The following is a 72089-nucleotide window of genomic DNA, read 5'->3' as shown; positions in this document are numbered from 1 at the left end:
TTAATATTCTTAGCATTGTGCTTTTAAAACCAGATTTACACAATACTTAAAACTTATTGCCGAGTCGTAATGAGAATCTTTGACCCTTCAGAAGCTCTCGAGATACGAGTCTTGGTGGCTAGATCGGCAGGGTGTGTCATTGTATTTTGCTGGTCTTCTGTTCGAATCTCGAGATCGACAAATAATTTATAATTTTTCTTTTTTTTAAATAAATTTTATCTTTATATCTCCATTATTCATAGAGTTACTATGAATCATTCCAAATCATATATTTCAAAACAATAATATAAATTTAAAATATTTCTATATTTTATCGGAATTTTAAGAGTCAAGTTCCCGCACATGCGCAGAATCTATTAATATTCTTAGCATTGTGCTTTTAAAACCAGATTTACACAATACTTAAAACTTTTTGCCGAGTCGTAATGAGAATCTTTGACCCTTCAGAAGCTCTCGAGGTACGCGTCTTGGTGGCTAGATCGGCAGGGTGTGTCATTGTATTTTGCTGGTCTTCTGTTCGAATCTCGAGATCGACAAAGATTTTATAATTTTTCTTTTTTTTAAATAAATTTTATCTATATTTCTCCATTATTCATAGAGTTACTCTGAATCATTCCAAATCATATATTTCAAAACAATATTATAAATTTAAAATATTTCTATATTTTATCGGAATTTTAAGAGTCATGTTCCAGCACATGCGCAGAATCTATTAATATTCTTAGCATTGTGCTTTTAAAACCAGATTTACACAATACTTAAAATTTATTGCCGAGTCGTAATGAGAATCTTTGACCCTTCAGAAGCTCTCAAGATACGAGTCTTGGTGGCTAGATCGGCAGGGTGTGTCATTGTATTTTGCTGGTCTTCTGTTCGAATCTCGAGATCGACAAAGATTTTATAATTTTTCTTTTTTTTAAATAAATTTTATCTATATTTCTCCATTATTCATAGAGTTACTATGAATCATTCCAAATCATATATTTCAAAACAATATTATAAATTTAAAATATTTCTATATTTTATCGGAATTTTAAGAGTCATGTTCCAGCACATGCGCAGAATCTATTAATATTCTTAGCATTGTGCTTTTAAAACCAGATTTACACAATACTTAAAACTTTTTGCCGAGTCGTAATGAGAATCTTTGACCCTTCAGAAGCTCTCGAGGTACGCGTCGTGGTGGCTAGATCGGCAGGGTGTGTCATTGTATTTTGCTGGTCTGTTCGAATCTCGAGATCGACTAAGATTTTATAATTTTTCTTTTTTTTAAATAAATTTTATATTTATTTCTCTATTATTCATAGAGTTACTATGAATCATTCCAAATCATATATTTCAAAACAATATTATAAATTTAAAATATGTCTATATTTTATCGGAATTTTAAGAGTCAAGTTCCCGCACATGCGCAGAATCTATTAATATTCTTAGCATTGTGCTTTTAAAACCAGATTTACACAATACTTAAAACTTATTGCCGAGTCGTAATGAGAATCTTTGACCCTTCCGAAACTCTCGAGGTACGCGTCTTGGTGGCTAGATCGGCAGAGTGTGTCATTGTATTTTGCTGGTCTGTTCGAATCTCGAGATCGACAAAGATTTTATAATTTTTCTTTTTTTAAAATAAATTTTATCTTTATTTCTCTATTATTCATAGAGTTACTATGAATCATTCCAAATCATATATTTCAAAACAATAATATAAATTTAAAATATTTCTATATTTTATCGGAATTTTAAGAGTCAAGTTCGCGCACATGCGCAGAATCAATTAATATTCTTAGCATTGTGCTTTTAAAACCAGATTTACACAATACTTAAAACGTATTGCCGAGTCGTAATGAGAATCTTTGACCCTTCAGAAGCTCTCGAGATACGAGTCTTGGTGGCTAGATCGGCAGGGTGTGTCATTGTATTTTGCTGGTCTTCCGTTCGAATCTCGAGATCGACAAATAATTTATAATTTTTCTTTTTTTTAAATAAATTTTATCTTTATATCTCCATTATTCATAGAGTTACTATGAATCATTCCAAATCATATATTTCAAAACAATAATATAAATTTAAAATATTTCTATATTTTATCGGAATTTTAAGAGTCATGTTCCAGCACATGCGCAGAATCTATTTATATTCTTAGCATTGTGCTTTTAAAACCAGATTTACACAATACTTAAAACTTTTTGCCGAGTCGTAATGAGAATCTTTGACCCTTCAGAAGCTCTCGAGGTACGCGTCGTGGTGGCTAGATCGGCAGGGTGTGTCATTGTATTTTGCTGGTCTTCTGTTCGAATCTCGAGATCGACAAAGATTTTATAATTTTTCTTTTTTTTAAATAAATTTTATCTATATTTCTCCATTATTCAATGAGTTACTATGAATCATTCCAAATCATATATTTCAAAACAATATTATAAATTTAAAATATTTCTATATTTTATCGGAATTTTAAGAGTCAAGTTCGCGCACATGCGCAGAATCAATTAATATTCTTAGCATTGTGCTTTTAAAACCAGATTTACACAATACTTAAAACTTATTGCCGAGTCGTAATGAGAATCTTTGACCCTTCAGAAGCTCTCGAGATACGAGTCGTGGTGGCTAGATCGGCAGGGTGTGTCATTGTATTTTGCTGGTCTTCTGTTCGAATCTCGAGATCGACAAATAATTTATAATTTTTCTTTTTTTTAAATAAATTTTATCTTTATATCTCCATTATTCATAGAGTTACTATGAATCATTCCAAATCATATATTTCAAAACAATAATATAAATTTAAAATATTTCTATATTTTATCGGAATTTTAAGAGTCAAGTTCCCGCACATGCGCAGAATCTATTAATATTCTTAGCATTGTGCTTTTAAAACCAGATTTACACAATACTTAAAACTTTTTGCCGAGTCGTAATGAGAATCTTTGACCCTTCAGAAGCTCTCGAGGTACGCGTCTTGGTGGCTAGATCGGCAGGGTGTGTCATTGTATTTTGCTGGTCTTCTGTTCGAATCTCGAGATCGACAAAGATTTTATAATTTTTCTTTTTTTTAAATAAATTTTATCTATATTTCTCCATTATTCATAGAGTTACTCTGAATCATTCCAAATCATATATTTCAAAACAATATTATAAATTTAAAATATTTCTATATTTTATCGGAATTTTAAGAGTCATGTTCCAGCACATGCGCAGAATCTATTAATATTCTTAGCATTGTGCTTTTAAAACCAGATTTACACAATACTTAAAACTTTTTGCCGAGTCGTAATGAGAATCTTTGACCCTTCAGAAGCTCTCGAGGTACGCGTCGTGGTGGCTAGATCGGCAGGGTGTGTCATTGTATTTTGCTGGTCTGTTCGAATCTCGAGATCGACTAAGATTTTATAATTTTTCTTTTTTTTAAATAAATTTTATATTTATTTCTCTATTATTCATAGAGTTACTATGAATCATTCCAAATCATATATTTCAAAACAATATTATAAATTTAAAATATGTCTATATTTTATCGGAATTTTAAGAGTCAAGTTCCCGCACATGCGCAGAATCTATTAATATTCTTAGCATTGTGCTTTTAAAACCAGATTTACACAATACTTAAAACTTATTGCCGAGTCGTAATGAGAATCTTTGACCCTTCCGAAACTCTCGAGGTACGCGTCTTGGTGGCTAGATCGGCAGAGTGTGTCATTGTATTTTGCTGGTCTGTTCGAATCTCGAGATCGACTAAGATTTTATAATTCTTCTTTTTTTTTAATAAATTTTATATTTATTTCTCTATTATTCATAGAGTTACTATGAATCATTCCAAATCATATATTTCAAAACAATATTATAAATTTAAAATATTTCTATATTTTATCGGAATTTTAAGAGTCAAGTTCCCGCACATGCGCAGAATCTATTAATATTCTTAGCATTGTGCTTTTAAAACCAGATTTACACAATACTTAAAACTTTTTGCCGAGTCGTAATGAGAATCTTTGACCCTTCAGAAGCTCTCGAGGTACGCGTCTTGGTGGCTAGATCGGCAGGGTGTGTCATTGTATTTTGCTGGTCTTCTGTTCGAATCTCGAGATCGACAAAGATTTTATAATTTTTCTTTTTTTTAATAAATTTTATATTTATTTCTCTATTATTCATAGAGTTACTATGAATCATTCCAAATCATATATTTCAAAACAATATTATAAATTTAAAATATTTCTATATTTTATCGGAATTTTAAGAGTCAAGTTCCCGCACATGCGCAGAATCTATTAATATTCTTAGCATTGTGCTTTTAAAACCAGATTTACACAATACTTAAAACTTATTGCCGAGTCGTAATGAGAATCTTTGACCCTTCCGAAACTCTCGAGGTACGCGTCTTGGTGGCTAGATCGGCAGGGTGTGTCATTGTATTTTGCTGGTCTTCTGTTCGAATCTCTAGATCGACAAAGAGTTTATAATTTTTCTTTTTTTTAAATAAATTTTATCTATATTTCTCCATTATTCATTGAGTTACTATGAATCATTCCAAATCATATATTTCAAAACAATATTATAAATTTAAAATATTTCTATATTTTATCGGAATTTTAAGAGTCAAGTTCGCGCACATGCGCAGAATCTATTAATATTCTTAGCATTGTGCTTTTAAGACCAGATTTACACAATACTTAAAACTTATGGCCGAGTCGTAATGAGAATCTTTGACCCTTCAGAAGCTCTCGAGGTACGCGTCTTTGTGGCTAGATCGGCTGAGTGTGTCGTTGTATTTTGCTGGTCTGTTCGAATCTCGAGATCGACTAAGAATTTATAATTTTTCTTTTTTTTAAATAAATTTTATATTTATTTCTCTATTATTCATAGAGTTACTATGAATCATTCCAAATCATATATTTCTAAACAATATTATAAATTTAAAATATTTCTATATTTTATCGGAATTTTAAGAGTCAAGTTCCCGCACATGCGCAGAATCTATTAATATTCTTAGCATTGTGCTTTTAAAACCAGATTTACACAATACTTAAAACTTTTTGCCGAGTCGTAATGAGAATCTTTGACCCTTCAGAAGCTCTCGAGGTACGCGTCGTGGTGGCTAGATCGGCAGGGTGTGTCATTGTATTTTGCTGGTCTTCTGTTCGAATCTCGAGATCGACAAAGATTTTATAATTTTTCTTTTTTTTAAATAAATTTTATCTATATTTCTCCATTATTCAATGAGTTACTATGAATCATTCCAAATCATATATTTCAAAACAATATTATAAATTTTAAATATTTCTATATTTTATCGGAATTTTAAGAGTCAAGTTCGCGCACATGCGCAGAATCAATTAATAATCTTAACATTTTGCTTTTAAAACCAGATTTACACAATACTTAAAACTTATTGCCGAGTCGTAATGAGAATCTTTGACCCATCAGAAGCTCTCGAGATACGAGTCTTGGTGGCTAGATCGGCAGGGTGTGTCATTGTATTTTGCTGGTCTTCTGTTCGAATCTCGAGATCGACAAAAAATTTATAATTTTTCTTTTTTTTAAATAAATTTTATCTTTATTTTTCCCATTATTCATAGAGTTACTATGAATCATTCCAAATCATATATTTCAAACAATATTATAAATATAAAATATTTCTATATTTTATCGGAATTTTAAGAGTCAAGTTCCCGCACATGCGCAGAATCTATTAATATTCTTGGCATTGTGCTTTTAAAACCAGATTTACACAATACTTAAAACTTATTGCCCAGTCGTAATGAGAATGTTTGACCCTTCAGAAGCTCTCGAGGTACGCGTCTTGGTGGCTAGATCGGCAGGTTGTGTCATTGTATTTTGCTGGTCTTCTGTTCGAATCTCGAGATCGACAAAGATTTATAATTTTTCTTTTTTTTAAATAAATTTTATCTATATTTCTCCATTATTCATAGAGTTACTATGAATCATTCCAAATCATATATTTCAAAACAATATTATAAATTTAAAATATTTCTATATTTTATCGGAATTTTAAGAGTCATGTTCCAGCACATGCGCAGAATCTATTAATATTCTTAGCATTGTGCTTTTAAAACCAGATTTACACAATACTTAAAACTTTTTGCCGAGTCGTAATGAGAATCTTTGACCCTTCAGAAGCTCTCGAGGTACGCGTCTTGGTGGCTAGATCGGCAGAGTGTGTCATTGTATTTTGCTGGTCTTCTGTTCGAATCTCGAGATCGACAAAGATTTTATAATTTTTCTTTTTTTTAATAAATTTTATATTTATTTCTCTATTATTCATAGAGTTACTATGAATCATTCCAAATCATATATTTCAAAACAATATTATAAATTTAAAATATTTCTATATTTTATCGGAGTTTTAAGAGTCAAGTTCCCGCACATGCGCAGAATCTATTAATATTCTTAGCATTGTGCTTTTAAAACCAGATTTACACAATACTTAAAACTTATTGCCGAGTCGTAATGAGAATCTTTGACCCTTCCGAAACTCTCGAGGTACGCGTCTTGGTGGCTAGATCGGCAGGGTGTGTCATTGTATTTTGCTGGTCTTCTGTTCGAATCTCGAGATCGACAAAGAGTTATAATTTTTCTTTTTTAAAAATAAATTTTATCTATATTTCTCCATTATTCATTGAGTTACTATGAATCATTCCAAATCATATATTTCAAAACAATATTATAAATTTAAAATATTTCTATATTTTATCGGAATTTTAAGAGTCAAGTTCGCGCACATGCGCAGAATCTATTAATATTCTTAGCATTGTGCTTTTAAGACCAGATTTACACAATACTTAAAACTTATGGCCGAGTCGTAATGAGAATCTTTGACCCTTCAGAAGCTCTCGAGGTACGCGTCTTTGTGGCTAGATCGGCTGAGTGTGTCGTGGAATTTTCTGGTCTGTTCGAATCTCGAGATCGACTAAGATTTTATAATTTTTCTTTTTTTTAAATAAATTTTATATTTATTTCTCTATTATTCATAGAGTTACTATGAATCATTCCAAATCATATATTTCAAAACAATATTATAAATTTAAAATATTTCTATATTTTATCGGAATTTTAAGAGTCAAGTTCCCGCACATGCGCAGAATCTATTAATATTCTTAGCATTGTGCTTTTAAAACCAGATTTACACAATACTTAAAACTTTTTGCCGAGTCGTAATGAGAATCTTTGACCCTTCAGAAGCTTTCGAGGTACGCGTCGTGGTGGCAAGATCGGCAGGGTGTGTCATTGTATTTTGCTGGTCTTCTGTTCGAATCTCGAGATCGACAAAGATTTTATAATTTTTCTTTTTTTTAAATAAATTTTATCTATATTTCTCCATTATTCAATGAGTTACTATGAATCATTCCAAATCATATATTTCAAAACAATATTATAAATTTAAAATATTTCTATATTTTATCGGAATTTTAAGAGTCAAGTTCGCGCACATGCGCAGAATCAATTAATAATCTTAACATTTTGCTTTTAAGACCAGATTTACACAATACTTAAAACTTATTGCCGAGTCGTAATGAGAATCTTTGACCCATCAGAAGCTCTCGAGATACGAGTCTTGGTGGCTAGATCGGCAGGGTGTGTCATTGTATTTTGCTGGTCTTCTGTTCGAATCTCGAGATCGACAAAAAATTTATAATTTTTCTTTTTTTTAAATAAATTTTATCTTTATTTTTCCCATTATTCATAGAGTTACTATGAATCATTCCAAATCATATATTTCAAACAATATTATAAATATAAAATATTTCTATATTTTATCGGAATTTTAAGAGTCAAGTTCCCGCACATGCGCAGAATCTATTAATATTCTTGGCATTGTGCTTTTAAAACCAGATTTACACAATACTTAAAACTTATTGCCGAGTCGTAATGAGAATGTTTGACCCTTCAGAAGCTCTCGAGGTACGCGTCTTGGTGGCTAGATCGGCAGGTTGCGTCATTGTATTTTGCTGGTCTTCTGTTCGAATCTCGAGATCGACAAAGATTTATAATTTTTCTTTTTTTTAAATAAATTTTATCTATATTTCTCCATTATTCATAGAGTTACTATGAATCATTCCAAATCATATATTTCAAAACAATATCATAAATTTAAAATATTTCTATATTTTATCGGAATTTTAAGAGTCATGTTCCAGCACATGCGCAGAATCTATTAATATTCTTAGCATTGTGCTTTTAAGACCAGATTTACACAATACTTAAAACTTATGGCCGAGTCGTAATGAGAATCTTTGACCCTTCAGAAGCTCTCGAGGTACGCGTCTTTGTGGCTAGATCGGCTGAGTGTGTCGTTGTATTTTGCTGGTCTGTTCGAATCTCGAGATCGACTAAGATTTTATAATTTTTCTTTTTTTTAAATAAATTTTATATTTATTTCTCTATTATTCATAGAGTTACTATGAATCATTCCAAATCATATATTTCAAAACAATATTATAAATTTAAAATATTTCTATATTTTATCGGAATTTTAAGAGTCAAGTTCGCGCACATGCGCAGAATCTATTAATATTCTTAGCATTGTGCTTTTAAGACTAGATTTACACAATACTTAAAACTTATGGCCGAGTCGTAATGAGAATCTTTGACCCTTCAGAAGCTCTCGAGGTACGCGTCTTTGTTTCTAGATCGGCAGAGTGTGTCGTTGTATTTTGCTGGTCTGTTCGAATCTCGAGATCGACTAAGATTTTATAATTTTTCTTTTTTTTAAATAAATTTTATATTTATTTCTCTATTATTCATAGAGTTACTATGAATCATTCCAAATCATATATTTCAAAACAATATTATAAATTTAAAATATTTCTATATTTTATCGGAATTTTAAGAGTCAAGTTCCCGCACATGCGCAGAATCTATTAATATTCTTAGCATTGTGCTTTTAAAACCAGATTTACACAATACTTAAAACTTATTGCCGAGTCGTAATGAGAATCTTTGACCCTTCCGAAACTCTCGAGGTACGCGTCTTGGTGGCTAGATCGGCAGGGTGTGTCATTGTATTTTGCTGGTCTTCTGTTCGAATCTCGAGATCGACAAATAATTTATAATTTTTCTTTTTTTTAAATAAATTTTATCTTTATATCTCCATTATTCATAGAGTTACTATGAATCATTCCAAATCATATATTTCAAAACAATAATATAAATTTAAAATATTTCTATATTTTATAGGAATTTTAAGAGTCAAGTTCCCGCACATGCGCAGAATCTATTAATATTCTTAGCATTGTGCTTTTAAAACCAGATTTACACAATACTTAAAACTTTTTGCCGAGTCGTAATGAGAATCTTTGACCCTTCAGAAGCTCTCGAGGTACGCGTCGTGGTGGCTAGATCGGCAGGGTTTGTCATTGTATTTTGCTGGTCTTCTGTTCGAATCTCGAGATCGACAAAGATTTTATAATTTTTCTTTTTTTTAAATAAATTTTATCTATATTTCTCCATTATTCATAGATTTACTATGAATCATTCCAAATCATATATTTCAAAACAATATTATAAATTTAAAATATTTCTATATTTTATCGGAATTTTAAGAGTCAAGTTCCCGCACATGCGCAGAATCTATTAATATTCTTAGCATTGTGCTTTTAAAACCAGATTTACACAATACTTAAAACTTTTTGCCGAGTCGTAATGAGAATCTTTGACCCTTCCGAAACTCTCGAGGTACGCGTCTTGGTGGCTAGATCGGCAGGGTGTGTCATTGTATTTTGCTGGTCTTCTGTTCGAATCTCGAGATCGACAAAGATTTTATAATTTTTCTTTTTTTTAAATAAATTTTATCTATATTTCTCCATTATTCATAGAGTTACTATGAATCATTCCAAATCATATATTTCAAAACAATATTATAAATTTAAAATATTTCTATATTTTATCGGAATTTTAAGAGTCAAGTTCGCGCACATGCGCAGAATCTATTAATATTCTTAGCATTGTGCTTTTAAGACTAGATTTACACAATACTTAAAACTTATGGCCGAGTCGTAATGAGAATCTTTGACCCTTCAGAAGCTCTCGAGGTACGCGTCTTTGTTTCTAGATCGGCAGAGTGTGTCGTTGTATTTTGCTGGTCTGTTCGAATCTCGAGATCGACTAAGATTTTATAATTTTTCTTTTTTTTAAATAAATTTTATCTTTATATCTCCATTATTCATAGAGTTACTATGAATCATTCCAAATCATATATTTCAAAACAATATTATAAATTTAAAATATTTCTATATTTTATCGGAATTTTAAGAGTCATGTTCCCGCACATGCGCAGAATCTATTAATATTCTTAGCATTGTGCTTTTAAGACCAGATTTACACAATACTTAAAACTTATTGCCGAGTCGTAATGAGAATCTTTGACCCTTCCGAAACTCTCGAGGTACGCGTCTTGGTGGCTAGATCGGCAGGGTGTGTCATTGTATTTTGCTGGTCTTCTGTTCGAATCTCGAGATCGACAAATAATTTATAATTTTTCTTTTTTTTAAATAAATTTTATCTTTATATCTCCATTATTCATAGAGTTACTATGAATCATTCCAAATCATATATTTCAAAACAATAATATAAATTTAAAATATTTCTATATTTTATAGGAATTTTAAGAGTCAAGTTCCCGCACATGCGCAGAATCTATTAATATTCTTAGCATTGTGCTTTTAAAACCAGATTTACACAATACTTAAAACTTTTTGCCGAGTCGTAATGAGAATCTTTGACCCTTCAGAAGCTCTCGAGGTACGCGTCGTGGTGGCTAGATCGGCAGGGTTTGTCATTGTATTTTGCTGGTCTTCTGTTCGAATCTCGAGATCGACAAAGATTTTATAATTTTTCTTTTTTTTAAATAAATTTTATCTATATTTCTCCATTATTCATAGAGTTACTATGAATCATTCCAAATCATATATTTCAAAACAATATTATAAATATAAAATATTTCTATATTTTATCGGAATTTTAAGAGTCAAGTTCGCGCACATGCGCAGAATCTATTAATATTCTTAGCATTGTGCTTTTAAAACCAGATTTACACAATACTTAAAACTTATTGCCGAGTCGTAATGAGAATCTTTGACCCTTCAGAAACTCTCGAGGTACGCGTCTTGGTGGCTAGATCGGCAGGTTGTGTCATTGTATTTTGCTGGTCTTCTGTTCGAATCTCGAGATCGACAAAGAGTTTATAATTTTTCTTTTTTTTAAATAAATTTTATCTATATTTCTCCATTATTCATTGAGTTACTATGAATCATTCCAAATCATATATTTCAAAACAATATTATAAATTTAAAATATTTCTATATTTTATCGGAATTTTAAGAGTCAAGTTCGCGCACATGCGCAGAATCTATTAATATTCTTAGCATTGTGCTTTTAAGAACAGATTTACACAATACTTAAAACTTATGGCCGAGTCGTAATGAGAATCTTTGACCCTTCCGAAACTCTCGAGGTACGCGTCTTGGTGGCTAGATCGGCAGGGTGTGTCATTGTATTTTGCTGGTCTTCTGTTCGAATCTCGAGATCGACAAAGATTTTATAATTTTTCTTTTTTTTTAAATAAATTTTATCTATATTTCTCCATTATTCATTGAGTTACTATGAATCATTCCAAATCATATATTTCAAAACCATATTATAAATTTAAAATATTTCTATATTTTATCTTAATTTTAAGAGTCAAGTTCCCGCACATGCGCAGAATCTACTAGTATTCTTAGAATTGTGCTTTTAAAACCAGATTTACACAATACTTAAAACTTATGGCCGAGTCGTAATGAGAATCTTTGACCCTTCAGAAGCTCTCGAGGTACGCGTCTTTGTGGCTAGATCGGCAGAGTGTGTCGTTGTATTTTGCTGGTCTGTTCGAATCTCGAGATCGACTAAGATTTTATAATTTTTCTTTTTTTTAAATAAATTTTATCTTTATTTCTCCATTATTCATAGAGTTACTATGAATCATTCCAAATCATATATTTCAAAACAATATTATAAATTTAAAATATTTCTATATTTTATCGGAATTTTAAGAGTCAAGTTCCCGCACATGCGCAGAATCTTTTAATATTCTTAGCATTGTGCTTTTAAAACCAGATTTACACAATACTTAAAACTTATTGCCGAGTCGTAATGAGAATTTTTGACCCTTCAGAAACTCTCGAGGTGCGCGTCATGGTGGCTAGATCGGCATTGTGTGTCATTGTATTTTGCTGGTCTTCTGTTCGAATCTCGAGATCGACAAAGATTTTATAATTTTTCTTTTTTTTAAATAAATTTTATCTATATTTCTCCATTATTCATTGAGTTACTATGAATCATTTTAAATCATATATTTCAAAACAATATTATAAATTTAAAATATTTCTATATTTTATCGGAATTTTAAGAGTCAAGTTCCCGCACATGCGCAGAATCTATTAATATTCTTAGCATTGTGCTTTTAAAACCAGATTTACACAATACTTAAAACTTATTGCCGAGTCGTAATGAGAATCTTTGACCCTTCAGAAGCTCTCGAGGTACGAGTCTTGGTGGCTAGATCGGCAGGGTGTGTCATTGTATTTTGCTGGTCTGCTGTTCGAATCTCGAGATCGACAAATAATTTATAATTTTTCTTTTTTTTTAAATAAATTTTATCTTTATTTTTCCATTATTCATAGAGTTACTATGAATCATTCCAAATCATATATTTCAAAACAATATTATAAATTAAAAATATTTCTATATTTTATCGGAATTTTAAGAGTCAAGTTCCCGCACATGCGCAGAATCTATTAATATTCTTAGCATTGTGCTTTTAAAACCAGATTTACACAATACTTAAAACTTTTTGCCGAGTCGTAATGAGAATCTTTGACCCTTCAGAAGCTTTCGAGATACGAGTCTTGGTGGCTAGATCGGCAGAGTGTGTCGTTGTATTTTGCTGGTCTGTTCGAATCTCGAGATCGACAAAGATTTTATAATTTTTCTTTTTTTTAAATAAATTTTATCTTTATTTCTCTATTATTCATAGAGTTACTATGAATCATTCCAAATCATATATTTCAAAACAATATTATAAATTTAATATATTTCTATATTTTATCGGAATTTTAAGAGTTTTAGAGTTTTAAGTTCCCGCACATGCGCAGAATCTATTAATATTCTTAGCATTGTGCTTTTAAACCCAGATTTACACAATACTTAAAACTTATTGCCGAGTCGTAATGAGAATCTTTGACCCTTCAGAAGCTCTCGAGGTACGAGTCTTGGTGGCTAGATCGGCAGGGTTGTCATTGTATTTTGCTGGTCTTCTGTTCGAATCTCGAGATCGACAAATAATTTATAATTTTTCTTTTTTTTAAATAAATTTTATCTTTATTTCTCCATTATTCATAGATTTACTATGAATCATTCCAAATCATATATTTCAAAACAATATTATAAATTTAAAATATTTCTATATTTTATCGGAGTTTTAAGAGTCAAGTTCGCGCACATGCGCAGAATCAATTAATATTCTTAGCATTGTGCTTTTAAAACCAGATTTACACAATACTTAAAACTTTTTGCCGAGTCGTAATGAGAATCTTTGACCCTTCAGACGCTCTCGAGGTACGCGTCTTTGTGGCTAGATCGGCAGAGTGTGTCGTTGTATTTTCTGGTCTGTTCGAATCTCGAGATCGACAAAGATTTTATAATTTTTCTTTTTTTTAAATAAATTTTATCTTTATTTCTCTATTATTCATAGAGTTACTATGAATCATTCCAAATCATATATTTCAAAACAATATTATAAATTTAAAATATTTCTATATTTTATCGGAATTTTAAGAGTCAAGTTCGCGCACATGCGCAGAATCAATTAATATTCTTAGCATAGTGCTTTTAAAACCCAATTTACACAATACTTAAAACTTATTGCCGAGTCGTAATAAGAGTCTTTGACCATTCAGAAGCTCTCGAGGTACGAGTCTTGGTGGCTATATGGGCAGGGTGTGTCATTGTATTTTGCTGTCTTCTGTTCGAATCTCGAGATCGACAAATAATTTATAATTTTTCTTTTTTTTAAATAAATTTTATCTTTATTTCTCTATTATTCATAGAGTTACTATGAATCATTCCAAATCATATATTTCAAAACAATATTATAAATTTAAAATATTTCTATATTTTATCGGAATTTTAAGAGTCAAGTTCCCGCACATGCGCAGAATCTATTAATATTCTTAGCATTGTGCTTTTAAACCCAGATTTACACAATACTTAAAACTTATTGCCGAGTCGTAATGAGAATCTTTGACCCTTCAGAAGCTCTCGAGGTACGAGTCTTGGTGGCTAGATCGGCAGGGTTGTCATTGTATTTTGCTGGTCTTCTGTTCGAATCTCGAGATCGACAAATAATTTATAATTTTTCTTTTTTTTAAATAAATTTTATCTTTATTTCTCCATTATTCATAGATTTACTATGAATCATTCCAAATCATATATTTCAAAACAATATTATAAATTTAAAATATTTCTATATTTTATCGGAGTTTTAAGAGTCAAGTTCGCGCACATGCGCAGAATCAATTAATATTCTTAGCATTGTGCTTTTAAAACCAGATTTACACAATACTTAAAACTTTTTGCCGAGTCGTAATGAGAATCTTTGACCCTTCAGACGCTCTCGAGGTACGCGTCTTTGTGGCTAGATCGGCAGAGTGTGTCGTTGTATTTTGCTGGTCTGTTCGAATCTCGAGATCGACAAAGATTTTATAATTTTTCTTTTTTTTAAATAAATTTTATCTTTATTTCTCTATTATTCATAGAGTTACTATGAATCATTCCAAATCATATATTTCAAAACAATATTATAAATTTAAAATATTTCTATATTTTATCGGAATTTTAAGAGTCAAGTTCGCGCACATGCGCAGAATCAATTAATATTCTTAGCATAGTGCTTTTAAAACCAGATTTACACAATACTTAAAACTTATTGCCGAGTCGTAATAAGAGTCTTTGACCATTCAGAAGCTCTCGAGGTACGAGTCTTGGTGGCTATATGGGCAGGGTGTGTCATTGTATTTTGCTGTCTTCTGTTCGAATCTCGAGATCGACAAATAATTTATAATTTTTCTTTTTTTTAAATAAATTTTATCTTTATTTCTCTATTATTCATAGAGTTACTATGAATCATTCCAAATCATATATTTCAAAACAATATTATAAATTTAAAATATTTCTATATTTTATCGGAATTTTAAGAGTCAAGTTCCCGCACATGCGCAGAATCTATTAATATTCTTAGCATTGTGCTTTTAAAACCAGATTTACACAATATTTAAAACTTATTGCCGAGTCGTAATGAGAATCTTTGACCCTTCAGAAGCTCTCGAGGTACGCGTCTTTGTGGCTAGATCGGCAGAGTGTGCCGTTGTATTTTGCTGGTCTGTTCGAATCTCGAGATCGACAAAAATTTTATAATTTTTCTTTTTTTTAAATAAATTTTATCTTTATTTCTCTATTATTCATAGAGTTACTATGAATCATTCCAAATCATATATTTCAAAACAATATTATAAATTTAAAATATTTCTATATTTTATCGGAATTTTAAGAGTCAAGTTCGCGCACATGCGCAGAATCAATTAATATTCTTAGTATAGTGCTTTTAAAACCCAATTTACACAATACTTAAAACTTATTGCCGAGTCGTAATAAGAGTCTTTGACCATTCAGAAGCTCTCGAGGTACGAGTCTTGGTGGCTATATGGGCAGGGTGTGTCATTGTATTTTGCTGTCTTCTGTTCGAATCTCGAGATCGACAAATAATTTATAATTTTTCTTTTTTTTAAATAAATTTTATCTTTATTTCTCTATTATTCATAGAGTTACTATGAATCATTCCAAATCATATATTTCAAAACAATATTATAAATTTAAAATATTTCTATATTTTATCGGAATTTTAAGAGTCAAGTTCCCGCACATGCGCAGAATCTATTAATATTCTTAGCATTGTGCTTTTAAAACCAGATTTACACAATATTTAAAACTTATTGCCGAGTCGTAATGAGAATGTTTGACCCTTCAGAAGCTCTCGAGGTACGCGTCTTGGTGGCTAGATCGGCAGAGTGTGCCGTTGTATTTTGCTGGTCTGTTCGAATCTCGAGATCGACAAAAATTTTATAATTTTTCTTTTTTTTAAATAAATTTTATCTTTATTTCTCTATTACTCATAGAGTTACTATGAATCATTCCAAATCATATATTTCAAAACAATATTATAAATTTAAAATATTTCTATATTTTATCGGAATTTTAAGAGTCAAGTTCCCGCACATGCGCAGAATCTATTAATATTCTTAGCATTGTGCTTTTAAAACCAGATTTACACAATACTTAAAACTTATTGCCGAGTCGTAATAAGAATCTTTGACCCTTCAGAAACTCTCGAGGTACGCGTTTCGGTATCTAGATCGGCAGGGTGTGTCATTGTATTTTGCTGGTCTTCTGTTCGAATCTCGAGATCGACAAAGATTTTATAATTTTTCTTTTTTTTAAATAAATTTTATCTATATTTCTCCATTATTCATTGAGTTACTATGAATCATTCCAAATCATATATTTCAAAACAATATTATAAATTTAAAATATTTCTATATTTTATCGGAATTTTAAGAGGTAAGTTCGCGCACATGCGCAAATTCTATTAATATTCTTAGCATTGTGCTTTTAAGACCAGATTTACACAATACTTAAAACTTATTGCCGAGTCGTAATGAGAATCTTTGAGACTTCAGAAGCTCTCGATTTACGCGTCTTTGTGGCTAGATCGGCAGAGTGTGTCGTTGTATTTTGCTGGTCTGTTCGAATCTCGAGATCGACAAAGATTTTATAATTTTTCTTTTTTTTAAATAAATTTTATCTTTATTTCCCGATTATTCATAGAGTTACTATGAATCATTCCAAATCATATATTTCAAAACAATATTATAAATTTAAAATATTTCTATATTTTATCGGAATTTTAAGAGTCAAGATCCCGCACATGCGCAGAATCTACTAGTATTCTTAGCATTGTGCTTTTAAAACCAGATTTACACAATACTTAAAACTTATTGCCGAGTTACATTTTTTTATGGCAGATTGAGATAGAATAGAGCCAGACTCTGTGAGATAACGGATGAATTGTTACTTCAACTATAAGAATGATGAATAGGATGATTCAATTGCATGGAATAGCAAAACATTGAGGCTGACTGGATTAAAACTTACATTATAGGCAGTAGAGGGAAATTCTCTCCGAGAGTAAAAGAAAGACCAGAAAGTGCGAATGACTTCAGAACATTTCGAAAAAATTGTATAGAAATAGGTCATGGAAATGCAATTAGTAAATTTCTGAATATTAAAAATTCCTAATTAATTTTTGAAGGAAATAAAACATTAACTTTTTAATTAAAGATTTAGAAGTTTTGAAATGAATCTATGGTTAATTCTTAATCAACTACCCTTTTTATAAGGTCTGGTTAAGCAAACGTATTCGAAGAAATTAGATATTTAAAGATTGCTATTAGACATTTCATAGAATTTAAATTTAAGAGTTGGGAAGGATTTTTTTTATTAAGCTCTACCACGAAGAAAATATAAGGAATATCACCAGTAAAGTCGCAAGAATTTTATAAAAATTTTATTTTATTCAATCCACTGAAGGATTAAGTGCTGTGTGTGTTCTTCTCATACTATAAAGAAATTTCGAATTATCCGTCGGACACAAAATGAATTACGAAAGTTGACTAATATGATTCCAATTCAGATTGATTCTATAAAACACCGTCACAAAAAGGACCTCGACAATTAAATCTATTTAATTAAAAACTTCCTCACAGTTTCCAAAACCTATAAATTAGTGAAATTCAAATACAAAAGTGCGTTTAATATTAACAAAAGTAAAGTTTTTATTATTTAAAATTCAGTTAATTTTAAAACTGAGTAGACATTCTGTTCTTCCATTATTCCCAATGGCTACTGGCGTTTTAAATTCTTAACCGATGCCCCATTGTTTCGTCCTTTTTTCCTTCCAAGACCAAAATATTCTTCACGAAGATTAATTTTCTAAGTTGCTTTCCTTTAAAATTCTAATTTCCAGAAATTAATTCAATAATTCTTACAAAATCACACACACAGGCCACATTGTCACCACGATGACTCCATCTCATAAGCACACACACTGGCCACACTACAATCACAATTCATCTCGCACACAAATTTCCTACACCGCCTCCATACGACGACTCCACAGTCTCGTACACACGATTCCACATTTCTCGCACTCATTACCCACGCCACCAAACAACGACACGATTCCACATTTCTCGCACTCATTACCCACGCCACCAAACAACGACACGATTCCACAGTTCTCCCACTCATTACCCACGCCACCAAACAACGACACGATTCCACATTTCTCGCACTCATTACCCACGCCACCAAACAACGACACGATTCCACAGTTCTCCCACTCATTACCCACGCCACCAAACAAAGACACGATTCCACAGTTCTCCCACTCATTACCCACGCCACCAAACAACGACACGATTCCACAGTTCTCGCACTCGTTACCCACGCCACCAAACCCGACACGATTCCACAGCTCACGCACACCCAACAAAAAGCTCAGAATCCTCGCATTCATTACCTAAGCCACCAAACCTAACACGATTTCACATTTCTCACGCCGGCACCCCCACACAACCAGTCCTCGGCTTTCACATGCATTTCTCACTCATAATTGCATATAATATCCAATTACGCGATAAGCGATTATCAGACATTTTTGCTACCAGGCCCACACCACAACTTTTGAGTATGAGCAATTAATCCACAGCGCTTTCGCACCACATTACAATAGAGTCGGGACTAGCATTGTACTTGCCTACTATGATCTCGCACGGTTTCTGTTTCACATACAACTATCTCTTAAGTATATTGATTTAACTCCATCCATCGCATGTCAATATATATCAATGCAATATTTCCCATTCACATAATGCACCTCTCAATCTGAGGATAAAATGCATCCTACAGCCCAAGTTCGAAAAATATTTCTATGAACATTTTATGCCCAAATCGATTACATAAAATGTTCAAAAACCAAGGGTCGATATTCCTAGTTTTGATGAGATATCGAGTTAAAGCAGGCTAATAGTAATGCAGGATTTGCGATTTATTCAACAGCCATAATTTTGTAGATTCCATGCAAAAACTTCCTACATTCTGCTTAACTTACCAATTTATAAATTTAAAACATTCCCATAATCGGGACAAATACTGACAGCTGTCAAAACCGGGTCATGCACTTTGATAGCTCCGTTGGTTACAATAAAGGTGCATTCTGAAAAGGTGGATTACGTTTAATTTGTATCAAGTCTAAATACGATTTCTAAATGTGAAAGCGATATTTGGATGCACGAATCTAGTTTTATTGCATCTTTAGTTTCTATGATTTGATATTCAAAAATTACCAAAAAGTGAATACAAGATCAAATATATTTTCTCTAAATTTCAACAAATTAAGTTTATAGTTAACCTAAGGGAGCTGATTTCAAATCAGAAACTGTTAAATTGAAATACACTTCGATTGAAATGTTAAATTATGTAATAGCATATCATAAAATTCACCGTTTGGATACAGAAAGAAAATAGATATTCACTAAATCAGCAATAAGTATAGGGCACTATTAAAATATAGAATTTTAATACAATAGATTTGTTCGATTAAGGGGAACTAATACATAGGACATTAAACCACTTCACAAACAAGACTCGCACGCGCATCGAATAAATGAATTTTTAACTCCACAATTAAGAGTATATGCAATTTAATGTATTAACTTTACATGCAAAAATCATAAAGGCTTCAATGCCTCAAGTATATAATTAAATAGCAAGTGTCCCAAATAATTAAGAAGCTATATAGAATAAGAATATCAAGATTACAATAAAATAAGAAACTATTTTAAGAACCAGACAAGCCTCCTGAACATTTCTAGTAACAATTTGTCGCTTCATTAATTGATATGCTAATTATGCGCAGTTACAAATTCAATAAAATATTCTGAAATTATAGATTTTTCTTCCGGTAAAATTTATATCGCGTTTTAATAAAATAATGAATAAACTGATAATAAACTTAAGTAGGTTACGAGTTCAATTAAGATTTTAAGTGACCTGTAATTCACCAATTCATAAATGAAGCTTTGAATAACGACATATACTGAAGGTTTCTATTGCATTTGAAAAACTAAGCTCGGGGAAAGCTAAACTAGAAAAATTATAAACAAGTCAATTGAAGCATTAGAGATGCATTAGTAATATCCCGAGTTGAAATTATACGCGAAATTAAGTTAAATACTTTGGACAAATATAATATTTAATGGATGGACTTTTCACTCAGTTAGCGCTGAGAAATAGAAGGCGTTGCTAAAAATAAAACTGAATTTTAGTTTGAGATTCATTTTGGAAAATTACATTAATTCAAATTGAGAGAATACTCTAAATCAAGGAAAGAAATTTTAATTTTAAGGATTTTTTTTATTGCAAGGTCATTCTAGTTTTATAATTCTTATTCCTATACGAGAATGAATGTTTGAATTATATGATATTTTGAACTAAACGAAGGATCTTAACGCGTTAATTTTTGAACTCTAATATTCCGATTAAACAATGAAGAAATATCCATGATGTACGAATATTCCGCATAAACAGCCTCCGAGCAGCTAAAATACCACAATAAATAGACATACCCAGTGAAGTCCAGTGCGACAGACGACAATATCCAAAATTTTAGCCGTCATCCTTAAAGACCTAATATGGCGTGATGGCGTTTTGTCACGACATCGAGGAACTAGTATTGGATTTTAAATAAGCAACATGGGAGAGTGTCACTTGCTGCGACTTCGGCTTCAATATGCGCACAATCCATCATAAGGAGGGTTATATCTGAACGTTAAAGCGAATATACTTCACCATGCAAAGAATCACAAAATAAAAAAAACTAATCATTTTCTGAGACTTTATCAAGTTGTATGAGGTAGAAAGTGTTCATAAATTGTTCTCTTCTTCCAAAGATTTATAAAAAGCGGCTCTGCAGCAAGAACGAGGAATTTTAAAAAATTACAAAAAATGTTATTCGAATTCGAACCCGGAAGGTGCATCCACAAGAAATATAAATTTTATTAAATGAACAACAATTATTGCGCAAATTTAAAAATAAATCTACCAAAACTAGCGAAAGACGAAATAAAGGTGGTCTGTGCTCCTAATGTAAATAAGATGATTACTTTAAATATTATCAACCGGAATTTTATGTCAAGGGTATCAAAAAAAAACAAAAAAAAAACGGTAAGCAACATAGATGTTAATGAAGAAACAAGATGAAAATATTTCGTTTCTAATTTCAGCTAACCTTCGCAAATATTCCTGCATGACTTCCTTAGGGGACTACGGTGGCCTAGTGGTAGGGTCTCTCCCACGGAATTGGAAGGATCCAGTTTCGAAATTCGATTCTACTAAAGATTCATCGTTAATGCAGGCCGAGTGAACGCTAAATAGCTATTGCAAATATGCAGAATTTTGGAGAGAGAGGACTACAAGAGGGATTACGCTCATCATCGGAGCTCAAAATTACAAGGTCCATCCCATATAAAAAATGATAGAATCTAAAATACTAAGTTGAAAAATATGAAATGACCTAAATTATTTCAGATTAATGCTATCTTCATCAAAAAAAGGGATATTAGTAACAACTCAGTGATATAAAGATATGATGAAATGAGTGGTTAAATTATTTAAAAAAAATTCAATTCGCCTTATACTTTTAAAATATGTTCCTAACTCAAAACATATACTCTGAGAATCTTAAGAAGTCTATTCAAAAGTTTCAGAGAGGATAAGCAAACATTTAAAAAAATCAGATGTCAGTATGTTGTTTCATTGACCTCTATGCATCGGAACCATTTCTTTTTTTTACAGTTCTTAAAGTAAAAATTCCTCAAATAATGACATTTGTTGAATGAAAGATAAATAATCTTTTTATCACATTTTCCTAATATTCAACCAAAGCTGGCAGATTTATTTTTAAATTTATAGCAATAATTATTGGTTTTTAAGCAACATTCATATACTTTATGCGTGCTTCTTCCGGGTTCAAATTTGGAAAACTGTTCTTTATTTAAAAGAAATATCCAAGCTAGCTGCAGAGCCACCTTGCATAGATCTTTGGAAGAAGAGAAGGATTTATAAAACACGTCAATATCTTTACTATTTAAAAGTTTCAAAAGATTGATCAGTTTTCGTTTTGTAGTTCTTTGCATGCTAGAATAATTTTTTTAAATGATTTTTGTTAAACCTTGAATATTTTGAATTGTGCTGGGATAGATATATTTTATAATTTAGTATCTTTTGCGTTATTAAGCAACTTCTTAGTATTTTGATGGTAAGTTCTGTTGTTTCAAATTAGTTTAAGTCTAATAATGAATATAAACTGTTTTGTCGTTTTACGTCTATTGTAGAATATTTTTTCTTGCTAAAATATCCGTTTACATTAAATGTCTTTTTTTTTTTTTTTTTTTTTTGAAAAATCGGAATGTTGCAACTATTTTAAACTCGGACATTCTTTTTTTAAATGTGTTCCCTAATCCATGCAACTGGCGAAAGATCAATTTTATACACATGACATCTTCGTTCGCTAGAAGAATAAATAAATTTTTAACTCTGAAAGAAAAGTTTTTGTTACCGCTTTGGGAATTCTTTGTTAAAGCATTCAAATATAAAATCTGAAACATAAATTATTTGTTTTTGTGAACTTTGTTTTGGCTGAGCGAACAGAATGATTTTTTTATATTAAAATTAATTGTCAAACAAATATTTTAAATGTAATATTTTGGTCAATAAATTAAAAAATCAATTCTGAAAGCAAAGTCACTTTTTTTATTAACTCATGGGAATTCTGCTTATTTTAAAGAATTTTGTGCTGAAAATAGTAAAATTTGTACTGAAGTATATTACAGAAATTCTCTAAAATTAAAATTTTATCTATTTGATGGAATATAATGTGAATTTTCACTTCCGACACGTAAGATTTTATTGTTATCAAAGCTCGGCAAAAACGGAGAATAGTTCATAAAACACTTTAAATCGGAAGCAACAATTTCTTGTCTACAGAGATTGACATTTGAATAACTACAAATGAAACCATTATTGATTGAACTGTTATTTTACGTAGCAAGATTACCACAAAGTTTTGTGGCTGATTACTACAAATAATTTACTTCATAACTACAAATTTTTCATAGCTGCATGTGACCATCTGCTTCTATTTTAAAGAATTTTGAATTATATTTATGGTTAAAAACAGTATCTGGAGCAAAAGTATGCACAATACTCGATAACCCATAGTTTATTCAAAAACTTCTTTCCTATTATCTAAGCACTTCATTAATGGGGTAATTACTTCAATGATGGATTCAGATTTATTTAATTGTCAAGAAGAAAAGAAATTTAATGTTTCAGGCAATCGATATTACACATATTCTAAACACTTTATCTGATTTATATGTTAGCTTAGTTCCGTTCTCTTTGCTCTTTCATTCTGAGTGTTATAATGTTGATTTTAGAAACGTCTGAAATTTAGCTAAAGAGCCTTTCAGTTCATCTGAACTTTCAATATAGCACTCACTTATTAGGATAGTTATAAATGATTGTATTTTATTCTGCACAATAAAAGTAGCAAAAATGATACTCTTATATTGGAAAATCTGAGGATGACGAACTCAAATTCATCTGCTTGAGACTACCCAACTTGAAAATATCGAATTAACTCGGCATTGTCATTGATAAAAGAAAAAAACTTTTTAGTAGGCAGTCATTTCTATTTATTGTAATTGTTCCAAACCATAGCTGTATGTCCAATAACAAGAATTGTATATTTTGACGGGGAAATGTATCGGAATGACCATTGCAATAAAAGCTCCATAATTATTAATCTATATTTATAGTTCAAGTATTTAAGAATTGGAATTCATAAAATTCATTTATTTATAGTAATAAAAAGATAATGAAATCTTATTTGAAAAAGGTTTATTGCAACTTCAAAAAAAATTTCATTTATAATTATGGAAATAAAAACTATGAGAATCGTTGAAAGAAGTTATAATGGATGTTTTCATTATTGAAAAATGAATGCAAGTTATAATATTTCGTCACGATGTGACGGTATTTCGTTCGGCCACTTCTACTAAATCTGACTATTTTTCAAAACTTTACATCAGAGGAAATTTTAAATAATTTGATTAGAATGGACTTTAAGTTTGTGTATGAATGTTTCATAAATGAAACCTATGATAATTTAAAACTTCTCTTTTGCTTAGAAAAGTAGATCTAACCAATAAGTAAAGTTTCCTATAAAGTGTTTCCAAAAAATACTTAGTTCGTTTACTTTCAGGTTTTCAGATTGACGAAGATAGAATACGTAGAAATACGTAAAGTATTTAATATTTCAACAATATAGCCTTTTCAAAAAGTGTGCTACGACTGTCTTGAATGTTTTTTGATTTATCTTAATGGTTTGGTAATTAAAACTGCAAGTCACTCTGCATAAAAATAGTTGAATTTAAGCATTTAATTGTACAAATTTGTCTTATTGTAAACATAACTTTTCAAAAGTTAAATTTTACAATGCATTGTGTATTACGAACTTTACATTAAAATTCTTTTCTGCCAAAAAAATTCTTCCTTTATAGAATTGGTAACCTAATATTTTTTTTGCATTACAATGTATTCCTTTTAGAATTGTTTATTTGAAGTCGCTTTCTATTTTCATTATATTTCTTGTCGGTTATTACTAGCAAATACTACCTGAAGTTGTATTTTTTAATTTGCTTTATTCATTTCAAACACTTTCAATCCCTAATGATTATTTGCCTCATTGTTTTGGGAAAAACTCTCTTAAAATTTTGAACCTTTATTCAAAAAATTGTATCACAGTATTTCGGAATTGAATCGTCTGTATTGTCTTCGTCTAGTCGTGTTACCTCAGTCATTGCCTTCTATGCAGTAATTTTACAGAAAAACCAGCCCGTTTTCAATAAATGTAAAAGTTATTCTTTGATGCCTATCCAAAGTTTGTCATTTTTATAGATTTAAAAGTGGAAACAAGAGAATGACTTCATGAACTTAAAGAATTTATTTTTTAATTAGTGTAAAATATTATGATTTCTTAAAATTAAATTTGAAAAACTGAAATGAAAGAAAATTCATAATAAAATTGATATAAGCGAAAAGTTAATACTTTAGTTCCTGTATTTTTATGCAAAATGTTCTAAAATTATTGAGGGCATTAACTTCCAATTATTTTAATACACCCGAAAATTCAGATTTATCATTTAAAGTTTTGGAGGGGGGACTTTATTTGTCAGAGACTGCTCCTCTAAAAAGAGTAAAATTTGTCTTCATAGAGACGGGTCCAATCGCTTGTCTGAATAGCGTTGCGTTTTGTGCATAATGGCACGATTATACCTCGCAATTTATGGAAAGTATGTTAGTTTAACAATATTGCTTTGAATACATAAGAGAACCACAATGCAATGCAAGATATGCGCTTTTCTTATTTCAATAACCCATGCTTTTCTTAGCTTCAGACTATTAAGCTGAAGTTTTAAAAACGTTTATGTATCAATTTCCATTCTGTGTTGCATTGTTACTTTTATCTCAATGGACCATTTTTTTCTCTTGACTTAGCAAGATGTTAATGTAAGCACATTTTTATGGCACAATGTAAAATGTAATTCGAGAGCATTTCTGTAAAATAAAATGCTTGCATATTTTCATGACATTCTAATGTTTGCTTTGTGAATTTACTCTAATATAGAATATTTAATTGTTCTGAATTCAATTAGTAGTTGTTGAATCACCCGTATTAATGAAATTATTTTTAGTTCGTAATTTATCATTCTTCCATTAGTGCAAAAGTTACTTGGTTAAGGAAGGTGCATCAGCTCGTATGACGCTTTTGTATTCTGATTGCAGTACAAATTTATCAGATACGTTATCTACTTTCAAATAGAATATTAATATAAAATTAAATAATTCAACTAAATTAAGATTAAATCAAATTAAACTTGACTTTTACCATCTAAGCTGCTGCTCAACTATAAAAAAAATCGTAAAAATTGCAAAGAGTTAGTGTTAAATATGATTCATAATTGTTAAAATTCCAGATTTTTCTCATTCAAAGCAATTGTTTGTACTTCTGTACATACGGATACTTAATATATTCTTATAATTAAATTAAAATATTTTTCAAATTTCCTTAAATCATTTTTTAAATGTTCTGTTAACTCAAATATTGACCATTAATTATCTGCGCAACGATTAACCATAATCTTTGACAGCTCTTCTGCTTACGATAATTTGTATTCGAAAGTAGAAGCGGCATCTGCATCATTATGTCCAACACTTGCTATGTGATGAATCGTGCATAAGTTGAAACCATCGTTCCAGCAAGTGGCATTCTTCCAAGTTTGGAATTGAAAATCCTGTTCCAGTTCAAGCTGACATCAAAAAGTAATACTAATCACTATTTCTACAAGCCATGTCACTTATGGTTAACGGAGGAAAGTATTTTCATGTGGATTTCCTTCTGTTGTATTGAACTAACCAGGTATATGTCTATATAATTGTGGTATCTAGCTGTCCGGAAACTACCTCTGTAGGATATTTGATGATTAGAATACTTCTTCCTTGCTCATTCAGAAACCAGAGGTTCAGATTCTTCATTCCAATAAGTTACTAATTCTTAAATGGAAAACTGAGTCTAGTTATGAAATTGAAATCGTAGAGGCAGTTAACTCTGCGATAAGTGAAATTCCCTAGAAATTAAAAAGCATTTTACTAATATCAATATTTAAATCGTGGTGGTAGATTTTTCAGAATAAATCTAAAATTAAGTTGGAATTTTTTATTTATATTCTTGGTTCAGAAGTAAAGTCCATTGCCAATATTTGATTAGTGAACTAGCTCATTTAATTAGTATTGATTATAATATTCTTCTAAGAACTTTAATAAAGTTCTGTCACTTCATTTCGGGATATGTCTAATTCATCTGAAGTTTCCTATCTAACTTATTTACAATACTTTGTTTCCACGGAATCCAGCCTTTTTATGGCTTCAATTTATTCAAATAGAATCGATTTATTCATGACATTCAGTGTGCGTGCTGCTTTTCAAATTTTTGCTTGCGAATTGTTATGGAAAATCACGGATTACATAAATTAAGTTCTTGAAAAAAAATTTTGTTTATTCTGCGGGTAGATTCAATTACTTTTTCAAAAGGCGACTGTATGAATTGCACCTAAAAATATATATATTTGATGTTTGAATCAAAGAATTTTTTTTTTTAGGATGAAAGATAAAATGTTTTTCGAACAAAGTAAATGGTAAGCATATGAAAAACCACCTAAATAATGAAGTCTTAAATTTTGGCATTATAGATGGAGAAATAAAATTCTTGAATATATATTTAAAACTGTTAAATACTTAAGAATATATTAGTAAAACTATAGATGACATATGAATGATAATGAAACCATAGCAATTATTATTGGCAAGAAATTAAAAAAAAAACTTTTGATTTGCTTTCGGAAATGACAGTAGTATTGAAATTAACTTTTGACTAATTCTTAAGTAAATTTCTCTCTAATACTCTAGATGAGGCAAATGAATATAAGAAAGTATCGTTGGAATTCTAATTTTCTATCGTTTTATAAGGCGTTGGTTAGTTGTTTAATACTAACGATAGGTAAAGAATTGAACTTAACCATTCCATACATGCTATCTATTAGGCATATTTAAATTGCCGCTCATTAACCTAAACAAAATTTCCTTGCTGTTTGAAATAATTAGTCATGTATTGCTTTAAAATGTCTTTCAGCCATTCTCTTGGTTTGAAATTTTAATGCTATTAAAATTAAGGTAATTCATTCCGGTTTGAGTTAAACATAAATTATGTTAACATTTATTAGTATGCATGTCAGCACTCTTTACTTAGTACTATTTAATGGCCATTTTCGCAGTATTTATCTTAATTATTGAACTCTAAAATTCTTTACATGTTATTGCTTAATGAACTACCGTAACATTTCGGCTCTAATATTATTTAAACCATTCCCGCTATGAAGTCAATTCCCTTATCATTAAATTTCGAGTCTTTATTGATTGAAATTTAAGAAAATGCATTTGGTATCGTTTCTGCTATAGGAAGTTTGAATAATCTAATTGTAATTTAAGACAGAAAACCGTAATAACGTAAAGGAAATGTCCCATAATGTGCCCTCGAGTCCTCTTGCATCGAAATATCAATGTTCAATTTTTTAATTCCTATTCACTAATTCATCCTTCATATGAAACAAGTTTTACATTATTCGATACAAATAATACTTAATCCAACGTCTAATTTGTCTTTTCGTTGAGTTAAAATGAATTATCAAAGAAGCAAAGTCATCTCAAAATTACGAGCTGTCAGTCTTTGAATTGTTAGGTACGATGTTTAGAGGAAATTTTTTAATACTGATAAATTTGTAGACTAAGCTGTACAAAATGTAACAGGTGATTGTAAGGAATTTTAGCAGTTATGTTCTTGAGAAAATTGCGTGTCTACTATCCTGCATCAACTCGGCATTCCATTTTCTAAATGGGAAAACAGCACTAGGATCGTAATTTACGAGCTTTTGCGTACCATTTTCAACTAGATGTTTGGTTCGATGTTGAATTAAGCCATTGTGATGTACACCTGAAAGCTGCAGATTCGTAGTGGTGGTGGTGACGGCGTGGGTAATGTATGAAAGAGAGAGCTGCAGATTCGTAGTGGTGGTGGTGACGGCGTGGGTAATGTATGAAAGAGAGAGCTGCAGATTCGTAGTGGTGGTGGTGACGGCGTGGGTAATGTATGAAAGAGAGAGCTGCAGATTCGTAGTGGTGGTGGTGACGGCGTGGGTAATGTATGAAAGAGAGAGCTGCAGATTCGTAGTGGTGGTGGTGACGGCGTGGGTAATGTATGAAAGAGAGAGCTGCAGATTCGTAGTGGTGGTGACGGCGTGGGTAATGTATGAAAGAGAGAGCTGCAGATTCGTAGTGGTGGTGACGGCGTGGGTAATGTATGAAAGAGAGAGCTGCAGATTCGTAGTGGTGGTGACGGCGTGGGTAATGTATGAAAGAGAGAGCTGCAGATTCGTAGTGGTGGTGACGGCGTGGGTAATGTATGAAAGAGAGAGCTGCAGACTCGTAGTGGTGGTGACGGCGTGGGTAATGCATGAAAGAGAGAGCTGCAGACTCGTGGTGGGGTTGATGGCGTGGATACGTTTATGGGTGCGAGAATTGTAACTGTTTTTATGTTGGCGATGTGGGAAATGTGAGAATTGTGGATTTATAGCTGTATGGATAGTGTGTGTGAGTGTGAAAGAAAATGGGGGAAGTGTAAAATACTAAGTGAGAGAACTAAGTATAGAATTTTGTGCGAAAGAATTGCTTATGTCATTCATCTAAGGCTGATTACAACGATTTTCTTCGTTGGAAATATTTTAATGCTGGGAAAGTCAGAATTCAGGAACATCGTTCGAAACGTTTCATTGAAAAAGTAAAATGAGAAACAGAATATATATCGGAATTAACCGGTTCGAAGATTTAAAATGAGGTTATTAATCTCTTAAGAATATTTTCTTTTGCAGTCTCACCAATTCTGTATTTTTATCTGATAAAATTGTGTTTATGTAACCACATTCCCACCGTGCACTCGACTTTCAAACCAGAATGAAGCTTGAACTTTTCATTTTGTAATAGAATTCCTCGCGATTAGATTTGTCTAATCAAATGCCATTTTATGTTGATGGCAGAATATTCTTAAATTTCTTCATGATATGGAAAGAAAGGGCATGCATTTTAACGACTCGCAGTTTATGATGGGAAGAATGAATTAAAGTACATCTTCAGATAAAAAAAAATTTGCTTGACTGGCAAGAACCCCTTTTGTTTCATTTTATCATCTTCGTGACTGAACCTGAATAAGAAATACTAGTTCATAAAAAGAAAATTACTAACTTAGCATTACATTCACCACTCCTACTGAAGATGGAAATAGAAAAATTAGCAGTCTCTTAACAATTTAATTTTCAAAATCCCCTCTGAACCCCAGTGTTAATGTTCACTTTTAATTACTTTTTGAATTCTAACTCGCTACTCTTGTCGTCCAATACTGCTACAGTTACGTGTTTATGATGCATATTTTATCCAAATTTAATTTCTCCAAATATTTAATCTCTTCGTGATTTTTAATCATTATTTGTTTCATTTGAATTTCATGGATTCCTCTAACCTGTAATAAAGTTAGCCTTGCTTCGTTGTTTTGGCTTTTCATATGTTTGCCATTCCCCTAGTTGAAGGAACATTTTGTTTGATATTCCCTGAAGACTAGTTCGATTCAGTTTCGCAAATCCATCAGCCATAATAAGAAACGAATATTTGAGGTGCAAAACATACAAGTCGTTTTTGATATAGTAACTATGTCAAAAAATTAGTGATTTAGTACATTTAGCAAATATTTAAATTGCTACTCGTACCGAATTTATAAACAATATTTTTAATTCTATATAACCCGTTTTCGAATTGTAATACATCAAATCTTAGAAGTTTTAACGATGAAATATTGAATGCGAATTTAAATTTTTTAATGAATGAATGGATAAAGTTGACAAAAGGAGCTAGAGAATTTTTGCAAATGTAATTGAATTAGATTAAACAATTGGGGCCGATTTTAAAAAAAAAAACTGGATTTTTGTTTGTCTTTAGTTCTAAGCGATGGTAATGAAATAAAATCTTAAGGATCGGGTATACATGTAAAAAGTGAAATACTGATCTTAAAGGCCGAATTTAAAATCAAATGTATTTATAATAAGCAAGATGTAGTCATTGGGAAATAAAATTTCTGCACAGATAGCCAAGTCGTCTATTACAAAAAAGACCAGCGAGTTCCATTAAGACAAAGAATAAAATTAGTGTAAAAACTGGAATTCAAAAACACTCAAACAATCCAGTCCAGTTCAAAACCAAACAATTTAGTTCAATTAAATTCTAACAGAAATTGGTCTGTAAAGATTACTTGAAAAGAAATCATGCATCAAATATCCAATTTTAACAGCAGGGAATTTCACTTATTGTAGAAGCACGTATTGATTTGGGAAGTTTTCATCTTATAACTGTATTCTGCGTGAAGATGTTTCAATTCATTTGAAATCTTTCAAAATTCAGTGTAAATCTGCTCTTCTGGTATGATGATTGAGAATAACAGAAATATTCGTAATTTCTTGATATTCCATACTAGTGGCTCTTTGGCAACGATAACTGTCAGAATTATATAGGAAATACTTGGTATGTCCCTTGCTACAGAAGAACATCATTGGTTTGTCTGTTCATTAATAGTAGCTGGGAAGAGAATAAATGTAAACTGGTGGTGAAAATAGCAGGAACTTGAAGTTGCTTAAATTTAAACTGCTTTCATTGCACCAGAACATTTCTGTCGAATCATGTGAATACATTATTAAATGTATTTGATGCTATTAATAGGAACAATGGTACCCTCCCCCAACCCTCGTCTATGGAATGACTTTTTTTCAGTTTTTGTCACAAATTCTATCAACTAGCAATTTGGATGACCAAGAAACTACATCAGAATGATAGATAATGGTAAGTTAAAAGAATCTTGTTAATTATCATGCCAAAATATAGAATACAATCATTCAATGTGATTATTAAATAATTGTAACCTTACTAATGTGGACACTTAAGTATATATAGGTTAGAACACTAACAACCTTTTGCCGACTAAAGGCTTGCGACTCGCCAGCAGAAGTGAGATTGCTTCCTTGGTTCTCTCTCGTGTTCCGAGCTGACATGAACTACGCTGGATGCTGTGAAAAGTTCGCTAAAGATGGCATCAAAATATTAAATCTAAGTATCCATTTAGTTCCTTGATTATAATACTAAAATTGCGAAAACATGACATCCTGTAATCATTTTATTTATTCTTCTAGTCGAATGAGTTGCAAGTTATAAGGAGAGAAAACATTATTACTTAGAAACATCTATCGAAACATATGCAGCATTCCCATCTCTTTCTCAACATAAGAATCGGCTGAATCGAAAGACGGGCCATTCTGACATCAATTTCTGTAAAGGGCCGAATAAATCAGACGCCACAGAATGGAGCCAGCATGCGAGAGCCTTCTGCATGTAGCCGTCCTCCCCAGGAAAATGTTGCCAGGCAAGTAACGAACCACTTAGTGCTAAAACAAGACAAGAAATGTTTCCAGGTAATACTGTTAGTCTTTCGCTTCCCGGAAATTTATTTTCTCGGAGAATGAAACATTTTATTATTGCTTCTTAAACAATTTTCAAGCCTTTTTACTCCTAATGAGATGTTCATTAAGATCACAAAGCAATGTTTTTAACGTCAAAATACTTCAATCCAGAAAACATTATTTGCACTCTTACAGAAGGAAATTGAATGTTTTTCGAATAAAATTTCATCTTGTCACTATATAGTGCTCTCTGTTTGGAGGACGTTTAACGGCGCTTGACGGAGAAACAGTACTGTAATCCTAAGTATAATCAATGATTGTTGAATTAATTTATCAATCCTCCTTTTATGTCTTTAAAATACACTTGCATAAACTTACTACCATTAAGGAAATAACACTTTAGTAATATCAATAACATGTTAAAATAGATTTACAAATGCATTTAAAATACTGCGAGTAGTTACATTATCAATAGAGAATTAAATTGCTGTTAACTTAAAAAAAAAAATTGTATTTGGGTTGAATGCAAGTATATCTGATTTAATAATATAAAATTTTATATTTTCATAGGCGATGTGTAAGTGTCATATTTGCAGAGTGACTACTTCAGTTTCTGTCAGATTCTCTATCAGCAATCTGTATGATGGCAAATATTTTCTCATAATGGTATTAGTAAGTAGTAAGAATTGATAATTGCCATACAAAAATGAATACAGGATTTGATTATTAAACTGTAACTTTGTTTAATTTACATTTTTTGTATTTTTATAGGTATATACAAGTTGGAAAACCTACTGCTTATATAATTGCTCTTTTTCTGAGTGAAGACTTCCTATTTACACCTAAAGTAAGACGGCTTTCATGAATCCACATATGTCCTGAATCGAACCCATTTATGCTGAATGTGGTGAAACTCTAGCTAAAAATGACTACTTATTTTGGCAATGGAAGTATGCAGTCAGTTCCTAAATTATTTCAAATATAATTAATAAATTTTAAAATTATTTAATTACTTGAAATAGCCCAACAGACATAGCATTTTCAAATCTATTTTTAGAAAGTTCTCCTTAAGCTATACGGAGGCAATCCGTAATTACCTGGAAACATCTATCAAAGCAAAAACAATATTTCCAGCTATTTCTCAACACAAGAATAAGGCTTGGAAAGTTTCCTCATTGATTCCGAAGCGATATCGGTAAGTTGCAAAAATTTTGATAATTGTCATACCAAAATGATTATAGGATATTATTCATTTTATTTAATAACTTAATACATTCGTAATGTAGATTAATAATTTAACCGATTTTCTATTTTTATATTAAGTATTGTATAGATTGGAATAAGTTTTGATCTATAGCCATCTCTTGCTGAATAAAGCCTTACCACACTCCACTAGAAGTGAGACTGCTTTCTCGGTTCCACACGTGTTCTGAACTGGCATCTACTGAGCTGGATGTTATGAAATACTCGCTACAGATGACATCAAAATATTAAATCCAAGTATAGTCGGTTCCTTTTTTATAATACTAAAATTGTAGAAATAACATTCTTTAATCGCTTTTTTTTTTTGTCTTATAGAAGGCAAATTTCCCCTTATCTGTAAGGGGAAGAACATTATTATTTGTAAACCTTTATCAAAACAGAAGCAGCATATCCAGCAATTTCTCAATGTTGTAATCGGTGGTACTGCAGCACGTGCCATTCGGAGGTCAAATTCTGTACAAGTAAGGATTAAATAAATCAATCGCCTACGAAACAGCCAGCATATGAAAGCTTTTTGCAAGTCGTCGTTCTCAAAATGAAACTTTTGTCCTGCCAAGAACTTTCTACTGTATTGAAATAAGACATGTTTCCAGGTAATTTTGATTCTTTTACTTTCGGCAAACTTATTTTCTGACTGAACGAATGAAATATTTTATAGTTTGTTTTTTTAAAGCTTTTTTTAAATCCTATATTAGTTCTAATGAGATGTACATCTAGTTCATTAAGATCACAAAACAATTTTTTTCAACCATCTAACTATGACAATCCACAAAATTCCACTTACTCTCTTACAGAATGAAAGTGGAATGTTTTTCAAACGAAATTTCATTTTGTCACTACATGATGGTCTGAATTTGAACGACAGCTGACGACAGGTGGCAGTGAGTATTTTAATTTAATATTGAGAATAACAGAATATTAAATGGAGGATTATTGACTTAATTTCAACTTTTGTAATTAAAATAAATACTTGGACAGTCCAAGAAACATTTAGAAGCCAACACTTCAGCAAGACATGTTAGATAAATTGTTTTAAAAATATATTTAAACACCAGTAAGTGTGATTACCAGCAGAGAAGTGGATTTTTTTAAAAATTTAACTAGGGAGTTGAATGCATATTTGTCTGATTAAATAATGTAATTTAATTTCAATTCTTATTTTAGAATTATTTTCTCAAGTTTAAAAAGCAAAATTTAATTTTGCGCTTTGCATTTTATCATTCTTCATAGATCTATTCATATTTGTTCTAATTGAAATATTAAATTTTTTCAGATACCTGCTAACACGTAGAAGTGAATATAACGACATGACTATCATCTTGCACCTTTTATCAAGCGTATTCTGGAATTCGTAGCTTATAAAGTAAATTGGAGAAATATCCAAAATCCAGTTAATAGTTTGTAAAACCTGGTAGTTGAGTATCAAGTTCAAAATGTAATTAAAGACGATTTAATATATGGTCGCCCTAATTTGATATGGTCTACAACTTTCTTCACTCGATTTTGCTCAAATTTTGAATTCGACTTATTAAAAGGATGCAAGTGATACATTTGAGTACAACATGAATAAAATTCACGAATCTTGATTCAACAGGAGAGGGTATTAAATCAATAGTTGGAGAAATATAGTTATGGAGCAAAAGCAAGTCTTTTGAAAAGAACTGCAATTTTATTTACTTACCTACATTTGAAACCAGATTCGTTCTCAGTAAACAAAATGGACATGGGATATTTTCTGCTTTCACGAACTTCTTTAAATGGGTCTAAAAAAATCAGCAATTTTAACTAGGACGATGAATAAGATTAAATTTTAAAAATTATGTATAGGATAATTAAAATTTTTAATTCGCCTGTAATTTTTTTAAATAATTTTATTGAAGAGATGTTTAAGTTCTAGTATATTTCTCTTTTCTTATTATGCAGGCATTCTTACTCATTTGGAAATTCATCACTTCTGACAATTCTCTTATCTATTAAGTTTTAAAACCTTTTTAAAATGCATTCGTATCTCAACATCTGGTACGTTGATTGAGAACGGGAGAAATACTCGCATTTTCACTGTTTAGTCTCGCAAATCGTCTCACTGTTTAGAAACCCAAACTGTATAGACTATATATGATTTAGTGCGGTAGATGAAAAACTACGATTGTTTCTTAAGTTGTCTTCTACTAATGGACAAAGACGACGAGGACAGTTTTTGAGGAATACTTGGGCTCTCTACCTTGAACATGCTCCTCTAAAATTACTTTTAAACGCCAAAACAATGAATTTAACCAAGTTGTGTAATGTCCATAGGAACGTGAAGTTACCTTCCCTTTACACGGTTTTACTAACAGCAGAAAGCTTCTGGGATTCAATTCTTTTAAATCAAGTGAAATTCAACGTTCATATTCAATAAAGCAAATTCACCTCCATTTGAAGTAAAGTAGCAACATTGTAGACGATACATTGTAATGATATTTACATAAAAGTAAATCGCCATTTTCCCTCTGTAGAGTGACTAATCAGCTCCTGACAAGTCAATTGTAATAATTTTGTTGATCAGGACGTATTTTCTCAGAATGGTACTGAAACGAATAACGGCGTTCGAGAATTTTGGTGATTGTTATACTGAAATGAAGACAGGGTATAATCATTTGTCTTCATTCATGCGTAATTTAAACTTAAAAATATTAGTTTTATTATATTCATAGATTGAATAACTTGGGACCTATACAAGTGCATCTTACTGAATGAAGACTTTTCGTCCACCACAAGGACAACTGTTTTCTTGGTTCTGCGTACCTCGGCAATTTACACTAAGGATGTTGAATGTGCGTAATTATCTGTCAATGACATCAAAACATCAGGAATTCAAGGGCATGGTAAGTTTTTGAATTGTAAATTTTCTAAAACAACATGGATATTTGGATACAAATTTATTTTGTTCGTTCAAAACAGCAAATTTCCCGAAGGTCTAATAAAGTAATGAAGCTAAAAAATACTTTATTAAAATGGATGCAGCATTTTACGTTACAATTAGGCACAAGATCAATCGGAATTGAAATTCTTGTCATACTCGGAGATCGACTTCTTTATATAGATATCGACTCCTTGAGAATGGAGCAATCTATAAAACTTTCTCTCTGTAGAAATCACATATTACTCTTAGTAATTCAAAATGTGTAATTTTTCATATTTCGTTTGCGTAATAACTAGTTATCACGCATTCCATTAAAATTATTTTGTTACTATAATTTCTCACTCGTAAATTTATAATAAATAAAAGTTAAAATATAACAATCCATAACTAAAATCGTATTTTTTTTAATGCAAAGCTTCATTTTTTTTTATTATAAAGTCCGTTTGGAGAACATTTTTGTTTTAAATTCTAAATACTGTTAATAGAGGAACTTGTCAAACATTGTGAGCGAAGGGTTAATAGATTGCACCACTCAAGATCCAGTGGGAAAAATGGTTTCATAATTTTATGATCTTTAAAAATTCTTGAGCAACTTGTTTTCCTGAATCTAAAGCTCTTTTCTCTACTATTTCATATCATTGATAGATGTATTCTATTTTAATTTTTTTTTTTCTCATTTTAGGTGTCTTTTAAAATGTTTAGACCGAAGTGATTGCAACAAAACTGGACGATTCTGAAGTTTCATCAAGCGTAACCTTGGAACCCGAAGTCTTTACAAATTATGGACAAAGATTCAAAAGGTGCTATGATATCGTAAACTTGTGATTTATACCAAGTTTAAAATGTATCGATTAAAATGATAAAAATTGGATTATCAAAATCTGCACATTAGAAATGATATTTAATATAATCAACATTTTTGGCTGCTAATATATTTTTGAAATGATTGCTTCCATTGTAACTCCAAATGATGGATAACATTATTTAGAACTCTTCTGAAAAATGCAGAAATTCGTTTACAAATGTTTGATGTTCAACGAAGTATCTTTCGTGCATCGCAGTTATGCATTCAAAATAAATGTTTGGCTCATCAATTAATTTTTTATCGAGAAATTGTTCAGAATTTTTTATTCGGTTATCAATTCTGCCTGTAAACTCTGAGTTAAAAATTCATTCGATGTGCATGTGAGTCTTCTTATATGTGAAATGGTTTAAAGTCCTACGTATTGGTTCCCATTAATCGAACAAATCTATATTATATTAACATTCTATATTTTACTAGTGCCGTATACTTACTGCTGACTTAATGAATATCTATCTTTATGTATCCAAACGGCCAATTTTATGATATGCTATTACATGAGCAATTTAACATTTCAATCGAAGTGTATTTCAATTTAACAGTGTCTGATTTGAAATCAGCTCCCTTAGGTTAACTATAAACTTAATTTGTTGAAATTTAGAGAAAATATATTTGATCTTGTATTCACTTTTTGGTAATTTTTTAATATCAAATCATAGAAACTAAAGATGCAATAAAACTAGATTCGTGCATCCAAATATCGCTTTCACATTTAGAAATCGTATTTAGACTTGATACAAATTAAACGTAATCCACCTTTTCAGAATGCACCTTTATTGTAACCAACGAAGCTATCAAAGTGCATGACCCGGTTTTGACAGCTGTCAGTATTTGTCCCGATTATGGGAATGTTTTTAAATTTATAAATTGGTGAGTTAAGCAGAATGTTGGAAGTTTTTGCATGGAATCTACAAAATTATGGCTGTTGAATAAATCGCAAATCCTGCATTACTATTAGCCTGCTTTAACTCGATATCTCATCAAAACTAGGAATATCGACCCTTGGTTTTTGAACATTTTATGTAATCGATTTGGGCATAAAATGTTCATAGAAATATTTTTCGAACTTGGGCTGTAGGATGCATTTTATCCTCAGATTGAGAGGTGCATTATGTGAATGGGAAATATTGCATTGATATATATTGACATGCGATGGATGGAGTTAAATCAATATACTTAAGAGATAGTTGTATGTGAAACAGAAACCGTGCGAGATCATAGTAGGCAAGTACAATGCTAGTCCCGACTCTATTGTAATGTGGTGCGAAAGCGCTGTGGATTAATTGCTCATACTCAAAAGTTGTGGTGTGGGCCTGGTAGCAAAAATGTCTGATAATCGCTTATCGCGTAATTGGATATTGTATGCAATTATGAGTGAGAAATGCATGTGAAAGCCGAGGACTGGTTGTGTGGGGGTGCCGGCGTGAGAAATGTGAAATCGTGTTAGGTTTGGTGGCTTAGGTAATGAATGCGAGGATTCTGAGCTTTTTGTTGGGTGTGCGTGAGCTGTGGAATCGTGTCGGGTTTGGTGGCTTGGGTAACGAGTGCGAGAACTGTGGAATCGTGTCGTTGTTTGGTGGCGTGGGTAATGAGTGCGAGAACTGTGGAATCGTGTCGTTGTTTGGTGGCGTGGGTAATGAGTGGGAGAACTGTGGAATCGTGTCGTTGTTTGGTGGCGTGGGTAATGAGTGGGAGAACTGTGGAATCGTGTCGTTGTTTGGTGGCGTGGGTAATGAGTGCGAGAACTGTGGAATCGTGTCGTTGTTTGGTGGCGTGGGTAATGAGTGCGAGAAATGTGGAATCGTGTCGTTGTTTGGTGGCGTGGGTAATGAGTGCGAGAAATGTGGAATCGTGTGTACGAGACTGTGGAGTCGTCGTATGGAGGCGGTGTAGGAAATTTGTGTGCGAGATGAATTGTGATTGTAGTGTGGCCAGTGTGTGTGCTTATGAGATGGAGTCATCGTGGTGACAATGTGGCCTGTGTGTGTGATTTTGTAAGAATTATTGAATTAATTTCTGGAAATTAGAATTTTAAAGGAAAGCAACTTAGAAAATTAATCTTCGTGAAGAATATTTTGGTCTTGGAAGGAAAAAAGGACGAAACAATGGGGCATCGGTTAAGAATTTAAAACGCCAGTAGCCATTGGGAATAATGGAAGAACAGAATGTCTACTCAGTTTTAAAATTAACTGAATTTTAAATAATAAAAACTTTACTTTTGTTAATATTAAACGCACTTTTGTATTTGAATTTCACTAATTTATAGGTTTTGGAAACTGTGAGGAAGTTTTTAATTAAATAGATTTAATTGTCGAGGTCCTTTTTGTGACGGTGTTTCATAGAATCAATCTGAATTGGAATCATATTAGTCAACTTTCGTAATTCATTTTGTGTCCGACGGATAATTCGAAATTTCTTTATAGTATGAGAAGAACACACACAGCACTTAATCCTTCAGTGGATTGAATAAAATAAAATTTTTATAAAATTCTTGCGACTTTACTGGTGATATTCCTTATATTTTCTTCGTGGTAGAGCTTAATAAAAAAAATCCTTCCCAACTCTTAAATTTAAATTCTATGAAATGTCTAATAGCAATCTTTAAATATCTAATTTCTTCGAATACGTTTGCTTAACCAGACCTTATAAAAAGGGTAGTTGATTAAGAATTAACCATAGATTCATTTCAAAACTTCTAAATCTTTAATTAAAAAGTTAATGTTTTATTTCCTTCAAAAATTAATTAGGAATTTTTAATATTCAGAAATTTACTAATTGCATTTCCATGACCTATTTCTATACAATTTTTTCGAAATGTTCTGAAGTCATTCGCACTTTCTCTTCTTTCTTTTACTCTCGGAGAGAATTTCCCTCTACTGCCTATAATGTAAGTTTTAATCCAGTCAGCCTCAATGTTTTGCTATTCCATGCAATTGAATCATCCTATTCATCATTCTTATAGTTGAAGTAACAATTCATCCGTTATCTCACAGAGTCTGGCTCTATTCTATCTCAATCTGCCATAAAAAAATGTACAAATATTTAAGATGCGACTATCTTTTTAATAAAATAGTTCAGCCTACTTGATGAAATATTTCGCTAGTTTTGAACTTATTTTGTTTTTATTTTTCATGTTGCAAGTAAACAAAAAAATTTAAATGCAAATTTATTTTTAATATGAACATATTTAAATTGCAATTGAATGATCTGGAGAAATCGGCAAAAATAGAGCTAGGATTGAATTTTAAGAAATGTGTTGGATGAAGCATTCGGGATAAATTAAGTGTTTCAAAATGAAATTATTCATTTCAATTGAACGATTTGAACAATTTTGAATCAATCTTTATAGTTTTCTATTTAGATATGCTAAACGCATTATGAGAAGGAATAGATATGCTAAAAAAACTTGAGGAAAATATTGTTGTCTTGAATATATTTTATTTAAGAGTAAACTTGTTCATAACAAACTGAGTGAATAAGTTATAAAATTTTGTATTTTTTTAACTTATTAACGATAGAAACAGTCGCCTTAAAAATGAGCAGACGATTTCATAAGAATAAATTCGGCTTAAAAACTATAGTTCAAAAATTCTAACCGAAATTGATTTCGTAAGATTCGCCACCATAGCTTGAATAGATGCCGTATTGGAAAGATTAACGTAATTTCTTGAATCGTTTCCAAGTTTTCAGAATTCCGTAGAAATCTATACTTTTGATATGCTGATTGAGTACGGAAGAAGTGTTCGTAATGTCTGGATATTTAGCAGAAGCGGCCTTTTAGCGGTGACATTGCCACAATTACATAGGCGATACTTGGTATTGTCTGCTGCAACAGAGAGCATCATTACGACTTTTCTGTTTAGTAGTAGCTGGTACAAGCAAAAGGTGAATTAGGCGAGTAAATATAACAAACTTGGAGTTACCTTAAACTTAAAATGTTTCACTTATACCGGAAGGTTTCTGTCGAATTATGTGAATTTATTGTCGAATACATTAGATGCTAATAATAGGAACAATGACACATCCCTCAATCTTAGTCTATGGAATGACTGCTGTTTCGGTTTGTCACAAATTCTCTCTACTTGCAATTGGACGATTAGGAAACTTTCTCAGAATGCTATAGAAGATAACGGTAAGTTAAACGAATTTTGACAATTATCATGCCAGATTATAGAATATAAGCATTCAATCTGATAATTAAATTGCAACATTACTAATGTGCACATTAAGTATGCATAGGTTAGAAAATTGACGACCTATAGTAATGACCTTTTTGCTGAATACCAATCGCCATGAAAAAGGGTTCCTTGGTCCCCCCCCCCATGAACTGAACCGACATCAAGTATATTGGATGCTGAGAAATACTCACTACAGATGATCAACATATTGAAATACAAGTATAGTAGGCTTCTTAATTATAATACTAAAATTTCAAAAAACGACATTCTCTAATCGTTCTATTTTTCTAGAAAGCAGGTTCCCATAAGCTAATAAAGTTGCAAATCACAATTACCTGGAAACGTCTATCAAAACGGATGTAACATTTCCAGCTACTTCTCAACGTAAATATCTGAAATTTAATCTCTTGCCATTCTGAGATCAACTTCTGCAAATGCAAGAATAAAATAAATGAATCGCCTGAAAATGGAGCCAGCATGCAAAGGCCTTCTGAATGTCTTCACCAGGAAAATGTTGCCTACCTTGGATGGAACCATTTGAAGTGCTAAAAGAGGACAAGAAATTTTTCCAGGTAAATTTCTTTCTTTAAAGTCTTTGCCTTTCCTAGAATTTTTCTGGATGAATGAAATATTTTACTATTGGTTTGAAAAAAAATATCTCCAATCCTATATTAGTCCTAATGAGATGTGTATATGTAGGTCATTATGATCACAAAGCAGTGTTTTTATAACGTCTAAATATGTCAAACCACAACAGTTCAACTGTCGTCTGACAGAATGAAAATTGAATGTTTTTCAAGCGTAACTTCATTTTATCACTATACGCTGGTTTCTATTTGGAGGATATTTGATGGCGCTCGGAGGGAAAACTGTACTGTAATCTTCAGTATAATCAATGATTGTTAAAAGGAGGATTAATAAATTGATGGCAACATTTGTCATTAAAATAATAGGCTTGCATACCCTTCGTAAGATTGAGAAACTAACACTAGGATAAATAAAACTATTTTAACATGTTACAAATGCATTTAAAATACTGAGAGTAGTTTGATTATCAATTGGGAATTAAATTGCTGTTAACTTCCAAAAAATGTTATTGTGTTTATTGCATGTATATCCGATTTAAATAATGGAATAAGATTTCTGTTCTTATTGGAGATGTGCCCATGTCCATTTGTAGAGTGACTCTTCAATATCTGACACATATTCGGCAGCAATCTGGATGATATGGAAACTTCTTCTCAATATAGTATCGAAGAGATAAATATAAGCTACAAAAATTTATAATTGTCATGCCAAAATAGAGGTTTTAACTATTAAATTGTAGCTAACAATGTACACTTTATATTTTTATAGGTATATACAAATTGGAACACATGCTGTCTATATTAAACTTGTTTTTCTGAATAAAGACGTACTATCCACCCATGAAGTAATTAACTTTCGAGATTCCACATATGTCCAAAATTGACGGCATTCTTGCTGAATGTGATGGAATACTCACTAAAATGACCCATTTTGGCAACGCATGTATATAGTTAGTTTCTGAATTAATAGTTATATTAATTATCTGAAATAACCAAAAGACCATCGTATTCACAAATATTTTTCTAAAAAATTTCTCTTAAATTAGGAAGCAAACCATTACTACTTGAAACTATCTATCAAAACAGAAGCAGAATTTACAATTATTTATCAACGTAATAAGACTTGGTTAGTGTTACTGATATCCTTCAGAATAATTGAGGTAAGTTGCAAGAATTTTGATAATTATCATATCAAAATGAATATAGAATATAATTATTCATTTCATTATTAAATAACTTGACGAATGTGAAGTAGGTTATTATATAATTAAACTTTGTATTTTTTATAATATTTATATGTAGGTTGGATTAGATTTTGATGCATAGTAACCTTTTGTTCAATAAAGGGTCCCCATTTACACTAAAAGTGAGATTGCTGTCTCCGTTACCACACTTATTATGAACCGACATCTATTGCGATGTATGTTGTGAAATGCTCACTGCAGATGACATTGAAATGTTGGAAAATCAAGTATCCTTTCGTTTCTTATTTATAATATTGAAATCACAAAAATGACATTCTCTAACCATTTTATTTGATTTTCCAGAAAACATTGAACTGCAAGGAGGCAAACCATAATTACTCGTCAACATCTATTAAAACGGATGCATAATTTCTAGCTATTTCTGAAAATAGAAAAGCAGAGGAACTGAAGCGCGTGCCATCCCGAGATCATCTTTCGTGAGTAGAGGGACCGAACAAATCAATCGCCAGAGCATGGAATCAACATGCGACAGCCTTTTGCATGTCTCCTCGTCACAAGTAAAATGTTGCCAGGCCAGAAACCTTTTTAATGTGCAGAAATAGAACAAGAAATATTTCCAGGTAATTTTGTTTCATAAAGCTTTTGGATATAGAGGATCTGATTTTCTGAATAAGCATTTTACTGTTAATTTGTAAAAAATCCATTTTTAATCCTATTACTCCTAATTAGATATAATATATATGCAACTAATAAGTATAAAACGCTTTCCCGAGTGTCTCAATACCTCAATGAACAAAATTTCAGTTGGATTCTTACATAAAATAAATGAATGTTTTTCAAACGAAATTTAATTTTATCGCTTTATGATGGCTTTTATTTGAAGAGCATTTAATGAAGATTGGTGGAGAAACTGTACAGCGATCTTCATTAGACAGTTATCGACTGTATTTTAATTGAATGCAAAACTTATGTTTTTAAACATTTGCATAGCTCACGAAAGATTCTCGAACCAACACATTAGTATGATCAATAACAAGTTTAGATCTTTTTACAAATATATTTAAAATGCTGCCAGCGTTTGATAGCTTCAAAAGAAATGAATTCTTGTGTACTTTGCTTTTTTTATTTTTAATTATGTCAATGCATGTACACCTGATTAAATAAAATTCTTAATGACGATATTTCAATGTTCATTTGTAGCGACTACTTCAGTTTCTGACAAATTCTCTACCAGCAATCTGGGTGATCGAGAAATTTATTTTCTCGGAATGGTATCGTAGAGATAACGGTAAGTTGCAAGAACTGATAATAGTCGTACTAAAATATAGATAGAATTTGGTAAAGTTGCAATTTAATAATCAATGTACATCATTTTGCTTTTATAGATATATAAAATTTGGAGTACCTACTGCTTATATTAAATGTCTTTTTCTGAATCAAGACATGTTATCCATCCATGAAGTAGTAAGGATTTCGTGATTCCATATAGCTTTGGAATTGACGCCATTTATGCTGCATATTATAAAATAGTCGCCAAAAATGACTATATACTTGCATTGCTAAATTTCAGTTACTGAATTATTTGAAATACAATCAATGCATAATCTTATTAATTACTTGAAATAATCGAAACGCCATGGCATTTTCAAATATTTTTTTCTAGAAAGCAAGTTTTCTGAAGCCATGCGGAGGCAAACTACATATAATTTATGTGGAAGCTTCTATTAAGACAGAAGCGGGCTTTCCAGCTATTTCTCAACAGAAGAAAGTTACCTGAATGATTCTGAAGCGATATCGGCATGTTGCAAGAATTTCGGTAATTGTCATACGGAAATGAATATAGGATATATTCATTCATACATTTGATCATTAAATAACCTACTTTACGAATGTAAAATAGGTTTATAATTTGACTTATTACCTCTTATAACTTAATATTTTTTAAACATAATTCCGAATAGGTTTTGATCTATAGTCATGATCTTTTGCTGACTACAGGTTTATCACTTATCACCAGAAGATACTGCTTTCTTGGCTCCACACATGCTCTGATCTGACATCAACTAAGCTGGATGCTATGAAATACTCACTACTGATGACGTAAAAATATTGGAAATCTAAGTATACATTCGAATTCTTAATCAAATTAAATAGCATGAACATGACATTTTCTAATCCTTTTTATTCTTGTAGAAGGCAAATTTCCAGTAAGCTGCAAGGAGACAAACCACAATCATCTGTAAATATCCAGCAAAACAGAAGCAGCATATCCAGTTATTTCTCAATATGGGAATCGTCGAATTTGAAACGCTTGCCATTCCGAGATCAACTTCTGCAACTATAGTGTCTGTAGAAATCGGTCTATTGAGAATGAATCTACCATGTGACAGCCTTCTGCAAGTCCTCCTCACCACTAAAATGTTGCTCTGCTATAAGCCGCTTCACGTACAGTAACAGAACGTGAAATGTTGGGTAATTGCGTTTCTTTTAAATCTTTTTATTTCCGGATTAACTTATTTTCAAGGATCATAAAATTATTTGCTATTGACTTTCAATTTCCTCTTCTCAATGATTCCTTATTTTTAATAATATATTATCTTGGTAAGGGCATTAATTGCATTGTTTTTTCAAGAGTCTAATGTGAAAATCCCAATATTTTGGTTTCTGCCCACAGAATGAAAACTAAATGCTTTTCAAGCGACATTTCATTGTATCTGTATATAAGACGTCCATTTGGAGAGTATTTTAAGGGTGGTTGGCGAAGAAACGTTTATTAATCCTTCATTAAGCAAAGTTATTAGTCATCACAGTTTATCTTAAATAATACATACTCGAAACTTTCAGGAAAAGGCTTTTTACTATGATAAATAACTTAAATATTTAGATAAATTCTAAAAGTGCAATTAAAATAGTGCAAATAGCTTTATTAGGATTTAATTCTTGGTATGAACTTTAAAAAGATTAAATAGGCAATTTATTCAACTATAATCATATTCTTGGATTACACTTTATGAGAAATATTAATGATATTTGACATTCAATGGAATTGGTATTGAAATTGAATTGATTTAAAATATTTAATATTCCCTTCAGGTGTCTGTTAAGAATACGCCTTCGTCGATGTGATCCTGGAATAAGACAATACCTGGACCCTTCATCAAGCGCATATTGGAGTGCGGATGCTGCACAGTTCAATTACGGACGAAGACTATATTTGAATTTTTATATTATCAATATGTTCAGAAGCAAATTTCAAACGGAACTAATTGACTCAATGGAAGAAACGGATATTATAAAAACAGCGGTATAACAAATTTGTAACAAAACCTAGATTTAATTTTCGCAAATAATAATATAAATTGCATTTGAGAACATATTTGTTATTACTAAATTTGATAAGAATTGTTTGACATGACAGATTGCCACTATACAACTTTAAAAATCTTGGATTTTCATTACTGTAATCTTTCTATTATATCGGCAGAATTTCTTTCCATTTACAAACCAATTTTATAAAGAAAACTGAACCACTTCGTTGTAACTGAAGCCATTTCTTGACCTTGTTTATTTCTAAATCTTCATTTTGTGATTTTGAATGACGATTATAAAAGAATCCTTCATATTCGAATAGGTGTTTCATTCCTGTATCTATAACGAAATTTGGATTTTGATCTCTGTAATGCTAGTATCAATTATGTAAATGAATTTCATTAAATTTCCCTTAGTTATCAATCTCGAAATCTCGATAATCAGAGCTTCAATCTACAAGTTTATTAATATGTGGCGTTTAATATGTACTTGTGTTTGATTAATGTATGGAATATTCCTTAAAGGAAAAATGTTTCTGTCTTGTGTATACGATGTAGGAAGATGCATTGTTAACAAATATATTGGTTTTTCTAATCGTTTGAAATAAGGTTGAAAATATTGCAGTTATCTTGTATTGGAACACATGAAAGAATCCCGAGTTTTGAAAATTAAATTATAATTGCATAGAAGTATTAATTGAATATGAAATGTCTTTAAACAAATTTCTAATTTGAATGTTTGAGAACAATTTTTATATTGCAAGATTTATTTTGCATGCATTATCTTCATCTTAATTTCTAGCCTTTAATTGTTCTTAAGTTAAAATTTTAAAAATATATGCAAAGAATTAATTTAGTTTAAGTTTCAGAGATTTTACCTTTGTCTATTCATTGCATCCATTTATAAATATTTTTAAAAACTAATCTTTTTATTAAATTTAAAATAAAATTTAGCAATATCAATAGAAAATTTTAAATCGTGAATTTTAAATATATTTTACATTTTGGCTCTAAATTTTCTGTAAATCTTTATCCGCGGACAAAGGATATTTTGACTGGTTCGGCCGGCCAACCAATGGAAATATTCTTGTCCTCTTCAAAAGCATTTGATCACCGTGCCTGATCACCATGGTGATCAGAATGCTTTTTTAAGAGAAATTGTATGGGGATAGATTGTCGGAATATCGTTTTATTTCTAGAATAGCGAATGGATGAAATGAATGGTAAATGGTATAGTTTAATTTTTAATTTTCGTTTTCCAATTATGATTAGGGGAAAGTTAGGAATTTTGAATTATAAGTTTCTACTGAATAAAATTTGCACGAAACATTCTTCCTAATTTAATGAAATGTTAAATATTATGGTATAATGTTAAATATTAATAAAATCTTAAATATGCATTATACATTTAAAAATTCTAAATAAAAAAAATTTCGTTATCCATTATGTAGTAATTTGTAAAGATGTCTTGTGATTTTTTTCCCTTCGTTCATGCTATGTTTTTATTAATCATCGATGGAAATGTTAGTTTTTCATTAAAAATTCATACATGTGCTATTTAATTTTAAGTTGGAGCATATGAATAAAAATTGAATGTTTTACTTAAACTGCCTGAATGCATGTATGCCTAGTTAATGTAAAATTGCTTTTGATATTTTACTTTAGTATATACTAAATTTTTATTTTAAATGCATTACATTCACTGCTGCAATAATCTTGTTAACCATTGCATTGCATATATCTGTATAGAAATTTAGCAAATAAAGCTTTCGTATTTTGTATTCAAATATTTGAAATTATTTCTTATGAATTACGCTTGAGTTATTTGGCAGAATTTGGAAACTCTAAACTCGAGCAATTTATGTACTGAATTTTCATTCGCTTCAGTTGCACACAGCAGTAAAAGCAATTTTTACTCATTTGAGCAAGACAATTTAATGTGTACATTTCTAGATTTAATGAAACTTGTTTCTAGTCTATTTTTAAAGTCATGGGATTTATATTGAAATATAAATCTCTCTAAATTCATTTTTCTGGAATTGAATGAAAAAAATGCTTGAGAATGGTAATTTTCCGCAAACAAAGTAGAATTGCGCGAGTTCGAAGGCAAATAGAAATTCAAATTTCCTCTTAGAATATCATCTAACGTTATGTTATTTTAATTCATCTTGATTCCAATCTATAAAATAAAACATCGTTATTCCTTTCATCTTCCTTTCTATAATCGCAAGTGAATACATATTTGAGATCATTAACTGAATCTTTTAAAACGTGCAAGTTGTGAATTGCATCTTTTTACTCTGAAGTTCCAATCTTTATTTTTTCGTTTGAATAGCAACTTCCACAATAAAATTACTTAATTTTATTTAGATAAAGAATTCTAATGAAGGAAGAATAAATACTTGTATGTATCGCCAATTCAAGCCCGAACTTCTTTTTGTACTAGTTTTCAAATGGGATCTTTTCTACAATTACTACAAAGCGATCATAAATATTCTAACTTTGGAAGGTTATTGAATGAAAATATTCAATAGTTTGTTCATCAAAAATAACTGAATGTTGAAAGATTAAATTCGACACTTATGTTGACTCGCATTTGATACTTATAACTAGTCTTGCATTTTTTTTTTGTTTGCCTGATGTGAAGCTTCGAGCATATGTATATATGCTTGTATTGAAATATTAGAATTTTTATTTTATTGGACTACATTTAACATCTATTTCATCACCACCTACAGACGCTGAACTTAAAACATACCACTCGACAGGCTTTCAAAGCATCATATCGGATGCTGAAAAAATAGGGCACGAGTTATCTTTTCTTAATAGTTCTTTTAGATGGGGCTTGTAATGAATATTTATGACTGTGTTAAATTTACTTTTCCATGGCTACTTGTAATGCTGTTTTCAATCAAAAATTACACTTTATTTCCTTTCCTTTTCTTTTAATAACTCTGCAAAGTTGGGATATTTATTTATAATAGCCCTGTATTGTGGAGAAATTTTTTATTATAAGAATTGGATTCTCTCTTCAATTGCCAATCTGTCGAACTTCCATTGAACATAGATTCGAATAGATGTTCTGTATATAGTAATATTAAGTCGTAGAACATTAAAAAAATTGTTTCTTTCAAGGATTGCACTATGAAACAATTCCTAATTTTTAGTTTCTCCAGTAACAGCTAACATAAATTTGAGTGCAGTTTGTCATCCCCTTACATCAACCATTTCTTCATGTAAGCCTTTTACACTAACCTTTAAAATTCAACTGATTTAATTATGGGATATGATATCGTACTTCAGGAAGGATATAATTATTTATTCAAATAGTGGATAACTTTTGAAATCGCAATTACCAATTTTTGTTGTTAATCAAAGAAGTTGCACAGTCTTTTAAGGACTTTGATCCAGCGAATGTGACCAACAAAGCATTATAAGCATCCAAATGAATTTTGGGATATCAGTGGCAACTGAAGCATTTTTATCTTCTGCCATCCCTCTGCAACTTGGTTGTTCACTGATTAAGTTTTAATGTGAAGAAAAACAGGGAAATTAATTGGGAAATTTTTTAAACTTCAAAATTAATATTTTTATGCGAATCGGCGTTTCAAAAGAGATATTTTATCAGATTACCTATAATCATGGCTAGGTAGCGGTTTATTTTAATTTAAATGATTCTAGAACTTGTACACATGCATAGCTTCCTCTCCTTCTAAGCGATAGGATAGGTGGCAACTTAATTTCCCCATATTCATTAAATCAAAAGAAAGAATACCGTCAATATTTTAGTCGAAGATATTTAAATATTCATTTAATTAGAAATTTTTATTTATCTGCAATAATTTCAAAAGAAATTACCATACAAGGAATGATTTAATACCATCTTAATATTTAAAATGTAATCAATGCAGTGTTGTACTTTCAGGGTCATTTTTTTAAAAAAACTATTAATTTGAAAATTTAACACAGATGATTTTGAATTACAGTAGCAGCAAGACTATGATCTAATCTTTCACTATTTTTTTGAAGTTTTCATGTTATGTTTTAAAATTGGATTAAGATAGTTATTTAATTGAGTCTAAAAGAATTGAAAGAAAGAAAAGGATTGAGATACCATACAAATTTAATAGATTATGTGATCAAGATCTGAGGCCTCAATCCAGCCATGTTGTGTATTCATGCTTTGTCCACGAAAGGCGACTCTCACTCGGCACATGATTTAATGCCGCAACTCGAGAGGTGACAGCTTTATCTGGTTCGAAAATTCGATGCGTGGCGATAACTATCATTCTTCTTTAAAAATTAAAAAAAAAAAAAACTAAATTTGAAATACCACGTGTAGGTTTAAAGATTAATAAAGTGCGTGAATATAAAAGTTTTATACGCTAAAATGTGTGTGTAATCTTTTTAAGTTGGAGGTAAGGAATTCAAACAAAACGCCTAACAAAAAGGTATCAAAATGCTGCTTTGTTCGCGCTAAAACGGCCTCGAGGATAAAAAAGACTGTATATATTATATACATTTAATTTTTAAAATAAGAATATTATACATAAATAAATATTAATTTTGAGCGATGCCGCTATATGAAATAGCTAAAGATAAATGAAATCAAGATTAAAATGATTTCAATCGTCCCATACATACTTGATAATTCCACATAATATTTGATCTTAAAATGTGAAATAATTACAGAAGCATTTTTGTGTTTTGTATGCTTTCTTTCTTAAGATTAGTGCTAGTGTATTTATATCCCCTTAGCTGCAGCCCCAATGCCAATGCCAAAGAAAGCATTCATTTCACAAGCAAACTAAATTTCCTACTATCATCTGTTTTAAACGAATTTTGTTATTATGATGTTCAGCAATAAGACAATATACTATTACAACATCGTTTAGAAATAGGATTTATATTCCCTTACCTTCATTCCCTATGCTAGTCTCAAAAGAGTGCATTTATTTAACATGCAAACTAAATTTATACTATACTAAATTATAATAAGATAGTATACTAAGATAGTTATTATACTATCTTACTAAACTATAGTAAATTATAGATAAAATACATGGTCTTAAAACGTTAAATAATTTCAAAAGCATTTTTATTTTCGGATGCCCACTTTCTTAAGTGCATTTATATTCCCTTGTCTGCAATCTTTATGCCAATGTCAAAAGAGGGTATTAATTCAACATGCAAATTAAATTTGCTACTATCGTCTGGTTCAAATGAGTTATGTAATAATGAAGTTCAACAACAAAATAATATACTATCGCAACGTCGTTTAGAAACAAAACTTATATTCATTTGCCTTCAGTCTCTATGGCAGTGTCAAAAGAAATCCTAAGAAAGGCAGGAGAAGAGCTAATCATCTTCTGCTGTACAGTTGATTTATTTATTGGATTAAAATTCTTGTTCGATATTTCTGAAAATAAATATGAAATAAATAATACTTTTTTTAAGTGGAACTTTTAATTTTTCATCTTTAACAATTAAAAGTAGTTTTCATTTTTAGTAAAGTATGGATTACATTGCTCAGTGTAATTCTTCATTCCAAAAACTACTTGTCAAGCAACACAATTTCTAAAATTCGTTAACATTTTAATGGAGTACATATCGCATGCAGGGTTTGAAAATACAGCAAAGCTGACACGAAAGGAAATGTATTCAAAAACGTGCCATTAGATAATTGTGTCTTTTGTTCATAAAATTGCTATTTCGTAAATGCATTATGTGCTTTAAGTCTCCATTAGAGAAAAACAAACAACATGTTTTCATATTAAACACATTAGTATGTTAAATATCTTATAATTATTTCAGAAGAGATGAAGATACATTCTTCCAATTTTTTTTTCAAATTCTACAATAGATGTCATTTAAACGAAAGTAAAAAAAAAGATGTATTATAAGAATGTTCAATTTCTAAAAAGTAAAAAAAAAGATGCATTATAAGAATGTTCAGTTTCTAAAAAGTAAAAAAAAAAAAAAAAAAAAAAAAAAAAAAAAAAAGATGAAATATCAGAATGTCCAATTTCTGAAAAATAAAAAAAGATGAAATATCAGAATGTTTAATTTCTAAAAAGTAAAAAAAAGATGAAATATCAGATTTTTCGATTTCTGAAAAGTAAAAAAAAAAGATGTAATATCAGAATATTCAATTTCTGAAAAGTAAAAAGAGATGAAATATTAGAATGTTCAAACAAAGCATTAAACGACAAACAATTATGGGCGTGTTGCTCAAAAAAGATAGAAGTTATTATTATTTTTAAATTTAAATTATTTCACATAAAATTATATCATGCTGTTTTATGTACACCAAATAAAAAAGTATACTTCCGGAATAAAATTCTTTATCCATTTTTTTATTTTAATAAGGACATCTATCATTATATTACAATTTTATTTTAATAATAATGCATAAATTCATTTTTTCACATTTCTGAAGACTAAGTTACAGATTTTTTCTTCTTTGTGTACATTGTGTCACAACTTAAAGATAACCTGTCGAATATTTAGCTTTCGAGAAAAGGTGGAACTTGAACTTGGAAAAATCCATCAGATGAGATAAATGAGACTTTAATGTTTGTCTTGAGTTACAGTTATCTTTTCATATAAGCTACGAGTTTCTTAAGACGAAAGACGATTTTCTTCTGACGTAAAGGTTGAATAAAAAAATCCATAAAGGTGATTCTTATTCTAAAAATAGTTCCTCAGTGATCTAAAGTAAGGAGAATAAGGAAACAAATATGAATAAAATATCCGTTAGTTTAGAAATAAGTTCTAAGAATAGAAATAAGTTAAAAAACAAACAAACATAAGTTTTTGTTCGTATCTAGAATGTTTACATATTTTTTAAAATTTTCAGCCGTTTTTAAGATTAATACTTATATTTTTTAAATGTTTGCAAAGAATAAAAAGAAATTATTAGATCGATGTTTATATTTTATTATACAAAGTTTTAAGCAAACAAGAAAAATTCTTTAAAATATATTAATTGTGAAAACAAAACTTTTTATTCAATAAAGATATATTAACTAAAAATTTTTTTAATTAGATGATTTGTTATATAATATATACTTTGTATGTGACATATATATTGTAAAAAAATGCGCGAATGCAATGAAATCAACATGAAATGGCATAAAAAATTATCTGCTTGTATCTTTCTGTAACACATGGATCTATTTCCAATTTAAAAATTATCACTTTTTTTCTATAAAACTATCTATGTTTCATGTATTAAAACAATTTTCACTACAGAACTTATTCACTATATGAAGATAATTTGCAGGGTTTTTTTGTTTTTTTTTTACTTATTTTGTTTTCTTGTTTATCAAAATATTTCATGATTTCTTGATAAAAATACCTACAAACGGATACAAACCTTGATAAAAACACAACGAAATGCGTAATCATTTGAAAAAAGAATTTTATTTTTTATTTTTCAAATGATTATGTGTAAAATAAATTCAATCTACTGAAATGTTTAAATTTGTCCATACAATTTTAATAAAAAGTACAATAATACTTTTATATATGATTGAATTCCGAATCAAGTAAGAGATTCTGTATCTTCTATTTGAAATCTTTGATATTTCAGAAAATTATCGGATGCTATAGATTTTCTTTAATGTTCTAACCAAACCAAAATATACATTATTCAATTAAAAATAATATCATTCATTGCGTAAGGCATATAATGAATGATAATTTATTAAGACGGATGTAGAATGAAAATGTACATTTCCATGACACAAAAGTTTTTCTTTTACTCAAGTAATCTATATAATATAAAAAAAAATAAAGTAAGATGATAGTTTAATAAAAATATCATAAGAAATAAACTGTGAAAAACGTAGTTATTCTTGTAATACCTCTATTATTTTGTAGTACATAAATACAGATTTAATACTAATAAAATGAAAACATCTTGATGTTTTTTCCATTTTATGAAAGCAGACTCAATTTTAAGACAGAATCTATTATTTTGAAGTTGAATAATAAGTGTGGAATCACTCATATTGCTAGCAGAATTTTTATCATTGAAATGTAAAGATTTTAACCTGTGAAATAGCTAATCTAGAGAGTATAGAAAACAAATATTTATTGGAACATGTCTTGAATATTAAAAGGGCTTAAGGCATTTTTAATTACTTTCAAATTCTTTCGAATCAAACTTTCAAAAAAAATTCTTTGTTAAGAAATAAAACTTAATCTTAAAAAAAATTTATCGTTTTAGAAAAAGAAATATTTTAGGAAGTCTTGAAACAACATTAATTCAAATAGGAAAACTCAATGATGATACCTAATTGAAATAGTAACAATGAAATCAAACATCTTCCGATTTTTTATTTAAGGAAACTTCTTTTTAAAAAAGTAACTGCTTCTTTGAATAGTAACAAAGCAAAAGTATAAAATGGATTAATTATTCGTGCATTTTTTTCACTCGAATCTTTTCATTCCTTACAATATCTAGTGCAAACATCTATAATACACTTAATTCTTTTGGGATTAGTTTAGGGGTCCCTTATTTTTATTCTGGATTATAAGTATTTTGAAAAAATGAGGTATCGTTTTATTGGCCCAGTATCCTGATATTTGAAATAACAATATACATATCAGAGTAATAGCCTAAAAATATGAATCTACTTTAATTAAATGCCTTAAAAGTTAGTTTTAAAAATTCATAAAAATTTATTCCTTAAAGTTTAAAATATGAGAATTGGGAAAATGTGCTTGCTGTAAAGGTGAAGTTAAAACTGTACAACTAAAAATGTAAAGCTGTAAAGTTGATGTTAAAATATCTCTATACATTAATTATCTAATTACAAATTTTCAATCTAATGGTAGAATTAAATTCATATGTAAGCATACTCAAGACTTTTTGAGTACGAGTTTTGTTATAGCGACCACATTAACTTCGTGAAGGTGTTAAAGGAAACGAGAACACAACCATTTCCTGGAGGGTCGATGAGCAAGTGAATGAGAATTTTTCAGGTAATCGCTTCTTTTAAATTATAATAATTGTTTTAAATTGAAACACTTCTATTTCAGTAACTGTAGGTGTCTTTAGTGTGAAAAGATGGGTCGTGACTAATGATAGCTCTTAGAAAAACGTAATCGTTTTCATGTTGCTTCATACAGATTCATGATAATTTCGAGATGGTTGTTCATATTACCTCGAGTGTTTTGACAGGATGAGGATAATTCTTCGTGTTAAAATTCTTTTGTTCTGGTTGGAGAAGGATTTTCAAAAGCACTTAACCAATGAATAGTTGAAGTATCTGTAGAAAACTACACCTTTAGATAATAGCCAAGAAGCAAAGCTCCGTTTTTAAAAAAATGAATTTAAAATCTTTTGTTATTAATTCATGCGGAACCAGGTAAGTTCTTTCAAATGTTTCCTTTCTTAGATTTTAAGTTTTCATGCACTAAGTAGAAAGCTGTAAAAAGTATTAAAAATTTTATAATTTACCACTAATGAAAATCTGTCTTAGTCATTCTTAATTAAAGTATAAGCGTAAGTGATTGTTAACTTAAAATATCAACAAAATTGGATGCTTGATGACGAATTTTTACGAGTCTGTTTATATATATATATATATATTACTTAATCGTTTGCACCAATGTTTGCAATGTATTTTATGCGAATAAAACTATTAAAAAAATATATAGTAATCAACTATATTTTGGTAAATTATTTCGGCATTCATTCTATCAAAATTTATTGAATAAATATCCAAGTAATTTGTTTCATCTCTACTTTGTATACAATAAATAAATTATTTTATGCACAATACGTAAAAAAATTCATTTTATATAATAAAAATTAGTAAGAATCAGGAAATTATGAATTTTTTAGTGAAAGAAGGAAATAATTATTTTAAATAAGGTCCAGAAAATGAGTCCTGCATTTCCGAAACCTTTTATTAAAAAGTATTCTTAGTAACACCTAGTTATACTTGGAACTTAAAATTAAGAGTTTCCTGGTAAATCTTGGATTATTCAAAAGATTATACAAGGAATTCAAAAGTTTTCCCTCGGGAATCATGGAAAATTGAGCCAAAAATAGTTGAAGCATTGATTTAAATATTTAAGAGCACCAGATCGCCTTCTGGCTGTTTTCTTCAACACCGGGTATTAGAACAGTTGTTGATTCTGTTTTTCAGACCAAAGAAGAAGAAAACCAATATTTAAGATCGACATGCATTGCTAGTAGCTATGCAGTTGAATAGAATTTAGTTTATAAAGAACATCAGAGCTATAAGAATTGGTCCAGACTAAATTTAAGATAAGGATTCCTCAAGGCATGTTAATACAAAATGATTTTTTTTAAAAGTGAAACTTAGATGAGTAACTGAATTGATTTTCTGAGAGAGACAGAGAAACACTGAATTCTTTTGAGTTTATGTTATTAGATTGGATTTCAACTACAAGAATTTTATGAAGAAAGATATAATGTCATCCCACTTATATTCTCACCATTTGCATCGCTTTTTGTCCCTTCGAGTGTTAGTAATATAAAAAGTACTCAAATTTAAATTAACGAATTTGGATTCTTCTCGCTGCTTAACAACACCAAGTAACAGAAGTAAAAAATATAGACGAAAAATAATGTTGTAAACAAACAAAAAAAAATGCTTTGAAAAAATCAATGGTACGGAAGGGGGTGATAATTTCGATAGTTTTTATGAATTTGGTGGACAGATAAAAAACAAAAGAACTAAAAAATATTAGCCGAGGATTATTTTGGATTGCATATTTCGTAATTCAGTAATTCTGTCTTAAAATTATAATAAATATTTGTTATTTTTAATAATAATGTTTTATAAATGTTAAGGAATACAAATATTTTAATCGATTTTTAAACCATTTCAATAGAAGTTTCTAGAAAAACTCACATATAAACTAATGCGTTTCCTCGAGGCAGCCGTTGATTGGTCTGAAATAATGAAATAAAAACTCACTTAATTATAATTCAAGAAAAGTAGAAATTTATAAAAGGAGCAATATGTTATTGAGACAAGAATATTTGGGTTTTTTTATATTTAATACCTACAAGTTTCATCGCCAAGCGAACTAAATAGTCAAAATTGTTTACATTATATATTAGGAAACTTGGCAACTTTGAGATAAAATCTAAAAATCTACAAATGAATTTGCGAGCTATAAATAATAAACAAGTACTGAATATTTTTCGAATTATGATGAAAAGAGCAAAGGAATTGTAGAAATGTAGATCATAATTTTTCAAAATTAAATTTATTGATTCAAACAACGTAAATTAGAATTTTTTTTACATCATTAGAAAATTTTTCCGATTGGATGCATGTAATTTTTTTTTTAGAAATTAACTATTTGGTCACAATTAAAGTGGACACCTGAATAAAATGTTAGTAAATAATACTTCCATAAAAACCATTCAGTTTATTTAATAAATTAAATAAAAAAACTTATGCTCACATATTACAAACTTTGATTTCTTTTTGATCAGTGATATAAAATTTCCAATAAAAATAGCTGTGATTTGATAGGAAATTTGTTTCGAAGATAGACTAAGATTAAGTAATCTTGTTTTAAGCTTTTTAAAACAACAGACTACTACTATCTACTATTACAATGTGCCATTAATCTTCCACCCGCTTTGCACTTCTCTCCCAATTACTTCGATTTCCTTCACAGGATCTAGACAATACAGCTCAGACTGACCTATAATAACAGGTGGTCTCCAGAGGCTGTAGCTTTATTCTCTGTCTCACAAAACAAGAGGCTTTAGATCCATGGAAGTAAATAGACGAAATGAATAGGTGCTCATTTAATTAAAGTTGTTCAAGGAGCCGACCGTCTTTGTCGCACTTTGAAGCTATTCTACTGTTTCATTTAGGCGGACACTTTCTCTTTAGCATCATGGAATTTAGTCATTGCGTTTGGTGGTGAGTAATAAAAAATCTTTGGTACTTCTTAGTTTGTCTACAAAGACGATCGGTCACTATTAGAAACAAAATGTAGGGATTTTGTTACAATGTAGTAGTCTATATACGGTATGTATACATTAAATTTCTTAAAAATTTCTGAAACAAAAAAAAAACAACCCTTAACTTTTTTAAAAACTTTAACTTTAAATTTAAAAAAAGAACTTAATATAAATTCCGTTCATACAGACTTATTATAATGATTACAACTTGTATTATTTTGTATTTGTATTAAATTAAAACAAATCAGAAATTAAACTGTGTGGCTCTACTTAAATCTTAAATGTAATGAAATATTAAAATGTTCATGGTTGCTGACTAACTGAGGTCTAGTGTGCAAATGTAAATTTGTAATACGATTTAAAATCGTATTTTGAGCAGAGACGTAGTGATCAGAGTGCAAGTGGGCTATAGATGTCCTGGGTGTTAGTTTTATGAGGAAATATGGAAACTAAACATTAGCGCGCTTTTTAAAATGAAATGTCATGAAAATGCGAAAAAGTGGTGCTATGTTCCAGGAGGTGCCATATTCTTATTAAAGTTCTAATAACAACGGGGGGGGGGATTATATAATCCTTCGAATGTCGATTACCTTTGATACGACACTGATTTCTCATTGATTAATAAGCCTGAAAACAATATGTTTTTTATATAGAAATCTAATAATAATAATAATTGATATTTCTAATAATAATGAATCATTATTGAAACAGAAATTATATGAATATATGAATTCGAATTACTGTACGGGTTTGGTTCAGGGTCGGTGTTGGGTCTTTTCTTTATTTTAGATAAACAAAAGTTACTTCATTTGGAAAATATCAATAAATAATACAATAGAGGGTTGAACTGAAAGATTGAATTCCTTTTCTTCCTCAAAGACTTTTGAATTTCAGAAACTCTTAATTTCTTCTATTAAATTTTATATTTGTCAAAAATGTTCAGTCTCGAGATTGTTAGAAAATTCTCTTCTTTCAGAACTTTTTGAATAATAAAAAGAAGACAATAGAAGATCATAAAAATGGAATAAAACCAACAATTTTACTGTTGAGCGGGGTTTTTTTTTACAGTCAAAATTTTAAATCTATAGCAGATTTTTTACTGTAAAAAATTATCAGCGGCAGAACTTTTTATCTGTTCGCGGATATGTGAAAGTGATGATTAGAGAATGCAATAAGTTAAATGAATGAACTCTGCCGTATAGTCTTTGCATTAAAATTGTAGAGGTTTATAAAATTTGCAATGATTTTGCCTATATTTATTTGAGCAGAAAGAGTCTTGAACATATTAATAGAATTATTCAGAATTCAAAAGCGAATAAATTCGATAGTTCAACAGAATTTCCTTTGAAGAATGCAGCACTAAGGAAAATCATTAATTGCGCATAATTTTTTTTTTTTTTTTTGCTAACCCTCTATTAGTAATAATCATTGGCTAGGCTTAAGACTACAATGTGGTTCTGTCACTGATCATATCAAAACATTTACGAAGCGGCCACCAGTTTGATTAATGTGTTTCGTCTGAAAAAAAATTAGTCAACATTTAACATTCAAGTGCTTTAAGCAATTTAATAGTTAAATTGTTTTTATATAAAAGTATAAAATGTTTGGAGAATTATATATTTCTTATTTGTCAATTTCAATAATTGATTTAAGATTCTCACTTATTCTTTTATGTACAATATAAGTTAATAAGTAAGATTGCATGCGATTTGTAAATTCGAACTACAAAGGTTTCCACATTAAAAATGTCATATTAAAGATTACCAGATTGAAAAATATAAAACTATCACATCTGCACTATGAATCATAAGTACATCTTGAATCATGGAACACTGATGCAAAAAAAAAAAAAAAAAAAAAGAATAGAAACTACTGTATTTTTTGCAGATTATAATATAATGTCATTGAATGAAAGGAATAAAGAGGTTAAAATAGTGACATAAAGCTATAAAATGAGAAGTAAATCTGTGATTTCAAAAGAAAAAAAAAGAAAATTTTAATTGAGTCGTATAAAAATGTTTAAATTTTTGCAATATTAACTAGGCATTTGACAGGTTTTAAGAAGTTAAGAGAAATTTAAATATAATGCTATAAACACAGGAAAAATATCTTTTTGAAAACGAAAAGTTTTAGGTAGAAGTGTTTGTAAACATATTAGTAAAGATGAGCTATAGACTAACGAATAAAAGAAGTGCAAATACTGACAAATAAGTTTGAAATAGCTAATAATAAAACTCAATTTGTCAAGCAGAACGGCAACAAAAACGGCTACTTGAAATTTTTTTATGACATGTATGTTTCTAAATTATCCTATACAAAATCAGAAAAGAAAAGTTGTCAAGTGCCACAGCTTTAAACCCTAATTGTGCTTAAACTTTAAAAAAAAATATTAAGGAAGCTCATTTAAGAATTGGCCCTTTTCCTCTTAACTGCATTTGAAAATTGACTGAAACAAGACAACTAACAATGTAGGCAACATTGTGATTGAATGTACATGGCCCTTTCACGCCGTGGATCACTTTGCCTGAAATTCTACTTTTTCTTTTTTTAAATTAAGTTTCTCTATCTTTCTATATATAGATAATGAAAACTAAAGTTAAAACTGATTTTATAAAAAAAATATAGGATAATAGACTATAATAGAAATAAGAACGTAAATTGCTAGTTTTAATCATGTGAAGGAAAAAAAAATCTTTCCAGATGTAACAGTCTTCAGAAATATTTACATCAATTAAAATGATTATATTTTGTTTTAGAAATAATTTCCTCGCATTATTTTAATATGATCAAACACTAGTCTCTAAATGACATCTTTAAGAACAAGAGACAAGCACTGTATTCGTTTTCTCATTTTTGATGGTTTTCAGTTGAACTTTGTCATCTATGCGAGTGACAAAAGCTTTAGAAGTTTTCATTTTGTCGTCTTTTCATGACAAGCGAAAATTTTTAGACAAAAGGTTTGAGAACAAAGTGTCAGTTTTTTCTCTTTGAGAAAGAAGTCTTTTATTTTGAAAGACACAATTTCGATCACCTCCAGGTTATATGTTAGATGAACAGCAGTTTCTTCTCCAAGAGAGGTTAACGGATTTAGTGCTTTCATTTGATTAAAAACTTATATAGTTGTTGTAAGTGGCAAATTTAATCATATATTTCTAAGTAAAATTTAATAAGTGATATATTTTACAATCTAATAAGAAAATTTTAGATGTATACATGCGGTAAACTATGTTTAAGCTAAATTATACTTTCTCTTTATTCGATAAAAATAGAAACTTTTAACAGTCATCTTTTTTTATGAAGATAAATAAGTATACAAATCACTTTTAAGCAAAATATAACCACGAAGTGCATTATCGTAAGAATGTCATAGCAATTATATAAAGCATTGTAAAATATATGAAATAAAAACAGTCAGAAATTTTCTATGTCAATCTTTAAAGCACACTTAGGATAAATAGGCCGGTAAGGACATACAAATTATTGAAGTTTTGACGAAGCATAAAAAAGTTGATTAATTTAGTTCTCACTAATGGATCTTTTTTATGTCACTAAAGACTATTTTCATTCTCTGTTTGGTCAATAAATATAAATTTTCAACAGTTAATTCTTTTGTAAAAATAAATAAATTTGCAAAATACAAATCAAATACACTTTTAAACAGAAAAAAAATCATTCAAAACCTTTTTATTACAAAACAAATTTGAAGAAAAATGTAAAAATCAAAATATTTTCTGAATTTCAGGTCGAAAAATTTGAAAACTCTGAGAGACAAAGGACACAAAACAAAGTAAATGGGGGTAAAAAAAGGCAATTTTCTTAAAAAATATGCAGTTGAAATGTTTTGTATCTTTTTTTATTTAGTAGGAGATACAAATATTCTACAACAATAATGAAATCTCCATTTGTTATTTTTTGTTAAATTTGTTATGAACCCAAGCCCAATGAACTATTTTTGATTTAGATAGAGTTTCATTATTTTTCGTCTTCAATTAAGAACACAAACATTTAATTAATATTAAGTTTTAAAAAATCTTAGGAGTCATGTTACAATAAATTTGATAATTTACAACCTAAATATATTTAATTAAATATTCTGATGGATAAGAACCATCAAAAGGAAATTAGCATTCCCTTAAAAGAAATGAAAGAAAATAATTAGCGCTTTTGGGATGAAGAAATGAATATATGAACATCAATTAGTTATAATGATTAAATCAAATTATTAGAACACAGGAATGTTTATATAAGACAGGCACTTTAATTAACATTAAATAATTTACTCGTTTTGTGCATTGTTGTTTTCTCATTATGTTTTTTTATTTTTCTTTCAAATTAAGTGAATTCAATATATTCTGATAAAATTATGGTCACAATTCCTTCTTTTCATTGAAGATATAATTAAAAAAATAACTAAAAGTTTTTATACCTGAAAAAAGGCTATTTATAAATAAATTGAAAAAAGCTAGTAATGAAGAATTTATCTTTTAAAATTAAAAATGGAAGAAAAAGAGCAAGGTATCTAGAAAAGGAGTTATCATCACACCATGAATGTAAAGGAATTCATTTATCTCTAATGATTTAATAACAATTATTATTATTCCTTAGAAATTGTTTTCAGTAAATTTTTATAGTTTTATTTGTTATATTTTGCTTATTATTACATTCATTATCTAATTTACCAGCAAAATTTTCTTACCTTATTTTAATAATATTCAAATCAAATGGTGAAAAATTTTAACTGTAAAGATCATAAGATTAAACTTTCTAATATAGTATCTAAAATACAAATATATATATATATATATATATATTAAGCCATGTATACCATATATGGTCACCGATTCAGTATTACTAAACCCTCTTGCAATTAAAAGTATTACCAGTTCAGTCCCACATATAAATCATATCCTATTCTCGTCCCCCACACAACCCCCCCCCCAAATATCTCATTGAAAAAAGTTTAAGAACTTGTAAAAAATCATGACACTATAAAAAATAAAGAAAACTAATATGGCTGACTTCTTTAATGGTATCATGATATTATCCATGGATTAAAAAGGAATTATTTATTTAGTTCCCTATTTAAAGATCAGGAATTTAAATTATCTAACCCAGTATCTAAAATATTTAAACAAAGAATTTTCATCAACCCATTTAAGTTTTGGTCAACAATTCAGTATTACTAAATCGTCATGTATTATAAGTATTACAAGTTTATTCCCATATATAAATCATATCCTTCCTTCCCCTCCCCCCACAAAAAAAAGAAATATCTCATTGAAAAAAAGTGTAAGAACTTGAAAAATAAAACATGACACTATAAAAGATATAGAAAACTATTATGACTTATTTATTTAATGGTATTGTTAGGTTATCCTTGGATTAAAAAGAAGTTATTTATTCAGTTCAGCATTTGACCATTGCCAACGATTTTAGTAAGTCTTAGTTCCTTGTGATGCAACTTAACTTTTTACCAACGTCAATCAGCCTATTGGAAGAACGTGACAGGATTTCTCCTACCTTCATGACTTTCAAATAAAGCTGGAGACAGCTCAGCTTTTGTTTGTTCAGACATGTCGTGACATCTAGGTAAATGGTGTCGATTTTTCTTTTCAGTAGTGCCAGAAATTTAATTTTCTCCTGCCTCTCCCATTGAAGCGCTAAAAATACACTATACACAGTAATTTTTTCCGGAAAATATTCCAGTCAACATTTTTACGAGGAATTTTCAGTATAACATCCTCTTTCTGGAATCATGTTTTAAAAGAAAAAGAAATTCCACCATCTATGGATTAGACATATGCAGGCGAAGTTCAATTTTGTTTTAAATTATATTTATTATAATTCAAATTACATAAATATAATATTTTATTATGCGAATATAGTGAAATGCGAATTTTATAAAGAAACTTCACGTAGAAATTTTAGATTATAAGCATTTTTTTTTTTTTTTTCAAAGGGCTTTTTTTTTTTTTTTTTTTTTTTTTTTTTTTTTTTTTTTTTTTGCACATTCAATAAATTTTTGATATGACTTCATGAGAAAAACAATAATATTTAATTTCTTTGAAACGTGATCAATTTTCCCAAATAATTTGTTTTTATAGAATGTTTGGTTTTGCTTCTGATATTAATAGTATATAATAAACCTACATTTTTGAAATATTTTTTTTTTGCAAATTTTAGTTTAAATAGATTCTATTTTGAAAAAAAAAATCACGCATTATTTATTAATGAAAATTTTATAACCGTCACTTTTAGTAAAGATATCCCAAATAAAGTCACACTGGGAACATCTCAGATACGGAAATGAGGAAGTTCCATATAGGTAAGATATTCGCTCTTCCTAGGTGGATATAAAAATGATGTAGTGTTGAATTATCTCCATTCCGTTGTTGGGTCGAAACATTTTTGTGGGCGATGAACGTACGAGCTACATAATAATGGAGACACCCTGGATGATACAGCAGGGTGGGAGTACCTACTTTTTGGTTGACGATTATCTCAAATAATTCATCAAAATCTTTCAATTCAGATATTTCTCCTCACTTTCATATGAAATCTTTTCCTAATACCACTTCACTGTCATTTAAAAAGGTTTATGTGATCTGATATTTTTTCAAATTTCTGTAAATTCGACACTAGAAAAAAGAAAAAAATGCTTAACATAAAGAAGTATAAAACAAGTATATATACTTCTTTAAAGTATATATTATTTCATAAAATTTTAAACCAATATTGCACAATGTGATGGGAATGGGTTACATCAAACTTAAAAAGTTCTTTATGTATCCCAAGCAAACACTTTTACTTAGGGAATAGACGACGATATTTGGCCTCATATGAATCGAACAATTCAACCATTATTATTCCATTCTAAGACACAAGCAAATTCAGGATTGATGTGAGGACTAATATTGAGATGGCATACGTATATTAAATATTTGGCGACAGATGATGCTAATGGCAGCAACAATGCCTGTAACATATATTACGCTCCATATAGTATGCTTACATTTTCGACACTAAATTGAATGGTTTCAAACTAATATTCAACACAAAGTTAATAATGCTCGACTGAATTTAGTGACAGCTTTGACGCTCACGTTTCAACGGTTCTTTGTTAAGGCACAAATATGCTGAAATTGATGGAAGTATCCGTTTCTATCAAATGTGCCGCCCATTAATTGTTATTTTGCCGTATTCACATTTCTATAAGATGTTATTAGTTGCAACTTCGACTAGAATAATGATGGACAAGATGACCAAGTGATCTTCAGGATAAACGATTTTATCAGCGTACACACACACACACACACACAAACACACAAACACACACACACACACACACACGCGCGCGCGCGCGAGAGCGCGAGAATGTTTTTTTGGTCGTATTAACTAATTAATCGCGAAAAGCTTAAAAATATATAAAAGAATATATGCTTTAACTGATGTGCAGTGGTGGCCAAAATTGTGGACACTTTTGAAAATGGCTATGTATTTTAACTTTGTATGCTTAATGAAAATGTTACATTTCACAAAATGCCAACTCTTACATACCATTTTATAGGGAATTTAATGCTAATTCCAATACAGAAAGCAGAAAAAGTTATTCTTACTTTAATCTGAATAACAAACACAGTGATGAAATGGATTGTAATTTCTAACTTTCCTGACAAATCACTGTTCTCGTTCCGGGAACCAATCAAATGTTAATAACTGCTGGCAAAAGCTGACATCATGTTTAATGTTGGAACAAGTCATTATTGTGCTTTTTTCTGTATAAGATTGTTTTTTATGTAATCAAATTGCAAGTTAGAAATTTTGTTAAACTTTATAATATATAGTTTTAATTTTTGTAAATATTTATAATATTTAGTTAAGAAGTGATGACATCAAATAAATTGGACACCTAGAAAGAGAACTAAGATTATTGTATTACATGAAAGTGGTCTTTTCTATGCTGAAATTGCAAGACATGTGGGTGGATCAGTGACTATATCAGGAGTCCGAAAGTTTTGCTTACGATATCAGGAGACAAATTCAATTAAAAACAAAGCAGGAAATGGCTGAAAAAGGTGCACCGCATCTGCTGATGATAGAAGAATAAAATGACTGTCTCCAAGATAGCCATCAGCGGCGATCAGAAGTCAATTGAATGATGCTGGCATTTATGTCAGTTCAAGAACAATCGGGAGGTTATTTGATTTTGAACTAAGAGGTAGAATTCAATGAAAAAAATTATCTCAATTCATAGCAGCGTATAAAAAGATTACAGTGGGAAAAGGAACGCATTAATTGTACCAATGATCATTGATCTCAAGTTATACGGAGTGATGAAACAAAAATATTGTTATTCGGTAGTGAAAATATGTAGGACGTAGAATAGGCGAAGAGCTACATCCTGACTGCATTCAAACACCTATGAAGAACTCAATTAGTGTTATGACTTGGTCATGCATGTCAGCAGACGGTAGTGGTCTCTTTCATATTATCTATGGGACATTAAATGCAAGAAAATGCATTGACACTATTCTAGAGCCAAAACTTATACCTTTCGTCGGTGATCTCTTTCCCAACAACACATCATTTATTTTTCAGCAGAATTCAACTTCTTGCCACACAGCAAATATATCGAAAGCGTGGTTTAGTACAGAGAGCAATGAATTATCCTCATGGCCAGGAAACCGACCTGAAATCAAAATTATTGAGAAATTATGGCACCGTTTGAAAACTCTTGTACATATGAAGCATTCATTAAATAAAACAGAATTAATTGAGTGTATAATTTTTTCCTGACATCATGCAATAACGAAGGAAGAGCTTAAACCTCTTGTCAGCTCAATAAAACAGTGTGGAGCTGTAATAAAAAATAAAGGCTACCCTACTAAGTACTGATAACTCACTGCAGTCATCAACATCTAATGTATCTTGATAATTATTGCCGCTCAACTTTTTTGTATTGTAAATATTTGAATTTTGCTTTTTGTATTGAAATCAGTAATAAATTCTCTTTAAAATGAGATATAAGAGTTTGCATTTTGTGGAACGTTATATTTTATATAAGCATACAAAGTTAAAAAACTTAAAAATTTTGAAAAGTGTCCACAATTTTGGCCACCACTGTGTATGTTTTTGTTATGGAACAAGCTATTTCTAAGTGTTAATTAATGACATAGAAAAATGACATTCCCACTAATTATTTAACTGACTTTTTGCCGATTATAAAGTCGTCATTTTTCAATAATTTTCCATTTTCTTCCTATATACTATGAATACTACATTTTATGTCCTGGAATACTACATTTTATGTCGACGACATTACATTACTTTAATATACCAAGAATTAAATTATAGACAAACTGATAATTTTAATACATTTTAGTTGAACATCCATAAAATATTTGATTTTACTTTTTATATACATGGATTTGATGTTGGAAAAAGAATAACTAATAAAAATATAAAAATCTACAATTCAGTACAATAATAATTTTTTTTTATTAATGTACTTTAAAAAATTACTTTGCTATTAGTGTACTAAATTGTATAACTTTTCATTAGTGTTGGTTTATAAAAATTATTTTTATTAAATTTGTTTATTATATAACCATTGAAATTTTCTTTTATACAGAATACAAGTTTATCAATTTAGAAAATATTTAATGATAATTGCCAATCGTGTATAAATAAAAATAATTTTATTTCTAAAGAGAAACTAATGTTAGTTTGGAAATTTCCTCTTTTTAGAAAATTTCCTCTAAATCGTTAAGTTTGACAATTTGTGAATTATATGAAACTAACAGCAAATGAAAAAAATGCGATGTCATATCAGTATTTTTTCAGAATAAAAGGATTTATATTTAAGCTGTTAAGAAAAAAAATTTAGACCTGTCAATAAACTGATCCATAAATCGATTGAAAGAATTAAATCAAAATATCTTTCAAGAACAGTTGTTACTGATTTATGAGTTAAGATTGAATTCGATTTTTAGTTTATTTCATGGAGACTAAGTAAATTGATGAGGTTTCATTTTTTAATACAGGTTTGATTTTTCTTGATTTATAAGAATATTTCCTGGTAAAATGGTTTAGTTCCACCGAAAATTTTACTTTGTGTCAATAGGATTAAAGCAATTTTTTGTATAATAATATAAACATCGAGATTATGATGGCTTGATGTTTATATTTTGGCTTTAGAGTATCACAAAATCATTATTCGATCTCAGTGAAGATTGGAAGTGCATATAGGACTGATTAAACGACATATAGTCTACCTCAATGGGTGAAATGCACCCACTGTAATGAAAGTCGTGATGGCTTGATGGTAAGGTTTCCTGTTTGGGACTCGAGGATTCCAGGTTCAAGACCAATTTCATCGAAAAACCGTTGTATGAGCGTGTCTTGTGCACGTTAAATCTGTCGGGGCCAAATGTTCTCTTGATGATGTGGAAGTTTTAATAGAGGATATCAGCTCAGATGTCATCCTTATCATTTGACCACAGTTCTATATTATGAGGTCCGTCCCCAAATAACTCTAGTGTTTTCATAAATAAATAAAGACATCATTTATACATGCCAGAAAACACTGTTTGATCTAAAGTGCATTGCATATCTTATAATTACTGTTTTTCTTGAAAAAACCGCAGTGAATGAAGCATTAAGTTGCACACAAATGCTGAGATGGCAGATGAAGAATTTTAGTTTTAAGTGTCTCTGAATTACTATCATTATCTGAGAAAAACAAATGACGAGAATGGAGTATCCCTCCACTCTTCTCACTGAATTTCACATCAACATCAATTTCTGTCTTTGAGGATTCAAGGAATGTAATATTTATATTTAAAAAGCAACTAACATTAAAAGAACTCCCGTCCAAAGAGAATTCTATAAGAGAACCATCTAAATAATCAGCAGTGTCCAGGAGATGTTTAGAAATAATAGATAGTAGAGTTGAAGAATTAAATGTGTGTTCAAGTGATTGTGAAACCTCAGATACGGCCTTCCCAAGACCGTTAATTTATTACTTTTGGCCAATTCTGCCATCTGTAGTTACACAAATGATGTGGCATCAGTTAGGTAACCTGATTAAAATCTATTGTAGTTCCACTAATGAGTTTTATAAGTAATATTGAATAATAACGGTCAAAAATTCAAATAATCCGATTCTCAAAAATCTATATTTGCACACATTATTTTTAACTAAAGAGATATTAATTGTTTGTAATAACTGAATAAACTGTACATAAATTTTTTGGATTCCCTTCTCTAAAAAGGTTTCATGTAGAAAGTTGGGAAATAGGAAATGTGCTTTTAGGCAGTTATTCACTCTTCAGCTGTTATATCTTCTGTCATATTGAATTTGATTCGCAATATTAATAACCTATTGCATAGGAATTGGCCCTGGATAATAAAGTTGACAGTTGTGTCAGAAACCCTATTTTCACATCAAATAATTTCGGAATAATTCCTACACTATGTCAGATTTAACATTTTGTTAGATTCCTAATTATAACGGCTATACGGTAATCTAAATTAACAAGGATGGTACATGTTATGGACACATTTTTTCAGCCTGAAAAAAAGTCGAAATTTTGAATATACCTCATGGTTTGGGTTGGGTTTTATTTTATGTAAGAAATTAATTTTTAAAAATAGAAAAACTAGATAAGATTGAAATATAATAATATATCTCTATTCTACCAAATAAAAGCAATGAGTTCTCCAAATATGCTGAATGCTACTAATTTAATTATATGCAAATACTCGGTATCATTAACGAAACGAATTAAATTTAAGTATGGAGTAAATCTGGTTTTAAAAGCACAATGCTTAGAATAGGAATAGATTCTGGGCATGTCCGCGAGTTTGACTCTTAAAATTCCGATTAAATACAGAAATATTTTGAAATTAAATTTGGTTTTGAAACATATGATTTGGAATAATACATAGTAACTCAATGAGTAATGGAGAGATATAGATAAAATTTATTTGAAAAAAAAATAGAAAATTTATAAAATTATTTGTCGTACTCGAGATTCGAAAACAAGACCAGAAAAATAGAAAGACACACCCTACCGATCTAACCAGCAAGTCTCGTATCTCGAGAGCATCTGAAGGGTCTAAGAATCTCATTACGACTCGGCAATAAATTTTAAGTACGGTGTAAATCTGGTTTTAAAAGCACAATGCTAAAAATAGGAATAGATTCTGCGCATGTGCGTGACTTGACTATTAAAAAACTGATTAAATATAGAAATATTTTGAAATTAAAATATATTTTTGAAATATATGATTCAGAATAATTAATAGTAACTCTATGAATAATGGAGAAATATAGATAAAATTTATTTAAAAAAAAAAGAAAAATTATTTGTCGCTTTCGAAATTTGAACATAAGAAGAGCAAAATACAATGGCATACACTGCCGATCTAGCCACCAAGCATCGTCCGTCCAGCGCGTCTAAAGGGTCTAAGATTCTCGTTACGACTCGGCAATACGTTTTAAGCACGGTGTAAAACTGGTTTCAAAAGTACATTGCTAAGAATATGAATAGATTCAGCGATTTGCGCGAACTAGACTAGAAATTCCGATTAAATATAGAAATATTTTGAAATTAAATATAGTTTTGAAATATATGATTTGGAATAATTAATCATAACTAAATGAATAATTGAGAAATATATATAAAATTTATTTTAAAAAAAAAGAAAAATTACAAAATTATTTGTCGCTCTCGAGATTCGAACAGAAGACCAGCAAAATACAACGACACATCCTGCCGATCTAGCCACCAAGTCTCCTACCTTGTGAGCGTCTTAACGTTCTAGGATCCTCATTATGACTCGGCAATAAGTTTTAACTACAGTGTAAATCTGGTTTTAAAAGCACAATGCTAAGAATATGAATAGATTCTGCGCATGTGCGTGAACTTGACTGTTAAAATTCCGATTAAATATAGCAATATTTTGAAATTAAATATAGTTGTGAAATATATGATTTTTAATAATTAATCAGAACTAAATGAATAATTGAGAAATATAGATAAAATTTATTTAAAAAAAAAATTACAAAATTATTTGCCGCTCTCGAGATTCGAACAGAAGACGAGAAAAATACAACGCCATATCCTGCCGATCTAGCCACCAAGTCTCGTACCTCGAGAGCGTCTGAAGGGTCTAACAACTCATTACGACTCTGCAAAAAGTTTTAGGTACATTGTAAATCTGGTTTTAAAAGCCCAATGCTAAGAATACGAGTAGATTCTGCGCATGTGCGCGAACTTGACTCTTGAAATTCCGATTAAATATAGAAATATTTTGAAATTAAAATATTGTTTGAAATATATGATTTGGATTGATTCATCATAACTGCATGAATAATTGAGAAATATAGGTAAAACTTATTACAAAAAAAGAAAAATTACAAAAT

The 72089-nt window shown here is 30.0% G+C and overlaps 2 long non-coding RNA genes across 12 annotated transcripts; both read left to right on the top strand.

The window, feature by feature from the left end:
• The first annotated feature begins 22346 nt into the window (after positions 1–22346).
• LOC129968136 (uncharacterized) lies at positions 22347–38199 on the top strand. 4 transcript variants are annotated; one of them, XR_008784371.1, is made up of 11 exons: positions 22347–22477; positions 31654–31773; positions 31876–32041; positions 32121–32399; positions 32958–33059; positions 33159–33337; positions 33445–33582; positions 33711–34243; positions 34445–34531; positions 36344–36514; positions 37235–38199. It is a non-coding gene; the product is annotated as an uncharacterized LOC129968136 (long non-coding RNA). The 4 variants fall into 4 exon arrangements; XR_008784373.1 differs by having other exon boundaries at positions 31876–32399; positions 33721–34243; XR_008784370.1 differs by having other exon boundaries at positions 31876–32399.
• Positions 38200–40300: 2101 nt separating this feature from the next.
• LOC129968181 (uncharacterized) lies at positions 40301–47222 on the top strand. 8 transcript variants are annotated; one of them, XR_008784392.1, is made up of 9 exons: positions 40301–42164; positions 43226–43339; positions 43526–43637; positions 43727–44004; positions 44585–44672; positions 45048–45200; positions 45383–45484; positions 45578–45856; positions 46478–47222. It is a non-coding gene; the product is annotated as an uncharacterized LOC129968181 (long non-coding RNA). The 8 variants fall into 8 exon arrangements; XR_008784387.1 differs by having other exon boundaries at positions 43482–43637; XR_008784388.1 differs by having other exon boundaries at positions 43482–43650.
• Positions 47223–72089: the final 24867 nt, after the last annotated feature.

Source organism: Argiope bruennichi, chromosome 5 (genome assembly GCF_947563725.1).
Source record: "Argiope bruennichi chromosome 5, qqArgBrue1.1, whole genome shotgun sequence".
Lineage (NCBI taxonomy): Eukaryota > Metazoa > Arthropoda > Arachnida > Araneae > Araneidae > Argiope > Argiope bruennichi.
Note: the sequence above shows the minus strand (reverse complement) of the source record. Positions and strands in the feature narration are given on the sequence as shown.